This window comes from Salmo trutta, chromosome 28 (assembly GCF_901001165.1).
Source record: "Salmo trutta chromosome 28, fSalTru1.1, whole genome shotgun sequence".
Classification (NCBI taxonomy): domain Eukaryota; kingdom Metazoa; phylum Chordata; class Actinopteri; order Salmoniformes; family Salmonidae; genus Salmo; species Salmo trutta.
In genome coordinates this window covers 32785795-32857883 of record NC_042984.1, presented here as the reverse complement: position 1 = coordinate 32857883, position 72089 = coordinate 32785795, and positions in this window count along the sequence as shown.

Here is a 72089-nt window from a genome sequence, read left to right as displayed (position 1 = left end):
CACTTTACTTTTTCCACATTTTGTTGTGTTACAGACTGAATTTAAAATTGATTAAATGTTGTGATTTGTGTCACTGGCCTACACACATTTACATCATTTACATTTATGTCATTTAGCAGACACTCTTATCCAGAGCGACTTACAAATTGGTGCATTCACCTTATGATATCCACTGGAACAACCACTTTACAATAGTACATCTATATCTTTTTTTGGGGGGGTGGGGTGGGGGGGTTAGAAGGATTACTTTATCCTATCCCAGGTATTCCTTAAAGAGGTGGGGTTTCAGGTGTCTCCGGAAGGTGGTGATTGACTCCGCTGTCCTGGCGTCGTGAGGGAGCTTCTTCCACCATTGGGGTGCCAGAGCAGCGAACAGTTTTGACTGGGCTGAGCGGGAATTGTGCTTCCGCAGAGGTAGGGAGGCGAGCAGGCCAGAGGTGGATGAACGCAGTGCCCTTCTTTGGGTGTAGGGACTGATCAGAGCCTGAAGGTACGGAGGTGCCGTTTCCCTCACAGCTCCATAGGCAAGCACCATGGTCTTGTAGCAGATGCGAGCTTCAACTGGAAGCCAGTGGAGTGTGCTGAGGAGCGGGGTGACGTGAGAGAACTTGGAAAGGTTGAACACCAGACGGGCTGCGGCGTTCTGGATGAGTTGTAGGGGTTTAATGGCACAGGCAGGGAGCCCCGCCAACAGCGAGTTGAAGTAATCCAGACGGGAGATGACAAGTGCCTGGATTAGGACCTACGCCGCTTCCTGTGTAAGGCAGGGTTGTACTCTGCGAATGTTGTAGAGCATGAACCTACAGGATCGGGTCACCGCCTTGATGTTAGCGGAGTACACACAATACCCTATAATGTCAAAGTGTAATTATGTTTTTCTAAGTTACATTTTTTTAAATGAAAAATGAGTCAATAAGTATTCAACCCCTTTGTTATGGCAAGCCTAAATAAGTTCAGGGGTAAAAATGTGCTTAACAAGTCACATAATAAGTTGCATGGGCTCACTCTGTGTGCAATAATAGTGTTTAACATGATTTTTGAATGACTCATCGCTGTACCCCACACATACAATTATCTGTAAGGTCCCTCAGTCGAGTAGTGAATTTCAAACACAGATTCAACCACAAAGATCAGGAAGGTTTTCCAAAGCCTTGCAAAGAAGGGCACCTATTGGAATCTCCCTTTGAGCATGGTGAAGTTATTAATTACAGTTTGGATGGTGTATCAATACACCCAGTCACTACAAAGATACAGGTGTCTTTCCTAACTCTGTTGCTGGAGGGGAAGGAAACTGCTCAGGGATGTCACCATGAGGCCAATGGTGACTTTTAATCAGTTACAGCGTTTAATGGCTGTGATAGGAGAAAACTGCGGATGGATCAATAACATTGTAGTTACTCCACAATACTAACCTAAATGACAGAGTGAAAATAAGGAAACCTGTACAAAATAAAAAACATTCCAAAACATGCATCCTGTTCGCAATAAGGCACTAAAGTATAACTGCAAAAAATATGGCAATGAAATTAACTTGAAGTCATGAATACAAAGCGTAATGTTTGGGGCAAATCCAACACAACACATCATTGAGTACCACTCTTCATATTTTCAAGCATGGTGGTGGCTGCATCATGTTATGCGTATGCTTGTCATCGGCAAGAACTAGGGAGTTTTTTTGGGATAAAACGGAATAGAGCTAAGCACATGCAAAATCCTAGAGGAAACCCTAGTTCAGTCTGCTTTCCAACAGACACCGGGAGACAAATTCACCTTTCAGCAGGACAATAACCTAAAACACAAGGCCAAATATACAGTGGAGTTGCTTACCAAGACGACATTGTATGTTCCTGAGTGGCAGAGTTACAGTTTTGACTTAAATCGGCTCGAAAATCTATGGCAAGACTTGAAAATGACTGAATAGCAATGATTAACAACCAACTTGACAGAGCTTGAAGAATTTTAAAAAGCAAATATTGTAGTACAATGCAGGCATGCAAAGCTCTTAGAGACTAAAAACATGTGTTCACTTTGTCATTATGGGCTTTTGTGTGTAGATGGGTGAAAAAATAATATGTAATCTATTTTGAATTCAGGCTGTAACACAACAAAATGTGGAATAAGTCAAGGGGTATGAATACTTTCTGAAGGCACTGTACATAGTTTTACAGCTGCACCATTGAGAGCATCTTGACTGGCTGCATCACTGCTTGGTATGGCAACTGCACCGCCCTCGAACGCAAGGCACTACAGAGGGTGGTGCAGATGACTCATTACATCACTGGGGCCGAGATCCCTGCCATCCAGGAGCTCTATACCAGGCGGTGTCAGAGGAAGGTCCGGAAAATTGTTAAAGATCCCAACCACCCAAGCCATAGACTATTCACTCTGCTACCACACGTCAAGCGGTACCAGAGCGCCAAGTCTGGGACCAAAAGGCACCTGAACAGCACAACCCCCAAGCCATAAGACTGCTGAACAGTTCATAAAATGGCTGCCCACATATACACACACACAAAACACACATGCTTATTGACACCATACACACACATACACACACTGTCCACGCAGGCTGCTGCTACTCTGTTATCTATCCTAATTGCCTAGTAACTTTTACCACTACTTACATGTGCATATTACATCAACCCTGCACATTGACTCAGTACCGTTACTCCTTGAATATACTGTAGCGTCATTACTGTTATTTATTGTGTTACTATTTTAAAATTTATTTGCACATTTTCTTACTTTTTAACTCTGCATTGTTGGGAAAGGGCTCGTAAGTAAGCATTTCACGGTAAAGTCCACACCTCTTGTATTCGCCGCATGTGACAAATGACATTTGACTTGATTTGCAAGTGATCATTGCTGTTCGAGACTCTGCACAGATTATTATAGCAATTCTGAATATCTCCACAGACCTGCGGCCTTTGCATGCTATTGTCATGACTTCCGCCGAAGTCGGTTCCTCTCCTTGTTCGGGCGGCGTTCGGCGGTTGACGTCACCGGTCTTCTAGCCATCGCCGATCCACCTTTCATTTTTCCATTTGTTTTGTCTTGTTTTCCCACACACCTGGTTTACATTCCCTCATGATTTGACGTGTATTTAACCCTCTGTTCCACCCATGTATGTGTGTGGAATTGTTTGTTGTTTCGTGTATGTGCACGTTAGACTGGTTTGCGCTGGGTCATGTCAACCCGTATTGTGTTTAGTGTTCTTAGTGCCGTGTGTTTTGTTCGCTGAAATAAAAGGCTCCGGTTGCTACCCAAATTCTGCTCTCCTGCGCCTGACTCCCTTACAGCCAGTTACGCATACCTAACAGCTATCGTGAACATGCACCACTTTCTATGACTACATTAGAAGACGTTTATAGTTAGGCTGCTATAGGCTAAGCTCAAAATGTGGCCATGGATGTGTTACTCATCTTAAAGTTGAAGAAATGCTGTTAGGCCTAGTCTGTAGGATAGCTTTAACTTTAGGATATTAACTGTATTACAGAAGTAATATTGAATTGTGTTTGGTTCTCAATGCAACCAAATATAAAAATTTGAAGGAAATGTATATTTTGGGCCACTGGCTTAGTCTGGCTTCAATTCCAGTTTGTCTACAAATTATTAATTCATTGTTGGATTCACGTCTCCATCTTAACCAAGAATCAAAGTTAAAGAATAGGACTAAACCAAATCAAATGTTATTTACCCAGTCAACCCAACAGAGCTAGCATCATTGTATCTTAATCCCCATCAATGCTTCTTTGAGACCCCTCTTAGTGCAGCCTTGAGTGTATATCATACCACACAGGCGGATGGGCATTACAGCTGTACTAAAGATGATGTCTCCCCGTTGGCCGTCTTGCAAATGTGACTTATGAGAACGTTTGTGACTTATGAGGACATAGCTGACGTGGGGACATTAGGGCTTTGAGGATCGGAGGGAAGGTTTATCCAAGTGGAGCAAGGTGTCCTTGTTGCACTAGGCTAGGGAGACCTCTTATTCCTTAGAATGGGAAGATTGTCTGTGTGTCAATGGGAAGATTGTCTGTTTGTTCGACCCAGTCTTTGTATTTATTGCAGAGCTCAAGGTACAATGGCTGACAGCAAGCAACGACAGCAGAGACATCAATACCCACTCGGTGGGACTTGTTCGTTGTTAACACTGGTTGCTCTCCTCACTGGGGCAACATTATAGTACATGACCTCTGAGAAAAAAAAGAGAGAGGCCATGGCATGTGGCTTTTCAGTCAAATTGAAACTAGCCTACTACTCCGGACAGCCAGCTCTAGGAAGAGTCTTGGTGGTTCCAAACTTCTTCCATTTAAGAATTATGGAGGCCATTGTGTTCTTGGGGACCTTCAATGCTGGTACCCTTCCCCAGATCTGTATCTCGACACAATCCTGTCTCAGAGCTCTACGGACAATTCCTTTGACCTCATGGCTTTTTTTGCTCTGACATGCACTGTCAAATGTGGGACCTTATATAGACAGGTGTGTGCCTTTCCAAATCATGTCCAATCAATTGAATTTACTACAGGAGGACTCCAATCATGTTGTAGAAACATCTCAAGGATGATCAATGGAAACAGGATGCACCTGAGCTCAATTTCAAGTCTCATGGCAAAGAGTTTGAATACTTACAGTGGGGCAAAAAAGTATTTAGTCAGCCACCAATTGTGCAAGTTCTCCCACTTAAAAAGATGAGAGAGGCCTGTAATTTTCATCATAGGTACACTTCAACTATGACAGACAAAATGAGAAAAAAAATCCAGAAAATCACATTGTAGGATTTTTAATGAATTTATTTGCAAATTATGGTGGAAAATAAGTATTAACTGCTGAATGTATATTTTTTTCTCTTGCTTTGTTTGCTCTTTTCAGAATTATGTCTATCTCTGATAAGATAGCTATATATGTAGCCTTAGAAATAAGGTTCATGAAATCAATAACTTGCTGACATCAGATAACATTCATATATTAGCCATTTCTGAGACTCACTTAGATAATTCATTTGATGATACAGCAGATCTACTTTCTTGGGGACCTGAATATTGACTGGTTTTCATCAAGCTGTACGCTCAAGAGGAAGCTTCTTACTGTAACCAGTGCCTGTAATCTGGTTTAGGTTATTAATCATCTACCAGGGTGTTTTCAAACACTACAGGAACAAGATCATCTACATGTATCAATCATATTTTTACTAATACTATAGAACTGCATTCTAAAGCTGTATCCCTAACCATTGGATGCAGTGATCCCAATGTAGTGGCTATATCCAGGATAGCAAAAATTCCAACAGCTGGGCCTAAAATAGTATATAAGGGATCATACAAAAGATTTTAGTGTGACTCTCATGTGGATGATGTTAAAAATATTTGTTGGTCTGATGTGATTAATGAGGAGGATCCAGACACTGCACTTGATGCATTCATGAAATTTGCTTCTTCCAATTATTGATAAACATGCACCTGTTAAGAAACTGACTCTTAGAACTGATAAGGCTCCATGGATTGATGAGGAATTGAAACACTTTATGGTTGAATGAGATGGGGCTAAAGGAGTGGCTAATAAGTCTGGCAGCACATCTGACTGGCTGTCTTTCTACAAATTGAGAAATTGTGTGACTAAACTCAACAAAAAGAAGAAGAAACTGTATTTTGAAGTCAAGATCAATGATGTAAAGAATGATGGTAAAACTTTGGAGTGCATTAAGTTCAATTATGGGCAGAAAGACAAATTCAACTCCATCTTTCATCAAATCAGATGGCTTTTTCAACACAAAACCATTTGGGTTGCCAATTATTTTAATGATTACTTCATTGGCAAAGTGGGCAAACTTAGGCAGGAAATGCCAACAACGAACATTGAGCCATTGTGTTCATGCATAAAAAAACAAATAATGAAAGAAAAGCACTGCAAGTTTGAATTTTGTAAAGTTAATGTGAGAGAGGTGGAAAAATGATTGTTATCGATCAATAATGACAAACCTCCTGGCATTGACAACTTAGATGGAAAGCTACTAAGGATGCTAGCTGACTCTATAGCCACTCCTATCTGTCAAATCTTTCCTCTGAGCCTAGAGGAAAGTCTTTGTCCTAAGACGATTGTGGGAGCTGTACTGTTAGATTTCAGTGCAGCATTTGATATCATTGACCATAACCTGTTGTTGAAAAAATGTATGTGTTTTGGCTTTTCAACCTTTGCCAGTGGATTCAGAGCTATCTATCTAATAGAACTCAAAGGGTTTTCTTTAATGGAAGCTTCTCTAATGTCAAACATGTCAAATGTGGTGTACTGCAGGGCAGCTCTCTAGGCCCTACTCTTTTCTATTTTTACCAATGACCTGCCAATGGCATTAAACAAAGCATGTGTGTCCGTGTATGCTGATGATTCAACCATATACGCATCAGCAACCACAGCTAATGACATCACTGAAACCCTAACAAAGTTTTGGAATGGGTGGCCAGTAATAAACTGGTCCTGAACATCTCTAAAACTAAGAGCATTGTATTTGGTACAAATCATTCCCTTTCTAGACCTCAGCTGAATCTGGTAATGAATGGTGTGGCTGTTGAACAAGTTGAGGAGACTAAATTACTTGGCCTTACCTTAGATTGTAAACTGTCGTGGTCAAAACATATAGATTCAGTGGTTGTAAAGATGGGGAGAGGTCTTGACACCACACTCCAAAAAACAAGTTCTGCAGGCTCTAGTTTTGTCTAATCGTGATTATTGTTCAGTCGTGTGGTCCAGTGCTGCAAGGAAAGATCTAGTTAAGCTGCAGCTAGCCCAGAACAGAGCAGCATGTCTTGCTCTTCATTGTAATCAGAGGGCTGGTATAAATACTATGCATGCCAGTCTTTCTTGGCTAAGAGTTGAGGAGAGACTGACTGCATCACTTCTTCTTTTTATAAGAAACATTAATGTGTTGAAAATTCCAAATTGTTTGCATAGTCAACTTACACACAGCTCTGACACACACACTTACCCCACCAGACATGCCACCAGGGGTCTTTTCACAGTCCCCAAATCCGGAACATATTCAAGAAAGCATACAGTATCATATAGAGCCATTATTGCATGGAACTCCGTTCCATCTCATATTGCACAAATAAACAGAAAACCTGTTTTCAGAAAACAGATAAAGCAACACCTAACGGCACAATGCCTCTCCCTATTTGACCTTGATCGTTTGTCTGTATGCATTGATATGTTGGCTATGTGTGCATTTTTTAAAAATTTATGTAGTTCTGTCCTTGAGCTGTTCTTGTCTATTAATGTTCTGTATTACATCATGTTTCATGTTCTGTGTGGACCCCAGGAAGAGTAGCTGCGGCTTTTGCAACAGCTAATGGGGACCATAATAAAATACCAATAAAATACCAATACCAAATACCAAATATCCACACTAACATAACGCCCTGGACCAGAGCTATTGCACCGACTGGTATGTGCGTAGCACACTGACGCCCTGGAACACATCAAGAGTTCAGGTTGCACAAGCACATACCAACTGACACGCAAAAATACCATTTGAGACTCACGTTTTGCGTTTCGCAGACCAGAAGGCATCAGCGCGTATAATCTGCAGCTGGTTGCTTCTCTAATATCCAGGGCTTGTATTCATAAAGCATCTCAGGGTACGATCAGGTCCCCCCCCCCTTATTCATAATGATTTAAAAGGCAAAACTGATCCTAGATCAGCACTCTTACTATGAGATGCTTTCTGAATAAGAGCCCAGGTCCTTAAAACCCTTTCCTACAGTCAAATGACCTAGTGGCCTCATGGGTGGAGAAAAGCAGCTGAAAATCCAAACAGTTTTGTTATATTTCAGTCTTCTGTGATGTATATAAAGTGTAATATTGGGATGCAAACTCAAAATTGAATATATTACAACTCTATATCTGACATGGTAGAGGTGTCTTCTTTTTTTAAGCCCAGAACCACGTGTGAGGAGTATACTTTTGTTTCAGAGTAGATTTGTTTAAGACTACCAAACACTCTGTGTGACCCTGATTTAGCCCACTGCAGTAAAGGGTTAACTAGATTTTGCAATAGGACTGGAAAGCTATGTATTATATTGTGGCTAACTTATAAATCAAGCCCAGATATCCTTCATCAGCGCATGTCAGGGAATGCCATTGTAACAGCTAGAAGAGTCCAATCATAATCAATTGTTACTGGTGTCCCAGTCCCAATACTCCTAACTGACTTCCTATGACCAGAGATAGGGAAGGAGTTGAGGAAAAGGAGCCCCCTAAATACTGGGAATCAGCTATCATATCACTCTTGACTGTATTCCATTGCTTTGTCTCCAAATACGCAGATGGCTGCAAATTAAGCCTTATTTCATTACCTCGACTATCACATTAGCACAAAGAGCATGCAGGCAGCCTGAAAACTGATCATGGGTAACAATTGGATGTGGAACCTAAGGATACAATACCCAAACATTTAGTAACAGGCCATAAACAACACCTGCCCCATGTGGATAAGTGTCATGTATCATTGTAAGGAATAATTAAGAGGTATGGAATGGATTTTTAAAAATGCATTACAGATTTCGCTAAAACGGTTTATGGAAATCAAATAGTCAACTCTTCAGAGAATTATTCTAAACATTACATTTGACAAGTCACTGTCAACTTGTACTTAACAGGCTGTTAATGTAGCTATCTAGCTTTTCTGAGATCCGAGATTCATGTTAGATACAAAAAGGAATTGTTTATCTATGAGCAATACCTTTACCAAAGGTAAGTGTATTTCATTAAGACGTGCTCTTTGCTTAACCCAATAAAAGGTCAGCTCTAGATGAGGGGAAGCTGTCAGGGAGGTATGCTGTCTTCCAAGGCCTTTCAGATGGGTGAGCGATGGTGAAGAAAAGGCTGCATTGATGGAGTGGTGGTACAAAAAAAAGTGGAAGAGGGAGGGCTATTTAAAAAAAAAACAAGGCTGGTAGAGATGGATGTGAGGATGCAGGCAGAGTGAGGCACCAGTGTTTAGGACACCTGCAGCTGTTACCAACATAGGCTACAGTTACTGGGCTAAATTTGTTTGCTGGTTGTGTATTCAAATGTGATTTTCTGACTCAGTGAGTACACTTCGCCCCCGAAGTCGATTCTAATGGGAAAAGTGGAGGGATGAAAAAATGTAATGGGCATCAGCACGGAGAGAAAGGTAAATAACAGCTTGTCACAGTTATCCAGCTTGCGCAATGTCTGTGTGTGTGGGGGGGGGGGGGGTTGGCTATAGAGAGTTGCCCCGGTCAATTTTGACAAATTGACCTGTTGGAAAGGTAGCATCCTATGATGGTGCCACATTGAAAGTCACTCAGTGGTGACTGAGATGTAGTAATGAGAGAGTCAATAATGATAGTCTGTCTTAGAATCAATAAATATGTGGCGTGTGTTGAGAAACATGAAGTTTGAATAGATTACACAATAGGAGGTGGAACACTGCATTGATGGAACACAGCTATGCCCCACCAGTCTTAAAGCCCCCATGCAGTGTTATTAATTCAAATTTGTTTTAATGTCACTGTAGGTCTAATAAATCACTGTGTTTATTTCATGAAAATAACTCCAAATATTTATATATATTTGAACGCGATCAAATATCTCTGGAGAGACTTGAAAATAGCTGTGCTGCGACTCTCCCCATACAACCTGACAGAGCTTGAGAGGATCTGTAGAGAAGAATGCAGCCGACGCGGCCTCGGCAGCAGCTAATTGGGTATCCATGTAAATACTACTAAATAGACAGTGTGAAACGGGAAGAGACCAGTGGTTCAATGTCTGTATAGCCGAGTGAAATGTCTGTGGCTCACGTGGCTAAGGTCCTTAATTATCTTCTTGGCCACTTTTTTGGTTACTACATGATTCCATATGTGTTATTTCATAGTTTTGATGTCTTCACTACTATTCTACAATGTAGAAAATAGTAAAAATAAAGAAAAAACGTAATTGTACCAGTCAAAAGTTTGGACACACCTACTCAAGGGTTTTTCTTTTAAAACAAATATATTTTAGATTTGAGATTCTTCAAAGTAGCCACCCTTTGACTTGGTGAGAGCTTTTCACACTCGTAGCATTCTCTCAACCAGCTTCACCTGGAATGCTTTTCCAACAGTCTTGAAGCAGTTCCCACATATGCTGAGCAATTGTTGGCTGCTTTTCCTTCCCTCTGCGGTCCAACTCATCCCAAACCATTTCAATTGGGTTGAGGTCGGATGATTGTTGAGGCCAGGTCATCTGATGCAGCACTCCATCACTCTCCTTCTTGGCCAAATAGCCCTTACACAGCCTAGAGGGGTGTTGGGTCATTGTCCTGTTGAAAAACAAATGATAGTCCCACTAAGCGCAAACCAGGTGGGATGGCGTATCGCTGCAGAATGCTGTGGTAGCCATGCTGGTTAAGTGTGCCTTGAATTCTAAATAAATCACTGACAGTGTCATCAGCAAAGCACCCGCACACCATTACACATCCTCCTCTATGCTTCACAGTGGGAACCACACATGCGGAGATCATCCGTTCACCAACTCTGTGTCTCACAAAGACACGGCGGTTGGAACCAAAAATCTCAAATTTTGACTCATCAGACCGAAGAACAGATTTCAACCTGTCTAATGTCCATTGCTCGTGTTTCTTGGCCCAAGCAAGTCTCTTCTTCTCCTTGGTATCCTTTGGTAGTGGTTTCTTTGCAGCAATTCGACCATGAAGGCCTGATTTACACAGTCTTCTCTGAACAGTTGACTTTCAGATGTGTCTGTTACTTGAACTCTGTGAAGCATTTATTTGGGATCCAATCTGAGGTGCAGTTAATTGCCAATTTCTGAGTCTGGTAACTCTAATGAACTTATCCTCTGTGGCAGAGGTAACTCTGGGTCTTCCTTTTCTGTAGCGGTCCTCATGAGAGCCATTTTCATTAAAGCGCTTAATGGTTTTTGCGACTGCACTTGAAGAAACTTTCAAAGTCTTGAAATTTTCCACATTGACTGACCTTCATGTCTTAAATGAATGATGGACTGTCATTTCTCTTTGTTTATTTGAGCTGTTATTGGTCTTTTCCCAAATCTTCTTTATACCACCCTTACCTTGTCACAACACAACTGATTGGCTCAAATGCATTAAGAAGGAAAGAAATTCCACAAATTAACTTTTAACAAGGTACACCTGTTAATTGAAATGCATTCCAGGTGACTACCTCATGAAGCTGGTTGAGAGAATGCCAAGAGTGTGCAAAGCTGTCATCAAAGCAAAGGGTGTCTACTTTGAAGAATCTCAAATATAAAATCAATTCTGATTTGTTTAAAAAAAATGTTTACTAGATGATTCCATATCTTTCATAGTTTTGATGTCTTCACTATTATTCAACAATGTAGAAAATAATACAAATAAAGAAAAACCCTGGAATGAGTAGGCGTGTCCAAACTTTTGACTGGTACTGTATATGTCATTTATTAGTCCAAAAATGTATGTAGAAACTACAGATTGCCTCTTGAAGCCTATCAAAAGTGTACAAGTTTGAGCATGTGTCCATTAGGCCTATTAGGCCTTTACAACTCTTGGACAGAGGAATGACTTTGGCTTCCCTCCAGGCCCGAGGACAAACACTTTCCTCTAGGCTCAGATAAAACATATGACAGATCGGAGTGCCTATAGAGTCAGCTACTATCCTCAGTAGCTTTCCATCTAAGTTGTCAATGCCAGGAGATTTGTCATTATTGATTTACATTTTTTTGCACCTCTCTCCCACCAACTTTACAAAATTCAAACTTGCTTTTCCTTCATTATTTCTTTTTTTGTGCATGAATACATTGTCTCACTGTTCGTTGTTGGCATTTCCTGGGCTGGTGGTGGGTTTTCCAGTCCTGTGGGTGCGGCTCCACCTCGATATTCCTGTGGTCCATCTTCAGTTTCTCCGAGATCATTTCCCTCACTTTGTCCTTAGACTCCATCCAGGTCTCATGTGGAGATTCTGCAATTCCATCCACAACAATGTTGTTCTGCCTTGATTATCCTTCAACATAATCAGATTTCTCCATCATTGTTATCATGGATTCACATACAAAACTGATGTCCTCTCTCAGTGACTTACAGATTACTATCATCTTGCCATTCTCCTGTTTAAACTCATCTAGCTGGCCCTGGGAGCACCACAAACTGTTCTTCGGGTCCTCGACCGCTCTTGTCGCAGGGTGGCAGCGTAGCCTAGTGGTTAGAGTGTTGGAGTAGTAACCAAAAGGTTGCAAAATCAAATCCCCGAGCTGACAAGGTACAATCTGTAATCTGTCGTTCTGCCCCTGAACAAGGCAGTTAACCCACTGTTCCTAGGCCGTCATTGAAAATAAGAATTTGTTCTTAACTGACTTGCCTAGTTAAATAAAGGTAAAATAAATGGTCACGTCATTCATTATTTAGTTAGTTGACTCCACCAGTATTTGGGCACAACACTTGAAGCTATTTTTTTATGTTGTAACAACTGCTTGTGGAATTATTTTTGTTCATTTAAAAGATCATTCACATGATAGAGAGACACCACTGTCCTCAACGATATTCCCATTGGCTTTGGTCATTGTCATGTTAGCAACATAGGTTGGCTGTTACTCCTCACAGTTCCAGACAGGGCAGGTCGCAGGGAAGATGGAAACAGCAACAAACAGCAGGGATCTAGACAGCCACAAGCCCGGGACAATCCATGGTCCCAGCCACATGGGCTAACTTTGAGGGTTTGAATGCAGGCTGCGTTCAAGCCCTCAAGGAAACCCAGCTAGCTTGATAGGCAGCTAGGCTAGCTGCTATGCCAAGCAGCTCCTTAGACCCTTGGTTGGCAGGATCCCTAGACAGATAGCAGCAGTCCCAGCAACTGATGCCAATCGCGTCATGGGATCCAAACTCAAAAGGTAGCTAGCTAGTAACCAAACTTTTTCAATAGAATACTTTTTCAGAGACTTTCAAAACTTTCCAAAACAACAAATCGAGCTCTCCCTCGTTCCCATTGACACTTAAGTCGGAGCCGAATCTCATAGTCTTCGTGTGCTTGAAAAGTTAGTAAATTGCATGACATGTTCTTCCTTCAGGCGAGCTGAAGAGTGAAGAATTGAGGGAATTAATGTGAACCCCGGTATTATAGCCAGGAAGGTGGGGCTTCCGAGGGCGGGCTCGGCATCTATTGGCCCACTGGGCGTGATTTCAGTTTTCTTCAGGTGAATATGATTAGTCGTTGACTCGCCATAGGATGTTATACCTAGTGATCGACTTAAAGGGATCTAGCTAGCTATTTAGCTTTCCGCTAGGCTCAGATAAAAGATATGACAGATATCTTGACCACTTTCCAAGAGCTTTAGACGAAAACATGGAGCGTATGACATCGTCTACTTCTCTGCTATTCAAATCAATAATCAGAACATAATTATCTTCGACCAATCAAGAAGTACAGCTCTTTTAGGAACATCACCAACTACTTTCACTAAGCTAACTTCCCACTATTGAATAAACTACCACTTCAGACAAAAATGTAAAGGGTATGACATCGTCTATTTCTCCGCTCTTCAAATTTGAAATTAGAACAGAAGTATCTTCTACCAATCAAACTTTACAGCTGTTTTAGTAACCACATCAACTACATTTCACACTTTCCCAAAAATGTAGTCAAAAACAGAGTGTAAGAAATCTTAGTCTAATTCTCTGCTTTTCAAATCTCAAATCAGAACACTTCTTCCACAACCACAAAAATACTTTTAAAGAGCTAAGGCAAGTCCCACAATTGACTTAACGTAAAATTACCGAGTTAAGTAGTGCACTTGATAGCTATATCACAGGCATAAAGTGACAACATCAATATCCATTAAATACCACTGAGATACACTACATAACCTGTGGGCACCTGCTTGTCGAACATCTCATTCCAAAATCATGGGCATTAATATGGAGTTGGTCCCCCCTTTGCTGCTATAACAGTCTCCACTATTCTGGGAAGGCTTTCCACTAGATGTTGTCACATTGCTGTGGGGACTTGCTTCCATTCAGCCACAAGAGCATTAGTGAGGTTGGGCACTGATGTTGGGCGATTAGGCATATTACAGTAGGCTATGTACTTATGGCAGTAAGCCTTTATGGATTTTTTTGTATTTCTCCATTTGTAGTTATTCATCTGGAAAAAGAGGGCCATAAAATGCACAGAGAAGTGACTAGAAAATTATATTTTTTCACCTAATGTCTCATCTTCGCCAGTCCGACAGCAATGAGGATAGTTAACAACCACATAAAACACCACTGTGAGAGATAAAATAATATTTGTCACAGAAAGATTGATTCTTCCATTAGGGAGTTGTTGGTTGGTGCGCCAGATAGCCTGACCTTCTGCAAAACGGCTCCACAGCATGCCATCCAGGGAGAGGAAATTGCATTTAAAACTGTTAAATCGTATTATAACTTGGCAGAAGCCTGTCCTTAGACTATAATTATGAAATGATGAAATCCCGTTCATCAAAATCAATGCTAAATTTTAGCCAACCAAAATGAATAGTTGGAAAGGAAGCCTGTGATTGGTTCATCAACTGTCTACCAGACAGAACTTAGTGTATCAATGTGGAGAGACAAAAATCTAGTTTCCTGGACATCACAAAATAAGTTCCACAAGTCTCCATTTTAGAACCTGTTTTGTTCACCATTTACAATATATTTAGGCAAAGTTGTGAAAAACGTCAACTTCTACTGATGACACTGTTGTATATTCATGCTCATATATTTATCTTAATTTATTTGATAGAAAAAGTACCAATTAAGGTCTCTTCACAAACCCTTCATTTGAATGTACAGTATATTCATGATTTCCTGAATTACAGGAATTAACCTATTATTCAATAACAACTGGTGTTGTCTAACCAGTCACATTGCAGCTTAACAGTCGAGGACAGAATCATTGCCCTCAGCTAAATCAGTCTGTCCTCGCTAGGTGAGGGCTGGCTGCTTCCAGCACGTGCCAAGAGGACTATATAGATTGTCGCACACGGTGTCCTTTGCAAACCTCGTTCTTAGTGTGAACCTGTCATGCTTACTAAGTAGACAGTCTTACATTCAGCAGCAGGACAAATAAAGAGACCCCTGGGGGAAAATCAACACCCCCTCAAAACAACCCGCCTCTTCCAATCTAAGCCTGCAGTTTCCACACAGACTGGAGTAGCGGTGCGGTCACTGACATTTTATGAGCTCAGAGGTTGGACAGAGCAAGTTAAGAGCACTGACATTATTGCTTGAGCAACTTGTGGAAATGCAATTTTTTTGGTCAATGGATGATAATGTCATGTAGAATGACATGATATACTGTCACTGCATGCACTGTATATTCAAGATCTTAAAAGGACAATTATATAAACAATTACACTGATTAAGCTGCCAATCAATGCTTTATCACAACCAAAACAAACAGCAAATGCATACAACAAGCTTGATGTAATCATTGCGTGCTAAGAATATGGGATCAAATACAAAACTTTTGACTACGTTAATACACACAAGTGATTTTTTCCCAATACTTTTGGTCTCCTAAAATGCAGGGACTTTGTACAAAAATTGCTGTAATTTCAAAACGGTTCACCCGATGAAAATACCCTCAAATTAAAGCTGACAGTCTGCACTTTAATATCATTGTCATTGTATCATTTGAAATCCAAAGTGCTGGAGTACAGAGCCAAAACAACAACAACAAAATGCACTGTCCCAATACTTTTAGAGCTCACTGTATGAGGATAATTTAGTTGCTAATGGCAGCCTGCTGTACCCTGGTCGGCCTTCAACTTGAGATACTCAATGAGAGGGCGCAGCACTGAGCTAGCCTGCAATGTCACTTCCTGGAGAAGCTCAAACTGCACATGTTATGTCTCCATGAGATGCCATCTTAACCGATTTCCTTGGCTTCAAATGCGCTATTGAGTCTTCACATATGAATGAATGGTGTCACATGATCGATGGCTTTGTCCATTCATACATAGTCATTGAGGTAGCCAGACCAGGACACAAACCTGGGTCCCTGTAACTGTCTGTTACACCAAACCTCTGGGTCGGTAGGTGTTAAACTAAGGTCGCTATGATATGATGGTCAACAGTTCATTTCAAAATGGTGATGGAAAATGTGGGGAAATTAGAGGGAAAACAACTAAATCCATACATGGCAATGAAGTAGATTGATAGAAAGTGACTTCTTCCCACTGTTGTGTACACCAAGCCAAGAGCTATCGATGTGGAGCTAGATATAAGCTAACTAGCTAACAAACTAGTTAGCTATCCCATTTCCCAATTCACAGATATTAGCCTACCCCTGAGTCCATTACCTGAATACACACATCATTACAGGGAGAGCTTAAAACAGCAATCAAACCCACGCACTACCTATGCCATCCAAATCATGTTACGCTAATAATGTTACAAGGTGAAACAGGCTTATGAGATTACAACCTACCCCAGAACCTTGGATCTGTCTCCGTGCTAAAAACAAACATGAAAAGGACTTTTTGTCCTTTTCAAAAAAAAGTCGGAGTCAAACATTTTATGAGTCACTCTGCATTGAAAAAATGTTAAGCTTGTATTCCATTCTGCAGGTTATTGGTGGATAATATTGATTTACGCAGATAGGAAAAATGTGGTGCCGTTAGCTGTGAGGCCACTTGCGGAATGAGGAACAAATCTGAATAATGGCCAGTTATCCTAAAAAGACAGCTGGTTGGTTAATATTGATAATGCAAAGGACATTCATTTAAAGAGTTCACAGGAAGCGGGTGGCTTCTTCCAGTCCTAATTACAGATAGTGGCAGTCCTTGTTTAGCTGACACTAAATGCCTCTGGGGGAGAAGATACAATTGCCTGCCGAGAAAGTGAGAGTAATTTATTATAATTTTATATTTATCTATTGGAGGAGGCTGTTATCAGAAGACGCTAAATTGAAAGACAGCCAAGCGAGTCAGCAGAAAAAACAAGCTCTGATGACCCTCGAAGAGAAAGTGAAAAAGAGTGAGGGAGAGATTGAACACATTTAGCATTTTGTAAAAATGCATGTAAGGACAGTCTGAATTTACTGAGTCAGAGAAGATAATGCTTACTCCATTATAGAAAAAGCCAAGACCCCTTAAGTCTAAAATGCTGATGGGCAAAAATGGCTTTGATATGCATGAGTTAAAGGGCTTTTTCTTTAAATGCGTTTAATGATTAGAGCAACTGATGTTCTTCAGCAGGGTTTTCAAATATTTTAACATCCCAAATTACAACTACGGTGACTTGAAAGATGTGTGAGCGAATGCATTAGTGTCTTTAGGGGAGGGCATGGTCATTCTACACTCTGATGCAGTCCTAATGGCCACTACAACCAAACAGGCAGGGGGCTTTTACTGTTAAAGGGATAATTCAACATTTTGGCAATGAGGCCCTTTATCTACTTCCCCAGAGTCCGATGAACTCGTGGATGCCATTTGTATGTCTCTGTGTCCAGTATGAAGGAAGTTAGAGGTAGTTTCGCGAGCCACTGCTAACTAGTGTTAGAGCAATGACTGAAAATCTATGGGTATCTGCTAGCATCGACAAAGTCAGAAAAATGGTATCACCGAGTTCATCTGACTCTGGGGAAGTAAATAAAGAGCCTCATTGCCAAAATCCCAACGTATCCTTTCATGCAACTTATGAAGGTAATAGGGATACGTTAATATGTTTCAAATTAAAGGGGAAAGGCACACATAAACGTCATAATTTTGTGAGTGGTTGGTAAAGTAAGACGCCGTAAATTGAGTGTGAGAGGTTAACCAAGACAGACTGGGGTAATAATGCTGGTGGGGGCAGGGGGGTTGTAGGAAGAGTGGTTGTTGTCAACAGACCTTGACATGGAGTACTGTACACACACTTTCATAAAAATCTTACCTCAAATTACCCATGTTAAAATCAGTGTGTATGTGCACATGCACCTGTGTGTGTTTGCGCGTGTGCACATCCGTGCATGCCTATGCATGCGTTCACATTTTCCATTCTAAATCTACATCCAACTTGTTTCACGTGAGAACTAACTATATTCCAGAAACCAGGGACAAGAAGCTGGGTTAGGTCTGGACATGATTGTGCTGGATAATTATGCACAGGAGGCAAGGAAATGGCCATCATTAAGCTGAGCTGCCGTCAGAGAGAAGGCTCACAGCTGGACCTGGCTAGGAAAAGAGGGTGAATAACCTCTTAACATATTCCTCCTCTCCACCAACCCTCCTAGTAAAGCATGACTCACAGCTGTACATGTCTTATACTGTATAATGCAGAGCCATGGATAGAGATTATATATGGCTCTGGTTTAATGTCCAATGGTGGTGCCGGAAGTGTCTATGATAATGACAGATGGCACGTGTGACAAAGAAAAAAGCCCTGGTCATTGGCTAGCAACTTACATACAGTACAACAACACAAGGGACAAGCGATATAAAACGACAACATTTGTGTTCATTTATTACACAATCACCTGTAAATATTGCAACTTCAGATCTTTCTATCATAGTGTATCAGAACTTTATCATTTTGTTTATCATTCTGAAAAGGCTCAAATATATGATTGCTTTTTATTCAACAGATAGTTATGGCAGAACAAATGAAAATGACTTGAACTCTATCAAGATTTTAAAGCAGTCCTCTTCAATAACATTACACTTCTCCCCAGTAGTGGCACTGCTATCGAGGACCATACACATGAGTAGGCCATCCTCATTGTAGCCACCGCTACACTAAAATCCTGAGTGCCTTAATCAGACTGATGGCTTCCCCTCATAAGTGTCTGCTTCACCTAATAAGTGTGCGCTTGACAGCTTTGCTTTGGCTGTATTCATCAATCTAGCAAGAAGGCTATGGCCCAGAAAGATATGACCTGCTATGGCCCAGAAAGATATGACCTGCTATGGCCCAGAAAGATATGACCTGCTATGGCCCAGAAAGATATGACCTGCTATGGCCCAGAAAGATATGACCTGCTATGGCCCAGAAAGATATGACCTGCTATGGCCCAGAAAGGTATGACCTGCTATGGCCCAGAAAGATATGACCTGCTATGGCCCAGAAAGATATGACCTGCTATGGCCCAGAAAGATATGACCTGCTATGGCCCAGAAAGATATGACCTGCTATGGCCCAGAAAGCTATGACCTGCTATGACCCAGAAAGATATGAAAGCTATGGCCCAGAAAGATATGACCTGCTATGGCCCAGAAAGATATGACCTGCTATGGCCCAGAAAGATATGACCTGCTATGGCCCAGAAAGATATGACCTGCTATGGCCCAGAAAGCTATGACCTGCTATGACCCAGAAAGATATGAAAGCTATGGCCCAGAAAGATATGACCTGCTATGGCCCAGAAAGATATGACCTGCTATGGCCCAGAAAGATATGACCTGCTATGGCCCAGAAAGATATGACCTGCTATGGCCCAGAAAGCTATGACCTGCTATGACCCAGAAAGATATGAAAGCTATGGCCCAGAAAGATATGACCTGCTATGACCCAGAAAGAAATGAAAGCTATGGCCCAGAAAGATATGACCTGCTATGACCCAGAAAGATATGAAAGCTATGGCCCAGAAAGATATGACCTGCCATGACCCAGAAAGATATGAAAGCTATGGCCCAGAAAGATATGAAAGCTATGGCCCAGAAAGATATGAAAGCTATGGCCCAGAAAGATATGAAAGCTATGGCCCAGAAAGATATGAAAGCTATGGCCCAGAAAGATATGAAAGCTATGGCCCAGAAAGATATGAAAGCTATGGCCCAGAAAGATATGAAAGCTATGGCCCAGAAAGATATGAAAGCTATGGCCCAGAAAGATATGAAAGCTATGGCCCAGAAAGATATGAAAGCTATGGCCTATGTCTGAGAAAAAAAAACTTTTCAACCCATTATGATCTAGTACACAATAAAAGTATAATAAAACATATAGAAATATGTAAACAACCCTTTTCATACTTTATAATCAGTTTTAGGAATACCCAAAATAGGTCACCTTCTTTATTACTTTACCCAAAATATCATGACATTAATGATAGTCAAAATTTGTGACATTTGTGAATGTCTTAATCAACATTTTGGTCATTTAAACAGTGTATCTCCACCCTATCGACAAGGGGACGTGCACTTTTTAAAAGGGCGCTTTTTCGTCTCCGATGTAAAAAGAATGTTGGGACTTCCACACAAAATTACTTCTTTACTTATTTTAGGTTTAAGGTAGTGTGTAGGTTGCAATCTTTATCATACAGCTATGAAAGTTCTATATTTAGAACTGCCTGTTAGTTCGGTAGGAACCCAATGATGTATGTGGCATGTCTGTATTGTAAGCGAGTCGACTTAAAGAGCTGCTTTGACGTGACGTGAAAAAGAGCTGACAAAATGGATTGTAATGACGCATCCGACCACTGTCTAGTTTTTTGTGTTCTGGCTTAAAAATGGTGGGAAATGAATAAATTAAGTAATGTAAACATATGATCAGTAATTACCAGTAAATCTAGTGCCAGAAATTGGACACTGTTGTCTTAATAAGAGTCTAAATCCTATGATGTTTTGTTTTTTACTTCTGGCACTATTCACCAGTATAGTATAGTGTCTGACACCAACTTCAAGTGACTCTGACACCAACTCCAAGTAACTTTGACACACCTTCAATGGACGTATGACTGTCCAAACATGGTCACGTACAGAGTCAAATGTTGCAAATGTTAGTATAGGGAGGATGAAAAAGGAGGAATAAGGCAGGACCAGTTACAACAAAATGATGCCATTATAACACTGCTCATACAATTTAACTATTTGAGCCAATACTCATTCTTGCCAACACATTTTGCTCAGCATCTCTTGATCTAGATTTCTGTAATATCTGTTTCTGGTGTAATGCTTCCGGCCTAAGTCTAAAGATAGTCCATGCACTAATTGTTTAACCCGGGGTCTCGGAAATCAATTTGAACTCTTGACAGAACGCCTCTAAGTCAATCAGCTCCTCCACCCAGGTATAAGCCATTTATAAGCCATTTCAAAAAGAATTAGTGGGTGTATGGAATGGAATAAAATCTGATCTGCTCTTGGTTGATGAGGGTTGTGAAGGGAGCTAAAGCAACGTTATCTTTTAGTGTTTCGGCTGCTTCCTCCCCTGTGTGCATTTTCTCACAGCGGGGGCTACGTAGGCCTCACGTACAACCGGCACCCTAATCCCATTTACTTGGATATTTCACCAGAAGGAAATCTAACCCTCGTCTCGTCCAACCATCAGTAATCAATGATGGAGATCAAAGATGAGTCTAATGTCACTCTACGTTAGGCATGACATTGGCATAATGTCTCCCCACAAAAAAACAGGGAGGGAAAAAATAGGACCTAAAAGTGAACAAGTATAAGACCCTATCCAAAAAAGACAGGATAAGGTATTTGTGAGGGTGTTCACTTATCTATTTTGATATTAAGAAATGGGCTTGACTGCCTGTGTAGCCTTGTAGCTGTGAATGCCATTGTGCATTTGAGGCTAAGCAACTCAGTAGAATTAGCTGTCTGCCTCACCAGTCAACCTGGTTAACTTGGTAAACCTGGTAAACCTGAAAAAACTTGCCCCAAATCGACTGAGATGGACAACAGCAAAGGGCTTAAATCAGGTAAATCAAGTCTTAGCAGTCAATGGGTATTTCACAATATGTATACTACCGTGCTCCACACTCTCATGCTCCGAGTGCATTCTGGATGTTCTCTTGAGTACGTTCTTGTGAGGACGAGAGTGTGGAGAACGCATAAAGCATTACATTTGAGAAGCACTCACACTCCCCCTACTGTATTACCTCACACTGCATCTCCCCCTACTGTATTACCTCACACTGCATCTCCCCCTACTGTATTACCTCACACTGCATCTCCCTCTACTGTATTTCCTCACACTGCATCTCCCCCTACTGTATTACCTCACACTGCATCTCCCTCTACTGTTTTACCTCACACTGCATCTCCCCATTCACTGAACCTTCTTCCAGCCAGGACAATGGCAACAATAGAGACGTAACAAGACATACACAATGCAAATGTTTTACTTCATAACAATCAGATAGCTATATGTAAATCGTAATAATGTAGCTAACCAGATAGTTTAACAGGCAAAAATGACTTCAAACTAATGTTATGCAAGGTGATGTCAATTCTTCATGGGTAGCCAGCTAGCTAACAATTCTCTAACAATAGTAGCTAGCCAGTTAGCCCTATTGACTTACTATGGGCTTGTGATCTACACACATTACAGTGGGTATTGTAGGCATATAAACATGCCCAAATTTACACAGCACATATTTATTAACGTATCAGGATAAAATATTGTAGTCAGGCAACAAATGAGATGTGAATAGGCAACATTTCATTGCGAAGTCGGAGTGTATTTTCTCTCGCTTCAGCTCAGATAATGTCCGCCATTGTTTTCAAGAAATTGTGCATAATTTTTTTATGTGGTTGCGTCATATTTCTGTGCATACTTTCCGTTGAAGCCTGCATCGATGCCCGCTTCAAAATATGTACAAACGGAGTACGCATTCAAGAAGTGTCCTCTGTGCTCCGTTGAGCATTTGACTTGGACTCATACTCCGACCCTCCCGTACTCCAATTTGCATGCTCGGAACAAAGTAATATGCATTTTGAGAAACACCCAATGACTGAACAATCTTTAGGATCTAGCAGATTTCTAGTGATAACTGTCTGTACTGGCTGTAACCCCCTGACATAAAACCTTCATAAAAACACCATAGCATGTCCTTAAAGTGTCTTACAACCAACCATACGTGTGTGTGTTTGTGTGTATGTGCCCTAGTGTGTGTGTGCGTGCAAAGATTAAAACTTGCTTATGACACAACAGATTAGGCAGCAAAACAGGGGAGGGTTCCCTAAGCGGAATGGACCTCAGTGTGTAGTAGTAGCTTTTCTAGTCGATGATTCGATGAATCAAGGAAAAGAGCCACACAGGATTCAATTAACTTCATCAATTATCTGTAGTACAAATACTTTGAGTGTGTCAAGTGTGTATTCAGGGCTTTGAGAGGAATGAAACAGTAATTGAGTATATTCCCCAAGATTTAGTCAACTCAAAATGCTCAGAGTGTGCAGAAATGGTGCTAACACAGGGGTTTGAAGACACACGGTGTCGCCCATGTTGGATTATACCACAATAAAGGCAGTTGTGAATGGATTTAGAGAATGCTTTTGAAGCCTGGAAATAAAAGGAACACATTCCATAAATATGTACTGTACTGATCCTTCAAATAGACCATTCTTTATTTATAGTGAACACTAATATGGAAATATCTGGCTTAAGAACATCAAATGTGGCTCAGAGAACAGTATTATTATACTTTTATTGTTCCGCTGTAAGAATGCAAAAACCTCAACAAAGTCATCGAAAATATTAAAACCACTATACATGGGATAATTAAAAGTAACATAATGCATAATAATCTAACAACAAAAGCCAACGACTACTAGATGTTGATTCTCTTATCTCAGGCCTTTTACAGTACCCAATTAGCCTTTTCACAATGGCAGAGGATGGACAAACCCCTGACAACTCTCCAAATCAAGAAGTGGCCTCAATTCTCATTTAGCTGAAATGCTAATGATTCTTAAGATAATTCAAGGTCTAATTATAATTTTTTCATTCAAAGCCCAGGCTTAGTAATTAAAGGACTGTTAACTTCTCGTCGGTCCTATTGATTATTTTTAACCTCATTCAGGAGAGAAATCCAAAGTAAAGATGAGGCCAAGAGAGAAGCCCTGCAGCCAGTCAAAGAATGGATTATACGAGGGGTCGGGTTATTTGCAGTTTCCAGCCATACCGCCTTGCTCTGTTGACAAAGATGGCACGTGTCGAGAGCAAGTGCCCTCACCTCGTTCAATCGCCCAGTTACAAACACAGTCAAATTAAAATTGTATCAACATTTGATGAGTAGAAAGTCTAAAGCAATCCCCTGCATTATTATCCCCCCGCCGTGAAGCAAGCTGCCTATGAAATGAGCAGCTGCCGGCTAAACAGGGTCTATTGTGATTTTTTTGAAAGTGGTTAGTCTCTGCTAGAACATCAGATAAGTGGAAAAAGTCATTTTGCCTCTGCACCATTAATTAAAATCAAAACCAAGTGATGAGTTCAGAAGGCGGAAATAAAAAAAACATGGAAATTCCAAATCATATAACTTCCCTCCTCCAGCCAGAATCTGCAACTGCCAAAAGTCACGCGGTTCACACACTCCCCTGGAGGAAGAGGACTTGTCTTGACCACTTGTGGTGGTGTGACGCCTGCTGTGCAGACACTTAGGGAACACAGCGAGGGGGCAGAGAGGGAGACAGCAGAACCCTGGAGAAATGCATCCTTCCTGGCTCACCTCCATGAAGTTATCACAGATCTAAATGGGTTGGATTGGTGAAAGTAATAGGGTGGTAGCCTTGTTTTCAATGATCTAATCGCTTACAGATCTGTGATAATCTCATTGAAATAAGGAAGGGAGGATGCAGGTATTCCGTATTCGAAGAGGACCCATGGTTCCATCCCAGTAATATTTTCTTTCTTATGAAGTCCTTTCTACATCCCAAAGATCTAAAATAATTGGATTGGTGGAGGCATGGGCTAGTGGCTAGTGGGAGTTTCCACCATATATTTTTTTTATACCAGTCCTTTTCTTTTAAGTCAGTGAAGGGAAGTGCACACTTTGGGATGAATAAGAGATAATTGGGACAATTGGAACATACAGTATATTTGCTGTGCTATACACATAATAATTTACAGTAATTTTCCACAAACCATTTTTCAAATGGACATGTCATCCAATGTATCTAAAATTATGAAAATCAATGAATATATATAAAATAGGTAGGACAGGGAACAAGCAGGCTGCTGGTTTGACAGTGAAAAAATGTCTTGCCTCCGACTTGCAGCTGTAAAAGGTGCTATCTAGAACCTAAAAGGGTTCTTCGGCTGTCCACATAGAAGAACCCTTTGAAGAATCCTTTTTGGTTCCAGATAGAATGCTTTTGGGTTCCATGTAGAACCCTTTCCACAGAAGGATCTACATGGAACCCAAAAGGGTTGTACCTGGAACCAAAAGAAGTTTATCCTAACGGGACAGCCTTTTGGAACCCATTTTTCTGAGTGTAGTGTCGCTGGTCGGGAGAAGGGCGGATGGGCTGTGTTTGGGAAATGGCACGTCAGCGTCAGGAGCACGACTGTACCATGACTCAAGCGGCCTATCACGAGCGCCCCACCGGTGAGGCCGATGGGCAATTAAGATCACTCTGGAGGGCCGCCTGCCTCCCATGTGCTGATTGCTAACTGGGTAACAGCTCTCCTAACTGAATTTGTCTCTCTCTCTCTCTCTCTCTCTCACACACACACACACACACACACACACACACACACACACACACACACACACACACACAGACAAAGACCAAGACACACACATACACCTTATTTTTCCGTTGGGACTAGTAGGCTTAAGCGGTGTGTTTATTCTCTCCACAGAGCCACAGCTTAGGGCCACAGGATTCATCTCCAGTAAACAATGTTGACGTCAAACTGGCAGAGCATACATCTGAGTAGGAGTCACAGACACCCCCCTTCTCACATCTATGAGACCTGTCCCAAAATTGAGAGCAGAATCTTGGATCTGAAGAGAGAACTGGCTCAGCCAGGTAATATGGGGAGAAATCAAAGCCAAATCAAGAGGAGAGAGAAAAGAAACAGAAATGTAGATGAGGGAGGAGAAGAGTAGAGTAAGTAGGAGTCCTGTGGCTATCACCATGCTGTGTGTACATATGTACTGTATCTGCACACAGTGCTATCTGGACCATCTTCTGATGCTCTGTTTCCATAGTAACACACACACGGACTCACACAGACACACACCCCACACATACAACGCCCCAAGGCATCCGTCCCCCTCGACTGATGTTTTTCACTTGGACCTTATCAATTGATAAACATGTGAGATTATGAAGCCATTTTATCGAACTGATCTGTGATCAGGCAATGCTGTGAGTGCCTACATCAGCGGCTACACACCAGGGTTGGGGTTAAATTCCCTCTCCCTGTAAATTCCAATTCATTCAATACAAATTCCAGGTCGGTCTTTGAATTCAGAGATTATTAAATTCTTCTCAATTGCTATGTTAGGTAAATTCCAAGAATGAAATTCCCAATTTAATATTATCCCCAACGATTCCCCAAATTCCAATTCTAATTAAATTCCCTCAGGCTTTCAGGCTGATTATGTTACTGTTCAGATAGCCTAGCTATACTCCGAAATATATAAATATAAGATTAAACAAATACTGCAGTGCATTTTTATTTACTGAGTTAATTCCAGTCATTGAGAAATGTACAAATATTGAATTCCAATTAAATTCCAAATACATGTATTTTTACACTCGCAATTCAATTCAAACAGTCAACACAGTCAAATTCCATAACTTAGAGATTGTTGAAATTTGAATTGAATTCAACGTACGTTTTCCACTTCATGATTGAATTCAAGAGCGGGGCGGCAGGTAGCCTAGTGGTTAGAGTGTTGAGCCAGTAACCAAAAGGTTGCTAAATCGAATCCCCAAGCTGACAAGGTAAAAACCTGTCGTTCTGCCCCTGAACAAGGCAGTTAACCCATCGTTCCTAGGCCGTCATTGTAAATAAGAATTTGTTCTTAACTGCCTTGCCTAGTTAAATTTACTGAATTGGAATTGACCCCAACCCTGCCACACACTATCCCTTCCTGCATCAGGAGATCACTTAGCTGCTGTAACTGTCTCCAGGAGAACAGAGCATTGCCTCTGATCCCAAGCATTGATTAGACTGATCAAGACCAAGAAGACAGGTGAACTAGCAGGAGGGCCTATGAACTGGGATTGGTACACTCTTAAAAATAAAGGTGCAAATTGGAACCAAATAGGGTTCTTGAAAGCGATGGGGGTACCATTTTAGGGTCTCTAAAAAACCATACATGGGATGGTTCTTTGAAGAGCTATTCAAAAATCCAAAACCAGAACTGATTCGGCCCTCCAGGACCTGAATTGAATAGCCCTGCTGTAGAGTTTTAAGCCCTATTTGCATATTTCCCAGGGTGCCTTTTGAGTGAATTTTAGAGTTAAAACTACAACCCATGACTATGTTTGCTAGTGACAGAGACATGATTGTTGCATTCATGATCAGTCCTGTGGCCTTCAATGATTAAAGACAATACAATACAATACATAAGGCCTTTTGACAGCCTGATTTTACACCTGTTCAGTGGCCTGAAATTCATAGTTTACAGGTGATATCAGGCCTGCAACTCGCATTATGCTGGTTTGCAAAGTGATGTATAATTCCTATTGGAATCCAGCCAGAATGGAGATATCCAACATTTGGAATTGGTTATATATCCCCAGTATTTAGTATTCCTATTACAACCTGCATTCAGAATACTATTTTTTATTATATGTAAGTATTCAAATAATATTTTTAGTAGCATAAGATTAATTCATAAATCAATGTGGATGTAAAAACAGAACTCGGATAGTAGGAAAATAGGAAATGTCCGACTTGCTTGTAGTTACACACATGCTGCGTTCAACCAGTTAGCAAAATCGAAAATGTCAGTTTCCTTGTTCCAACTAGCACATGAGCGCGGCACTAGTTTGAAGGTTCTTTATCGGGCAAGAGTTCTCCAAGGAACCTTAAGAGTTGAAGAAGAACCATTTAAGAACCTCCTCCATTCACTTCACACAGTAGTTTGTAGCAAATGTATAATGTAACTGCAGATAGTGTTATTTCTTACTGTTTGAGGCAGATCTAAGGATAGAGATAGTGAAGTGTGTTTTGACAAAATCAACATAGGGGATGAGGGGATGTTGTGACTACAGAATGGACACTAACTTATTTTTAATAGGAGAGCATAGAATCAACTGCAACTGTACAGTCATGGCCAAAAGTTTTGAGAATGACACAAATATTAATTTTCACAAAGTTTGCTGCTTCAGTGTCTTTAGATATTTTTGTCAGATGTTACTATGGAATACTGAAGTATAATTACAAGCATTTCATAAGTGTCAAAAGCTTTTATTGACAATTACATGAAGTTGATGCAAAGAGTCAATATTTACAGTGTTGACCCTTCTTTTTCAAGATCTCTGTGTAACAGTGTAGGTTCCGTCCCTCTCTTCGCACCAAACCGGGCTCGAACCAGGGACCCTTGCACACATCAACAACAGTCACCCACGAAGCATCGTTACCCATCGCGCCACAAAAGCCGCGGCCCTTGCAACGCAAGGGGAACAACCACTTCAGGTCTCAGAGCGAGTGACGTCACTGATTGAAACGCTATTAGCGCTCACCACCGCTAACTAACTAGCCATTTCACATCGGTTACATCTGCAATCCGCCCTGGCATGCTGTCAATTAACTTCTAGGCCACATCCTGACTGATGGCAGCCCATTCTTGCATAATCAATGCTTGGAGTTTGTCAGAATTTGTGGGGTTTTGTTTGTCTACCCACCTCTTGAGGATTGACCACAAGTTCTTAATGGGATTAAGGTCTGGGGAGTTTCCTGGCCATGGACCCAAAATATCAATGTTTTGTTCCCCGAGCCACTTAGTTATCTCTTTTGCCTTATGGCAAGGTACTCCATCATGCTGGAAAAGGCATTGTTCATCACCAAACTGTTCCTGGATGGTTGGGAGAAGTTGCTCTTGGAGGATATGTTGGTACCATTCTTTATTCATGGCTGTGTTCTTAGGCAAAATTGTGAGTGAGCCCACTCCCTTGGCTGAGAAGCAACCCCACACATGAATGGTCTCAGGATGCTTTACTGTTGGCATGACACAGGACTGATGGTAGCACTCACCTTGTCTTCTCCGGACAAGCTTTTTTCCAGATGCCCCAAACAATCGGAAAGGGGATTCATCAGAGAAAATGACTTTACCCCAGTCCTCAGCAGTCCCTGTACCTTTTGCAGAATACCAGTCTGTCCCTGATGTTTTTCCTGGAGAGAAGTGGCTTCTTTGCTGCCCTTCTTGACACCAGGCCATCCTCCAAAAGTCTTCGCCTCACTGTGCGTGCAGATGCACTCACACCTGCTTGCTGCCATTCCTGAGAAAGCTCTGTACTGGTGGTGCCCCGATCCCGCAGCTGAATCAACTTTAGGAGACGGTCCTGGCGCTTGCTGGCGCCCTGAAGCCTTCTTCACAACAATTGAACCGCTCTCCTTGAAGTTCTTGATGATCCAATAAATGGTTGATTTAGGTGCAATCTTACTGGCAGCAATATCCTTGCCTGTGAAGCCCTTTTTGTGCAAAGCAATGATGACGGCATGTGTTTCCTTGCAGGTAACCATGGTTGACAGAGGAAGAACAATGACTCCAAGCACCATCCTCCTTTTGAAGCTTCCAGTCTGTTATTTGAACTCAATCAGCATGACAGAGTGATCTCCAGCCTTGTCCTCGTCAACACTCACACCTGTGTTAACGAGAGAATCACTGACATGATGTCAGCTGGTCCTTTTGTGGCAGGGCTGAAATGCAGTGGAAATATTTTGGGGGGATTCAGTTCATTTGCATGGCAAATAGGGACTTTGCAATTAATTGCAATTCATCTGATCACTCTTCATAACATTCCGGAGTATATGCAAATTGCCATCATACAAACTGAGGCAGCAGACTCAGAAAATTAATATTTGTGTCATTCTCAAAACTTTTGGCCACGACTGTACTGTACTTGCTGAGAAAAGTGCTTTACAGTTCTCTATGTCTACAACTCTGTTGGGAGCTGTGGGAAGATTTCACTCAAAGAGGCAGCATTTACACAGGCAGCCCAAATCTGATCTTTTGTCCAATTATTGGCAAAAAATCTGATCTGATTGGTCAAACGACCAATTAGTGGCAAACGGTCAGAATTGGGCTGCCTGTGTAAACGCAGTCATTGCGTCACGATTCCTCTTATTTAACCAATGAAAGACCACACAATCCAGGTAAACTGAAAAACACTGATTCCATCACACAAACAAACCTTTGGTGTGTGTGACAGGCCTGTCAAATGATGGTTGCCTAGCAACGCTTATCTCCAATGCCCTCAGTAAGGTCAGCCTATTCTTTCCTGAGTGTTTCATCCTGATCGTCATTAGGAGTCTGACAACCCTCACCCTGTGTGTGTTTGTGTGTTTGTGTGTGTATACAGTATGTGTGCAATACTGTATGATACCTTTTTTTTATCAACTAGCACAGGTGAATCACTGATACTGTACCACAATGTACAGTCCTTAAACATTTTACTGCAGTCAAGGACATTCTGAAAGGCTTATCATTGGCATAGTTGTTGTGTGGGTTTGTGGCTCCACAGGATTTAGCCTGCATAGAAGGTCATTAACAAACCATATATCCAATTTCCCCAATGGATGAACAGAATCGGGTAATTAGCTTATTCATTATAATCCCTTTTCATCTAAAACAGCTTAACTAACAACTCACAGCCAAATCATACAGGACTGATTCAGAGATCAAACCTAATCAAACCAAATGCTCCTAAAGGGACCAGACCTGTTTTCAGGTCGGAGAAACCTACTGATCTAGAATCAGGAACTATTTGTCCACTGGTTAAATGACTTTACTCCAGTGATCGCTAGAAATTGACCTCAGTCCAGTGTTTCACCTTGAAGGGCACACATTTATCTTGGCCGCCCCCTGGGGGAACAGAAAGGGGATCAGACGGGGGTGTTATTACTCCTCCGCCACCACTGCTCTGGGATCAGTGTGGGCGCTAGTGGTCACAGGGTCCCTTAGGCACGATCGCTCTCCCACTGTGGATCAATGATGACACTATTAAACGCTAGTGTTGAGGCCACGTTGGCTGGATCCACATCTCACAGCCAGCTGCAGCTTGCGTTAAAAAGGGGTGGGGGAATGGGAGTGGATGTGGATGTGCAAGGGTTGCACAATCACTTTCCCCCACACCTCTCCCCCATCTACCTGCCCCCGCCTCCGCCCCCGCACCCTTTCCAATCAATAGCCCAATCATTTTCAGTTTTCCTAGCAAAGAGCTAGTTGGAGATGCATTGTCAGTTATTCCTCATGGTGATGGCCCTTTGGATAGGGGGAGTGTTCGGCTGTTCTAGGTCCCCTGTATTTCCGCTGTACAGGCTGGGAGTGCTTATTGATCCAGCGCGGCCAGAGATCTTTACTGGTGTTGATGAGCCGCACATTAGCCTCTTATACACACACACATGGACTCGCACACACGCACACAAACATACACACGGACGCAGGCACGTACACATGCCCAATCACACACACACGCACACACACATAGATGCACGCACACACAAACACACACGGACACACACACACACATTGCCCCGCACTGCCCCTATGGATACATACTGTATGTATCCACACATAATGCACAATGTATTCCTTACAAGATACGCCGCCATCTTCAATCTTAATGAACATGCACCTGTGGAGCGGTCGTTAAGACAATAACAGCTTACAGACGGTCATAGTCCACACAAAAAAACTACTCCATTGGCTCCATTCAAGGCATTGAAAAACATAATTCATGCATGTCATAAAACAGATGGCTACAGTAGGACTAATCCCCCCCTGTTGATTAATCAGTGTGCTAAAGACAAATGGGTCAATCAATGCTGCAGCAGAGAGACAACAGAGGAAACATGGGGAGATTGTTTGGGGATCATGCACTCATTTGGATCTGTGATGCAGATCATAAGAAAAGATAGTATTTTATAAATGTTAGAAAAGAGTAGTGGCTTGAGTTAGAGCAATAAACCAATGAAAATAAGCAAAAATGGATGCTAAACTCTTATCCTTTTACATATTTACAATGTGATGAGGATTTAATCAGACCTTTAGTTTTTTTTATTAAATCTCTATACTAAAATTAGCAGTAGGCTTACATAATGACGTAGATTATTATTATTTTTACAATCTAGCAACTCTGGAATCATAATACCCATCCTTATATTTTTATTTTGCGTGCATCTCTAAGGTGGAATAGAACATTATAGTATGTCAACAGTATATTTCCCACCAGAACACAACCATTTCCATAACATTATTGTGTCTCAATTGGTCATGGCAGGGGAACTGAGCTTTTCCAAAAGCTACTCTTTTCTCAGCAGGCAGGATCCAGCCCCACTGTATCCAACTAAGGAAATGTTTTTCCAATGAATTCCTTACAAGATACGCCGCCATCTTCAATCTTCCCAACAGACAAGTCCGACAGCTCCCAGAAATAATATGATGTACAGTATTTCAGGGGACAATTCAATTTGTGTGTGACCCAAAACATTTATGGAAACAGCAGAAAAAGAGAAGGAATACTATACACTCAATGCATAGGTTATCCTGGTGGGGGGGGACGATTTATTATGAACTAGTGACCTCAGCTGAATAACTAAAGACAAGGTATGACCTTCGTACTAAAAGTTAAGGGACTCATGGATGTACTTACTGGGAGCTAAATCTACAATGAGTTAGATAACACTTGATAGACAGAAGTAGATTTTGATTTTTGAAAGACAGAGCCCTTTTTCAGGACTCTGTCTATCAAAGATAATTCGTAAAAATACAAATAACTTCACAGATCTTCATTGTAAAGGGTTTAAACACTGTTTCCCCTGCTTGTTCAATGAACCATAAACAATTAATGAACATGCACCTGTGGAACGGTCGTTAAGACAATAACAGCTTACAGACGGTAGGCAATTAAGGTCACAGTTATGAAAACTTAGGACACTGAAGAGGCCTTTCTAATGACTCTGAAAAACACCAAAAGAAAGATGCCCAAGGTCCCTGCTCATCTGCGTGAACGTGCTTTAGGCATGCTGCAAGGAGGCATGAGGACTGCAGATGTGGCCAGGGCAATGAATTGCAATGTCCGTACTGTGAGATGCCTAAGACAGCGCTACAGGGAGACAGGGCAGACAGCTGATCGTCCTCGCAGCGGCAGACCACGTGTAACAACACCTGCACAGGATCGGTACATCCGAACATCACACCTGCGGGACAGGTACAGGATGGCAACAACAACTGCCCGAGTTACACCAGGAACGCACAATCCCTCCTTCAGTGCTCAGACTGTCCGCAATAGGCTGAGTGAGGCTGGACTGAGGGCTTGTAGGCCTGTTGTAAGGCAGGTCCTCACCAGACATCACCTGCAACAACGTCGCCTATGGGCACAAACACACTGTCACTGGACAAGATAGGACTGGCAAAAAGTGCTCTTCACTGACGAGTCGCAGTTTTGTCTCACCAGGGGTGATGGTCGGATTCGCGTTTATCGTCGAAGGAATCAGCGTTACACCGAGGCCTGTACTCTGGACCGGGATCGATTTGGAGGTGGAGGGTCCGTCATGGTCTGGGGTGGTGTGTCACAGCATCATCGAACTGAGCTTGTCATTGCAGGCAATCTCAACACTGTGCGTTACTGGGAAGACATCCTCCTCTCTCATGTGGTACCCTTCCTGCAGGATCATCCTGACCCTCCAGCATGACAATGCCACCAGCCATACTACTCGTTCTGTGCGTGATTTCCTGCAAGACAGGAATGTCAGTGTTCTGCCATGGCCAGCGAAGAGCCCGGATCTCAATCCCATTGAGCACGTCTGGGACCTGTTGGATCTAAGGGTGAGGGCTAGGTCCATTCCCCCCAGAAATGTCCAGGAACTTGCAGGTGCCTTGGTGGAAGAGTGGGGTAACATCTCACAGCAAGAACTGGCAAATCTGGTACTGTCCATGAGCGGGAGATGCACTGCAGTACTTAATGCAGCTGGTGGCCACACCAGATACCGACTGTTACTTTTGATTTTCACCCCCCCACTTTGTTCAGGGAAACATTATTCAATTTATGTTAGTCACATGTCTGTGGAACTTGTTCAGTTTATGTCTCAGTTGTTGAATCTTGTTATGTTCATACAAATATTTACATAGGTTAAGTTTGCTGAAAATAAACACAGTTGACAGTGAGAGGACGTTTCTTTTTTTGCTGAGTTTATGTGCTGAAGGAGTCAAGGAAATGAGAGGATTACATACACTATACATACAAAAGTATGTGGACACCCCTTCACCCCTGAGTGTATTTGGCTCTTTCAGCCACACTAGTTACTGACAGGTGTATAAAACCGAGCACACAACCGTGCAATCTCAATAGACAAACTCTGGCAGAAGAACAGCCTTACTGAAGAGCTCAATGACTTTCAAAGTGACACCGTTATAGGATGCCACCTTTCCAACAAGTCAGCATCAAATTTCTGCCCTTCTATAGCTGCCCCGGTCAACTGCAAGTGCTGTTATTGTAAAGTGGAAACATCTAGGAGCAACAACATCTCAGGCTGGAAGTGGAAGGCCACACAAGCTCACAGAACGGGCCGAGTACGCGCCGAGTACTGAAGTGCATAGCGTGTAAAAATCGTCTGCCCTCAGGTGCAACACTCACTACCGAGTTCCAAACTGCCTCTGAAAGCAACATCAGCAGAATAAATGTTAATCAGGAGCTAAATGAAATGGGTTTCAATGGCCGAGCAACCTAAGATCACTGTGAGCAATGCCAAGCGTCGGCTGGAGTGGTGTAAAGCTCACCGCCATTGGACTCTGGAGCAGTGGAAACGCGTTCTCTGGAGTGATGAATCACGCTTCACCATCTGGCAGTCCGACAGACGAATCTGTGTATGGTGGATGCCAGGAGAACGCTACCTTTCCGAATGCAAGTGCCAACTGTAAGGTTTGCTGTAGGAGGAATAATGGTCTGGGGCTGTTTTTCATGGGCCTTTAGTTCCAGTGAAGGGAAATCGTAACACTACAGCATAAAATGACATTGAAGACGATTCTGTGCTGCAACTTTGTGGCAACAGTTTGGAGAAGGCCCTTTCTTGTTTCAGCTTGACAATGCCCCTGCGAGGTCCCTACAGAAATAGTTTGTCGAGATCTGTGTGGAATAACTTAACTGGCCTACACAGAGCCCTGACCTCAACCCCATCAAACACCTTTGGGATGAATTGAAATGCTGACTGCGAGCCAGGCCTAATCGCCTAACATCAGTGCCCAAACTCACTAATGCTCTTGTGGCTGAATGGAAGTCCCTGTAGCAATGTTCCAATATCTAGTGGAAAGCCTTCCCAGAAGAGCTGTTATAGCAGCAAAGGGGGGACCAACTCCATATTAATACCCATGATTTTGGAATGAGATGTTTGACGTGCAGGTGTCCACATACTTTTGTTCATGTTATGTATGAGCCCAGCAACTGACAGTGAACATTTTAGGACATCCTCAGGCATAATCACGTTCACCATCACCTGACAGGAGCAAGCGTTTTCAAACAGAAAACTATACTCCAAAACTCCAATAACTCAAAGTAAACCAACTTATATGTTTTGAAAACATTCCAAAATATTTGGTCTAGAGAGCCTGATCCAGCCAACATCCAATTCCCTGAGAAAATTAACACAACTCTCTTCTCGGCGCCAAACTGGCAAATTTTTCCCCATTCAACCCCTATTAGTACTGTGCCAGGTTTGAGATGGGCTGTGATAGGCCATAGGGGGAGGGGGTGACAGCAGGGGCAGATGGGACCAGGTTGATGTATTATGCATGGGTGACAAGAGACCTCAGGAGGGCCAGCTGAGGAGAGGGAAAGGGGGACAGATTGATCCAAGGACACCATGGGGCACCCCGCCACCACACCAGCCCTCCCTCAGGCCTCAGGGGACCTGGACGGGCCTCGCTGGCTCTGTGACCCTGGGCATGGCTCCAAACGACCTAATATATATGGGGGAGTTGGTCTATCTATTGTGATTAAATATTCATTAGAGTACTCAGGATGGACATTTGCAGGTCATTTTTCAGGAGTAAGTCCTCAAAACAGTACCAGCAGACAGAGTGTGGAACTCACAACAAATACTGCATTTCACTCATAATCAAACACACCTTCGAAGTGTTTATTTATGTTATTGTAGCTATATTTTACATACTAATACTATTACACAAAAATGTTGGTAAAAAAAAGAAATAAAAAGCTGTTGTTCCACCGACCATCTGAGATTAGAACATTTGCCCCAAACCCAATGAGCATGGAAGAACTATGGACCTACTGTATAACCTTTAACCTTACGTACCCTTTTCACCCCCTGCACAACATATCGGATCATCGAGGAACCGGAAATCTATTGATCCATTCGGGGTGTATTCAGTGATGTAAAACATTAAAAACATTACAGATAGAAATAGAGTAAATAGAGCTGACACCATTGCCTATTCTATTAAACACACAATCATATCTGTTCTACACAATACTTTTCTATCTCAACGTTCTGTAATGTTACATGCTCTTGAACAGGCCCTTGTTGTCTTTTCAACTCTGTCATTATCAGCTCCACAGTTTATTGCTTCTCCGTGGGGACTGACAATGATTAGATACTGTTTTGTTATAATGCCTTCGATGGTTTTCAATTTAGGATAGGAAGAACTTTAATGTCCCAAAGGGGCAAATTGTCTTAGACTACTGTGTACAATACAGACACTGTACATTATACACTCAACATACACCTTCCTAATATTGAGTTGAACCCTCTTTTTCCTTTTTCCTTCAGAACATTCTGAATTCGTCGGGGCATGGACTCTACAAGGTGTTGTAAGCGTTCCAAGGGGATGCTGGCCCACGTTGACCTCAAAGCTTCCCACAGTTGTGTCAAGTTGGCTGGATGCCGTTTGGGTGGTAGACCATACTTGATACACACGGTAAACTTTTGAGCGTGAAAAACCCAGCAGCGTTGCAGTTCCTGACACACTCAAACCAGTGTGCCTTGCACCTACTACCATACCCTGTTATCTTGCCCTTTCACCCTCTGAAGGGTACACATACACAATTCATGTCTCAATTGTCTCAAGGTTTAAAAATCATTCTTTAACCTGTCTCTTCCCCTTCATCTACACTGATTGAAGTGGATTTAACAAGTGACATCAATAAGGGATCATAGCTTACACCTAGATTCACCTGGTCAGTCTGTCATGGAAAGAGCATGTTTTGTACACTCAGTGTAATACATACATTGCACGTTACGCTTATCATACACATTGTACAGTACACTTTTCATATAGCCACATAGGGCTGTTGCCGTGACCATATTCAAATCAAATCAAATTGTATTAGTCACATGCACCTTACAGTGAAATACTTATTTACGAGCCCCTAACTGACAGTGAAGTTTCCAAAAATATAGATAAGAATAAGAGATAAAAGTAACAAGTAATTAAAGAGGAGCAGTAAAAAACGACAATATATACAGGGGGGTGTCGGTACAGAGTCAGTGTGCGGGGGCACCGGTTAGTTGAGGTAGTATGTACATGTAGGTAGAGTTAATTAAAGTGACTATGCATAGATGACAACCTAGAGTGGCAGTGGTGTGGAGAGGGGAGGGCAATGTGAATAGTCTGGGTAGCCATTTGATTAGATGTTCAGGAGTCTTATGGCTTGGGGGTAGAAGCTGTTTAGAAGCATCTTGGACCTAGACTCGGTGCTCTGGTACCGCTTGCCGTGTGGTAGCAGAGAGAACAGTCTATGACTAGGGTGGCTGGAGTCTTTAACAATTTTCAGGGCCTTCCTCTGACACCACCTGGTATAGAGGTCCTGGAAGGCAGGAAGCTTGGCCCCAGCGTACTGGGCCGTTCACACTCTCTTGCGGTCGGAGGCCGAGCAGTTGCCATACCAGGCAGTGATGCAACCAGTCAGGATGCTCTCGATGGTGTAGAACCTTTTGAGGATCTGAGGACCCATGCCAAATCTTTTCAGTCTCCTGAGGGGGAATAGGTTTTGTCGTGCCCGCTTCACGACTGTCATGGTGTGCTTGGAACATGTTCGTTTGTTGGTGATGTGGACTCCAAGGAACTTGAAGCTCTCAACCTGCTCCACGGCAGCCCCATCGATGAGAATGGGGGCGTGCTCGGTCCTCTTTTTCCTATAGTCCACAATCATCTCCTTTGTCTTGATCACATTGAGGGAGAGGTTGTTGCCCTGGCACCACACGGCCAGGTCTTTGACCTCCTCCCTATAGGCTGTCTCCTTCTTGTCAGTGATCAGGCCTACCACTGTTGTGTCATCTGCAAATTTAACGATGGTGTTGGAGTCGCTTGGCCGTGCAGTCATGAGTGAACAGGGAGTACAGGAGGGGGCTGAGCATGCACCCGTGAGGGGCCCCTGTGTTGAGGATCAGTGTGGCGGATGTGTTGTTACCTACCCTTACCACCTGGGGGCGGCCAGTCAGGAAGTCCAGGATCCAGTTGCAGAGGGAGGTGTTTAGTCCCAGGGTCCTTAGCTTATTGATGAGCTTTGAGGGCACTATGGTGTTGAACGCTGAGCTGTAGTCAATGAATAGCATTCTCACATAGGTGTTCCTTCTGTCCAGGTGGGAAAGGGCAGTGTGGAGTGCAATAGATCTGTGGATCTGTTGGGGCGGTATGCAAATTGGAGTGGGTCTAGGATTTCTGGGATGATGGTGTTGATGTGAGCCATGACCAGCCTTTCAAAGCACTTCATGGCTACAGACGTGAGTGCTACGGGTTGGTAGTTATTTAGGCAGGGTACCTTAGTGTTCTTGGGCACAGGTACTATGGTGGTCTGCTTAAAACATATTGGTATTACAGACTCAGACAAGGAGAGGTTGAAAATGTCAGTGAAGACACTTGCTAGTCAGCGCATGCTCGCAGTATACGTCCTGGTAATCCGTCTGGCCCTGCGGCCTTGTGAATGTTGACCTGTCTAAAGGTCTTACTCACATTAGCTGCGGAGAGCATGATCACACAGTCTTCCGGTACAGCTGGTGCTCTCATGCATGTTTCAGTGTTATTTGCCTCGAAGCGAGCATAGAAGTAGTTTTACTCATCCGGTTCATGTCACTGGGCAGCTCTCGGCTGTGCTTCCCTTTGTAGTCTGTAATGGTTTGCAGGCCCTGCCACATCCGACGAGCATCAGAGCCGGTGTAGTAAGACTCGATCTTCGTCCTGTATTGATGCTTTGCCTGTTTGATGGTTCGTCGGAGGGCATAGCGGGATTTCTTGTAAGCTTCCGGGTTAGACCCGCTCCTTGAAAGCGGCAGCTCTAGCCTTTAGCTCAGTGCGGATGCTGCCTGTAATCCATGGTTTCTGGTTGGGGTATGTACGTACTGTTACTGTGGGGACTACGTCATGGATGCAGTTACTGATGAAGCATATGACAGATGTGGTGTACTCCTCAATGCCATTGGAGGAATCACAGAACATATTCCAGTCTGTGCTAGCAAAAGAGTGCTGTAGCCACACCGGCAGTCAGGCATTATGACTACAGTAAAATTCCACGGTAATCTCATTTTATGCAGTCTGGACATACATTGGTGGTACCCAATTTAATAACGATTTTCAGATCCTAATGGCCTGGTACTCAGGGCTCTATTGTCCCTCCATCAGGTCCTGATGGCCTGGTACTCAGGGCTCTATTGTCCCTCCATCAGGTCCTGATGGCCTGGTACTCAGGGCTGTATTGTCCCTCCATCAGGTCCTAATGGCCTGGTACTCAGGGCTGTATTGTCCCTCCATCAGGTCCTAATGGCCTGGTACTCAGGGCTCTATTGTCCCTCCATCAGGTCCTAATGGCCTGGTACTCAGGGCTCTATTGTCTCTCTAACTACTCTGACATCAATGCAAACAGTTATCATCAAAACAGTGTGTGCTTTTAAAACTCACCTCACTGTGATTGATACATTTGAAGAAATAAGTTCAACAACAGGTTGAAACTGAGTGGAGGTGAGTTTGTTGTGGATGTTGTTTCAAAGCCTAACACAACATTTCTTCAAAGGGTTCTCCTATGGGGACAGCTGAAGAACCCTTTTTGGTTCTAGATAGCACCTTTTTATCTAAGAGTGTAGTCGCAACATGCAGCCCATATATGTTTTGATTTCTAAGACATTCTAAGGTTTGTGTCATTCACAACTAAAGTTGCCAAATAACTCTAAATCTAGCATACAGGACCAGTTTCAAATGATCACTTTTACGCTCAACATACATTTACATTTAAGTCATTTAGCAGACGCTCTTATCCAGAGCGACTTACAAATTGGTGCATTCACCTTATGATATCCAGTGGAACAACCACTTTACAATAGTGCATCTAAATCTTTTAAGGGGGGGGGGGTTAGAAGGATTACTTTATCCTATGCCAGGTATTCCTTAAAGAGGTGGGGAATACCTGGGATAGGATAAAGTAATCCTTCTAACCCCCCCCCTTAAAAGATTTAGATGCACTATTGTAAACATAGCCACTTCATATGCACACTCCATCTGGAATGGAAAAAATATATTATTTTGACTATAAAATCATATAATATAAATATTGGCACTGGACTTATGAGCATATCTTGTCTGCTAAATGAAGTCAACAGGCTATGGCAAGGCGTATAGCCAGATAACATAGGCCAACTCATATTCTCTTCTTCTGAAATATATCATCATTTCTTTCGACCTGCCTAAAAATGGATTGTGATGATGTATATTCCATTTCTTTATTCTACTTTTTTAAATGTAGATGTCCCATCAGCGGCTTGTGTGCGTGGCGACCTGGAGATGTTAATTTACGGTCAATTACCGTGAGACCAGCAGTCTTTTGCATGACAATAACCGTCTGACAAAATTGAATGACTGCTACAGCGCTATAGCTACATATATAATACTTTGCACATTCCCTTATTCTGTCAGTGGCGTACTAACACAGCTCAGCTTTACTTACAGCAGTTTAGGTATTTGATGGACATGGGAATGGAGTGCTTATATCTGTTCAGCTAATACGGACCCTATAGCATCTGTCTGAGGGGAGGAGGGACCCTATAGTGTCTGCATGAGGGGAGGAGGGACCCTATAGTGTCTATCTGAGGGGAGGAGGGACCCTATAGTGTCTGCCTGAGGGGAGGAGGGACCCTATAGTGTCTGCCTGAGGGGAGGAGGGACCCTATAGTGTCTGCCTGAGGGGAGGAGGGACCCTATAGTGTCTGCCTGAGGGGAGGAGGGATCCTATAGTGTCTGCCTGAGGGGAGGAGGGACCCTATAGTGTCTGCCTGAGGGGAGGAGGGACCCTATAGCGTCTGCCTGAGGGGAGGAGGGATCCTATAGTGTCTGCCTGAGGGGAGGAGGGACCCTATAGTGTCTGCCTGAGGGGAGGAGGGACCCTATAGTGTCTGCCTGAGGGGAGGAGGGATCCTATAGTGTCTGCCCGAGGGGAGGATCCTATAGTGTCTGCCTGAGGAGAGGAGGGACCCTATAGCGTCTGCCTGAGGGGAGGAGGGACCCTATAGTGTCTGCCTGAGGGGAGGAGGGACCCTATAGTGTCTGTCTGAGGGGAGGAGGGACCCTATAGTGTCTGTCTGAGGGGAGGATCCTATAGTGTCTGCCCGAGGGGAGGAGGGACCCTATAGTGTCTGCCTGAGGGGAGGAGGGACCCTATAGTGTCTGCCTGAGGGGAGGAGGGACCCTATAGTGTCTGTCTGAGGGGAGGAGGGACCCTATAGTGTCTGTCTGAGGGGAGGAGGGATCCTATAGTGTCTGCCTGAGGGGAGGAGGGATCCTATAGTGTCTGTCTGAGGGGAGGAGGGACCCTATAGTGTCTGTCTGAGGGGAGGATCCTATAGTGTCTGCCTGAGGGGAGGAGGGACCCTATAGTGTCTATCTGAGGGGAGGAGGGACCCTATAGTGTCTGCCTGAGGGGAGGAGGGATCCTATAGTGTCTGCCTGAGGGGAGGAGGGACCCTATAGTGTCTGCCTGAGGGGAGGAGGGACCCTATAGTGTCTGCCTGAGGGGAGGAGGGACCCTATAGTGTCTGCCTGAGGGGAGGAGGGACCCTATAGTGTCTGCCTGAGGGGAGGAGGGATCCTATAGTGTCTGCCTGAGGGGAGGAGGGACCCTATAGTGTCTGCCTGAGGGGAGGAGGGACCCTATAGTGTCTGCCTGAGGGGAGGAGGGACCCTATAGTGTCTGCCTGAGGGGAGGAGGGATCCTATAGTGTCTGCCTGAGGGGAGGAGGGACCCTATAGTGTCTGCCTGAGGGGAGGATCCTATAGTGTCTGCCTGAGGGGAGGAGGGATCCTATAGTGTCTGCCTGTGGGGAGGATCCTATAGTGTCTGCCCGAGGGGAGGATCCTATAGTGTCTGCCTGAGGGGAGGAGGGACCCTATAGTGTCTGCCTGAGGGGAGGAGGGACCCTATAGTGTCTGCCTGAGGGGAGGAGGGACCCTATAGTGTCTGCCTGAGGGGAGGAGGGACCCTATAGTGTCTGCCTGAGGGGAGGAGGGATCCTATAGTGTCTGCCTGAGGGAAGGAGGGACCCTATAGTGTCTGCCTGAGGGCAGGAGGGATCCTATAGTGTCTGCCTGAGGGGAGGAGGGATCCTATAGTGTCTGCCTGAGGGGAGGAGGGACCCTATAGTGTCTGCCTGAGGGGAGGAGGGACCCTATAGTGTCTGCCTGAGGGGAGGAGGGATCCTATAGTGTCTGCCTGAGGGGAGGAGGGACCCTATAGTGTCTGCCTGAGGGCAGGAGGGATCCTATAGTGTCTGCCTGAGGGGAGGAGGGATCCTATAGTGTCTGCCTGAGGGGAGGAGGGACCCTATAGTGTCTGCCTGAGGGCAGGAGGGATCCTATAGTGTCTGCCCGAGGGGAGGATCCTATAGTGTCTGCCTGAGGAGAGGAGGGACCCTATAGCGTCTGCCTGAGGGGAGGAGGGACCCTATAGTGTCTGCCTGAGGGGAGGAGGGACCCTATAGTGTCTGCCTGAGGGGAGGAGGGATCCTATAGTGTCTGCCCGAGGGGAGGATCCTATAGTGTCTGCCTGAGGAGAGGAGGGACCCTATAGTGTCTGCCTGAGGGGAGGAGGGACCCTATAGTGTCTGCCTGAGGGGAGGAGGGACCCTATAGTGTCTGTCTGAGGGGAGGAGGGACCCTATAGTGTCTGTCTGAGGGGAGGAGGGACCCTATAGTGTCTGCCTGAGGGGAGGAGGGACCCTATAGTGTCTGCCTGAGGGGAGGAGGGACCCTATAGTGTCTGCCTGAGGGGAGGAGGGACCCTATAGTGTCTGCCTGAGGGGAGGAGGGACCCTATAGTGTCTGTCTGAGGGGAGGAGGGACCCTATAGTGTCTGTCTGAGGGGAGGAGGGATCCTATAGTGTCTGCCTGAGGGGAGGAGGGACCCTATAGTGTCTGCCTGAGGGGAGGAGGGACCCTATAGTGTCTGCCTGAGGGGAGGAGGGACCCTATAGTGTCTGCCTGAGGGGAGGAGGGACCCTATAGTGTCTGCCTGAGGGGAGGAGGGATCCTATAGTGTCTGCCTGAGGGAAGGAGGGACCCTATAGTGTCTGCCTGAGGGCAGGAGGGATCCTATAGTGTCTGCCTGAGGGGAGGAGGGATCCTATAGTGTCTGCCTGAGGGGAGGAGGGACCCTATAGTGTCTGCCTGAGGGGAGGAGGGACCCTATAGTGTCTGCCTGAGGGGAGGAGGGATCCTATAGTGTCTGCCTGAGGGGAGGAGGGACCCTATAGTGTCTGCCTGAGGGCAGGAGGGATCCTATAGTGTCTGCCTGAGGGGAGGAGGGATCCTATAGTGTCTGCCTGAGGGGAGGAGGGACCCTATAGTGTCTGCCTGAGGGCAGGAGGGATCCTATAGTGTCTGCCCGAGGGGAGGATCCTATAGTGTCTGCCTGAGGAGAGGAGGGACCCTATAGCGTCTGCCTGAGGGGAGGAGGGACCCTATAGTGTCTGCCTGAGGGGAGGAGGGACCCTATAGTGTCTGCCTGAGGGGAGGAGGGATCCTATAGTGTCTGCCCGAGGGGAGGATCCTATAGTGTCTGCCTGAGGAGAGGAGGGACCCTATAGTGTCTGCCTGAGGGGAGGAGGGACCCTCTAGTGTCTGCCTGAGGGGAGGAGGGACCCTATAGTGTCTGTCTGAGGGGAGGAGGGACCCTATAGTGTCTGTCTGAGGGGAGGAGGGACCCTATAGTGTCTGCCTGAGGGGAGGAGGGACCCTATAGTGTCTGCCTGAGGGGAGGAGGGACCCTATAGTGTCTGCCTGAGGGGAGGAGGGACCCTATAGTGTCTGTCTGAGGGGAGGAGGGACCCTATAGTGTCTGCCTGAGGGGAGGAGGGACCCTATAGTGTCTGTCTGAGGGGAGGATCCTATAGTGTCTGCCTGAGGGGAGGAGGGATCCTATAGTGTCTGCCTGAGGGGAGGAGGGACCCTATAGTGTCTGTCTGAGGGGAGGAGGGACCCTATAGTGTCTGTCTGAGGGGAGGATCCTATAGTGTCTGCCTGAGGGGAGGAGGGATCCTATAGTGTCTGTCTGAGGGGAGGAGGGACCCTATAGTGTCTGCCTGAGGGGAGGAGGGATCCTATAGTGTCTGCCTGAGGGTAGGGGGGACCCTATAGTGTCTGCCTGAGGGGAGGAGGGACCCTATGGTGTCTGCCTGCGGGGAGGAGGTACCCTATAGTGTCTGTCTGAGGGGAGGAGGGACCCTATAGTGTCTGCCTGAAGGGAGGAGGGACCCTATAGTGTCTGTCTGAGGGGAGGAGGGACCCTATAGTGTCTGTCTGAGGGGAGGATCCTATAGTGTCTGCCTGAGGGGAGGAGGACCCTATAGTGTCTGCCTGAGGGGAGGAGGGACCCTATAGTGTCTGCCTGAGGGGAGGAGGGATCCTATAGTGTCTGCCTGAGGGGAGGAGGGACCCTATAGTGTCTGCCTGAGGGGAGGAGGGACCCTATAGTGTCTGCCTGAGGGGAGGAGGGATCCTATAGTGTCTGTCTGAGGGGAGGAGGGACCCTATAGTGTCTGTCTGAGGGGAGGAGGGACCCTATAGTGTCTGCCTGAGGGGAGGAGGGACCCTATAGTGTCTGCCTGAGGGGAGGAGGGACCCTATAGTGTCTGCCTGAGGGGAGGGGGGACCCTATAGTGTCTGCCTGAGGGGAGGAGGGACCCTATAGTGTCTGCCTGAGGGGAGGGGGGACCCTATAGTGTCTGCCTGAGGGGAGGAGGGATCCTATAGTGTCTGCCTGAGGGGAGGAGGGACCCTATAGTGTCTGTCTGAGGGGAGGAGGGACCCTATAGTGTCTGTCTGAGGGGAGGATCCTATAGTGTCTGCCTGAGGGGAGGAGGGACCCTATAGTGTCTGCCTGAGGGGAGGAGGGACCCTATAGTGTCTGCCTGAGGGGAGGAGGGATCCTATAGTGTCTGCCTGAGGGCAGGAGGGACCCTATAGAGTCTGTCTGAGGGGAGGGGGGACCCTATAGTGTCTGCCTGAGGGGAGGATCCTATAGTGTCTGCCTGAGGGGAGGAGGGACCCTATAGTGTCTGCCTGAGGGGAGGAGGGACCCTATAGCGTCTGTCTTAAGGGAGGAGGGACCCTATAGCGTCTGTCTGAGGGGAGGAGGGACCCTATAGCGTCTGTCTTAAGGGAGGAGGGACCCTATAGCGTCTGTCTTAAGGGAGGAGGGACCCTATAGTGTCTGTCTGAGGGGAGGAGGGACCCTATTGTGTCTGTCTGAGGGGAGGAGGGACCCTATAGCGTCTGTCTTAAGGGAGGAGGGACCCTATAGCGTCTGTCTTAAGGGAGGAGGGACCCTATAGTGTCTGTCTGAGGGGAGGAGGGACCCTATAGTGTCTGTCTGAGGGGAGGAGGGACCCTATATAGTCTGTCTGAGGGGAGGGGGGACCCTATAGTGTCTGCCTGAGGGGAGGATCCTATAGTGTCTGCCTGAGGGGAGGAGGGACCCTATAGTGTCTGCCTGAGGGGAGGAGGGATCCTATAGCGTCTGTCTGTGGGTAGGAGGGACCCTATAGCGTCTGTCTTAAGGGAGGAGGGACCCTATAGCGTCTGTCTGAGGGGAGGAGGGACCCTATAGTGTCTGTCTGAGGGGAGGAGGGATCCTATAGTGTCTGCCTGAGGGGAGGATCCTATAGTGTCTGCCTGAGGGGAGGAGGGACCCTATAGTATCTGCCTGAGGGGAGGAGGGACCCTATAGTATCTGCCTGAGGGGAGGAGGGACCCTATAGTGTCTGCCTGAGGGGAGGGCTCTGCAGGGAGCGATGCTGCCTCACACTGATACAAACTGCCATTACCTTCATGGCAGTTTGTATCAGGCGTGCAATTTGAGATTTCAGTGGGATTGATTAATTGCCAAACCAGACTGTGATGCCATATCTCCGGATACTCTATAAACGCATGGTTAGTCTACGTAGGAAATAGAGGCGTTGGTGGACTCTGGAGCAGACACTCTCTCCTTTGGTGTGATATTTCACATTGGTTGGAAACACAAAAAAATGATAGCTGTTCACTCTCAAGATTTGGAAACTTATAAAGTATGAAGATTTAAAATGTATAGCCCTTTATAGTTTAACACAATTTATTGTGTGATAGAGAGAGAGAGAGAGAGAGAGAGTGTGTGTGTGTGTGTGTGTGTGTGTGTGTGTGTGTGTGTGTGTGTGTGTGTGTGTGTGTGTGTGTGTGTGTGTGTGTGTCTAGTCCTCTGTGGTGGTGTGTCTGCCGTTGCTCTGATGATTAAAGCAGAGTGGAGGTCAGAGCGATGGACAGTCTCCTTCATCAGTGTCTCTCTGCTGTGAGTATCAAAGTCACCCTCACTCCCTTCTCTCCCCCTCTCCTCTCTCCCACCTATCCCCCCTTCCCCGTCCCTCCCTCTCTCCATCTCTCCCCACCTCCCCCGTCGTTCCCCCTCTCGCTGAGTGACAGCTCATCCAATGCAGTCACAGTCAGTCATGGAAAAGGAATAGGCTAAGGGACGTAGGGGAGGTGGCAAAGACTCAACTTCCCATGTCTTTCCAGCTTGACGGGAGGATGCTCGCCAGATGGACCTTTGGAAGAACAGGATCAGATCAGGGGGAAGCAGGCTCTACTTTGTCTGACTACCCAGATTTCTTGCTCCGGCCAAACGCTAAGCCACGCCCACGAACGTTAGTTTCTTCTCCGCAGTGAGTCTGGATCTGAGCACCTCCCTGACCCTTCACCGCGAACACATTCAGGGCCGTCTGACTGATGGGTTGGGCAAAAGCCGGAACACACGTGGGTAAAGCGGCGGATTGAAAATTCGTCATTGGCTTTGATACTTTGATTGGTTAGAGACGATCCAATCGCTGATTACTTTGTTTTGTACCACGCCTTTCGTGCCCCTCGTCAACACAAACGTTTCTATGATGGCAGTCTCAGACTAACGTATGTAGCAAACGACCGAGCAGCGGAATCATTTAGTGTGAGTCCTCAGGCTTGGCTCTAGTCACAGATGTGATGTTTTTGCATGCTAGTGCCATTACAAGTTGGTGCAGGTATTTTTTTGTTTTACCGTTATTTTACCAGGTAAGTTGACTGAGAACATATTCTCCTTTACAGCAACGACCTGGGGAATAGTTTCAGGGGAGAGGAGGGGGATGAATGAGCCAATTGTAAGCTGGGGATGATTAGATGGCCGTGATGGTATGAGGGCCAGATTGGGAATTTAGCCAGGACACCGGGGTTAACACCCCTACTCTTACGATAAGTGCAATGGGATCTTTTAATGACCTCAGAGAGTCAGGACACCCGTTTAACATCCCATCCGAAAGAAGGCACCCTACACAGGGCAGTGTCCTGGGGCATTGGGATATTGTTTAGACCAGAGTAAAGAGTGCTTAGCTTCAGAAGCAAGCCAGCAGTGGGATGCAGGGTGGTATGTTAGCAAGAACAGAAGAACGGTATACAAGACCAAATAATACGACTACATACTAGTGAATTAAGATACATTAGAAGTATCAAAGTGAAATGAAATTGTTTACTATAAGCTCAATGGAAATACAGTATCTAGATGAAGGTAATAATACTTAATGATACCCACAAATGATACCCACAGTGGGTATCTTAAGTATTCACTCCCCCTGGATTTTTTTTCACATTTTGTTGCATTACCATTTTGTCATTGATCTACACAAAATAGTCTATAATTTCGAAGAGGAAGAAAAAATCTATACATGTTATTATTAATGAGAAATAATATAGCTTTATTGGATAAGTATTCAACCCCTGAGTCAATACATGTTAGAAACACCTTTGGCAGCGATTACAATGAGTCTTCTTGGGTAAGTCTCTAAGTGCTTGAATACCTGGAATGTGCAATATTTGCCCATTATTCTTTGCAAAATTCTTCAATCTCTGTCAATGTGTTGGGGATTAAGGCACACAACAATTTTCAACAAGTCTTGCCATAGATTTAAGCAGATTTATGTCAATACTGTCACTTGGCCACTGAGGAACATTCATTGTCTTCTTGGTAAGTAACTCCAGTGTAGATTTGGCAAGGTGTTGGAGGTTATTGTCCTGCTGAAAGGTGAATTCCTCTCGCAGTGTCTGGTGTAAAGCAGACTGAATGTCACGGTTGTCGTAGGATGAAGGAGCGGACCAAAGCGCAGCGTGTGTATCGTTCCACATTTTTCTTATTAAACTGTGAAAGTATGCAATACATACAACAACAACAACAACAACAACAACAACAACAACAACAACAACAACAACAACAACAAACCGTGACGAAGCGTTACAACATACACTTACTCACAATCAATCTCCCACAAACCCAGGTGGGAAAAACACCTACTTAAGTATGATCTCCAATTAGAGACAATGATGACCAGCTGCCTCTAATTGGAGATCATCACAAACAAAACCCAACATAGAAATACAAAACTAGAACATAACATAGAAAATCGAAACTAGAAAAAAAAACTGTCACGCCCTGACCTACTCTACCATAGAAAATAACCGCTTTCTATGGTCAGGACGTGACACTGAAGCAGGTTTTCCTCTAGGATTTTGCCTGTGCTTAGCTCCATCCCATTTATTTTTATCCAGAAAAACTCCCCAGTCTTTGACGATGTCAAGAATACCCATACCATGATGCAGCCACCACCATGCTTGAAAATAAGGAGGCAGTTACTCAATGATGTGTTGTGTTGGATTTTCCCCAAACATAAGGCTTTGCATTTAGGCCAAAAAGTTCATTATATTTTGCTGTGGGTTTTTTTCTTCAGTATTACTGTAGGGACTTGTTGCATAAAGGATGCATGTTTTGGAATATTTTGATTACGTATATTTTGATTCTACCTTTCACTCTGTCATTTAGGTCATTGTTGTGGAGTAACTACAATGTTGTTGCTCCAGCCTTAGTTTTCTCCCATCACAGCCTCTGAACTCTGTAGCTGTTTTCAAATCCCCAATGGCTTCATGGTGACATCCCTGAGCAATTTCATTTCCGTCCTGCAGCTCAGTTCAGAAGGATAACTGTATCTTTGTTGTGTCTGGGGGGTTTAATACATCAGCCACAGATGAATTATTAACTTGACCATGCCTAAAGAGATGATCAATGTCGGATTTGTTATTGTGACCGATGGTCACTGAACTTCTTTATGAGGCTTTCAAAAGATCTCTGGTCTTTGTAGCTGAATCTGTGCTTGAAATACAGTACTTGACTGAGGGACCTTTGTCACAACTTGGTTGGTGCCTCTCCTTGTTCGGGCGGCGTTCGGCGGTCGACGTCACAGGCTTTCTAGCTGCCACCGATCTACGCTTCTTTTTCTATGTTGTTCTGTCTTGATTGTACACACCTGGTTCCCATTACGTTATAATTTATTCCCTATTTAACCCTCGGGTTCCCACATGGTTTTGCGCGTGTTTGTTCTTTGTTTAGTGTTCAAGACTTCTGTGAACTGGTGTGTTTTCCCTGCGTGGAAATCATTGTTGTTTCTTTTCGAGTAAAGTATGTATTTTACTCACTTATGTGTCCTGCGCCTGACTCCGTCCTAACCACTGCACACTGAAACTTGACAACCTTACAGATGTTGTATATATGGGGAACAGAGGAAGGGGTAGTCAAAAATCATGTCAACCCTTGTTTCACACAGAGTGAGTCCAAGTGAATTCTTATGTGATTTGTTAAGCCACATTTTACACCTGAACTAATGTAGGCTTGTCTAAACAAAATGGGTGAATACTTTTGCAACAACTACAGTATATTTCAGTTATTTCATTTTTATTAATTTGTTAACATTTGTAGAACTTTCTTTTCACTTTGACATCATGAAGTATTTTGTGTAGATCAATGACAAATAAATCACAATTAAATTAATTTAAATCCCACTTTGTCATGAAACAAAATGTGAAAAAATACAAGGGGGTGATGATACCCACTGTATACCTGAGGCATCTACTGTATTGAAACCAAACACTACTCTAGCTACAGTATCAACAGTACAGTAACTACTTAGTTTTACTTTTTTAGAGTTATTTGACAGGGATAATGCACATTACTCAACATTTCTGTAACTATTTTGCCAAAGGCATAATTCCATCTGTCCCTGGGCAGGTAATTTTAAACATTTATGGAATTGTATCCACACAAAAATCACTATAGAAGTTTAGTTGTAAAAGCAATTCCTGACCAATTCAGTTGAACCTCAGCCATGACCAAATACCAGGAGACGGTGGGATGAAAAGAAGGAGAAAAAATGGGAAGTGAAGGGCCCTTATGGCTGACACGGAATGAAAGAAGCCGGAGCCAGGGTGGGGTCCCTGGGAGAGAAATGGCCACCTGTCTCAGTCTTGCGAAACAGATGAGAGAAAGGGACAGAGACAGAAAGAGCTTCCAGCATCAGCCAGCAGCCACTCAATAGTCACCCCACGTCTCCGCTGGCGTGTAAGTGGATTTTCTCCTGGCTTTGAACATTAAATACGCTTTTTAGCCTCAGAGAGAGAGAGAGAGAGAGAGGAAGAGACAGAAGGAGAGAGAGAGAGATGGGGGAGCAAGGAAGAGGTGAAAGCAGATGCTCTCACTTAGAGTTTTGGTGATCTATTGCAAACAACATGCTTTCATACCGTTGGGGTTGGCTTGTCTTGACATGCCCATACTCCCAGGGGGGTGAGGAGAAGAAGGAAAGAGGCCCATGGGCTGGGGCAAGTGTGGTGTGGTACACTATGGCACAGTGTGGTCTGCTATACGCTGCAATGCTATGCTATGTAGGAGCTCATACTATCAAATAAGGTTCTCAATGGCAAACAACAACTAAAACAGCTTGTATACAGACCTAAACTGGGTTATCCAAAACCACACATACAGTACACACACGTAGTTACCTATGTAACAGTGTAGGTTCCGTCCCTCTCTTCGCCCCAACCCGGGCTCGAACCAGGGACCCTTACACACATCAACAACTGACACCCACGAAGCATCGTTACCCATCGCGCCACGAAAGCCGCGGCCCTTGCAACGCAAGGGGAAACCCTACTTCAAGTCTCAGAGCGAGTGACGTCACCGATTGAAATGCTATTAGCGCGCACCACCGCTAACTAACTAGCCATTTCACATCGGTTACACTCACCCCCCCTTTGACCTCCTCCTTTTCCGCAGCAACCAAATATCCGGGTCACGGCACCAATGTAACAGTGTAGGTTCCGTCCCTCTCTTCGCCCCAACCCGGGCTCGAACCAGGGACCCTTGCACACATCAACAACTGACACCCACGAAGCATCGTTACCCATCGCGCCACAAAAGCCGCGGCCCTTGCAACGCAAGGGGAAACCCTACTTCAAGTCTCAGAGCGAGTGACGTCACCGATTGAAATGCTATTAGCGCGCACCACCGCTAACTAACTAGCCATTTCACATCGGTTACACCTACGACATTACCCCTATATAGCATGGTGAAATGCTGATAATATCAGTCACTCCACCTATCCCTCAGTCTTCGTCAAATCACTCTCGCAGGTAGAGACGGTTTCATTAATGGTGAGAGTTCAACTGCACATATAGCTCCATCAGCCTCCTGACATCACCGCTTCACTTCAGTTCATCTAACCCCTGTTTTTCATCTTGACCTCCTCCTCCTGTTCCTCCATCTCCTCATCTCACCCGTCTGTCATTTGCTCCTCCTCCTTCTCATCTCACCAGTCACTCATCAGTAAGATCTCCTCCTCCTACGCCTCCTCCTCCTCTTCCTCCTCCTCACCCCTCTTTTATCTAATCCTCCTCTCACTCCTCCTCTCATCTGAATGACAGTGTCCTCAAGGTCACAGAAAATTATGTGCATGAATGACAGAGAGAGACATAGAGAGAGAGAGAGATACAGTGCAGGACAGGAGAGGGGCGATAATGGCGCTCGCCTCTCATGTCTCCATCGCCTTTATCTGACATGCCCGTTAAGGCGGGGTAAATGTGTTTGGGCAAATTCATTCGATATTAACAAAACCGCCATGCTGGCAATCAACAAACCTCAATTGCCGCCCCCAAAACACTCTCACAGTCATATTTCTCCCTTCCTTCCCTGGAATGATTGATGCCCGGCAAAATCACTTGGCCATGACACCGCAGCCAATCTCGGATAATAATGATTCACGTCGTCAGAGAAGACCAGGGAGGAGAGAGAAAGAAATGAGCGTATGTGTTAATGCTTCGAGCCAACCAGTCTTATAATGACCTTTGAACCCCCAAATGATCTTGTAAATAACAAGACAGATCCATCTTAGCCTCGCAAGCTGTGAGCTAGGATGATGGCCAATACACATTGACGACACGCTGACGGATGAAATGTAACCTCATCCTCATACCTGTACAGTTTACCATCCCATCAATATTTACAATTCCCCTGAAGTGCATATTAAGGCCACTCTGTAACAGCAATCTATGTTCTCTTAACAATTTGCACAGGTACAGGACGAAATGTGATTGAAAACAGTGATTGCTTTGATTTCCGTTAAGAGGTCTGGTTGGTAAATGTGTAGCTTAAGGCCCTCTTGAAGTATGAGGGTGCATTTGTCACTGCAAAAAGATGACAAGGCAGGTTGTTTGTTTACAAAGAAGGAGTGTGTCTGAATTCCTCCTAAATCTTAGTGAATCTATGGTGAACCTGAAGTCTCTACCCACTGGACACAAACTTTAGCTAACGTTCCTCTCCTTGCCACTCCTTGTCATTGCCAAAGAGACTGTCCTTTTAGCAATCTTTAATTATGAACATTCTATCATTAATGAGCTCAAGGAGATCAGAGGATTTGATCCTGATTCGATAACCCTCACAGCTTTCATCGTATCACAATGTTTATGCAAATTAAACTGATAGGATAACGTTCTAACTTAATTCATGAATTTGATTAGAAACATAACATTAGGCATTCTGACATAATACATTTCATTGTAAACATAAACATTGGGAACAGGGAGAACAGAGGACTCACGTTTATTGCATTTTTACCACCAGCCATTGTGATCACATCACACCAGAGAAGCTCTCACCATTCAAACTTCTCCGCCAATTCATTGTGAATGCTGGAGCCTATTTTATATCCAGCAAGCAAGAGCAAGGTACTTGGGTCATGACTTCCGCCGAAGTCGGTCCCTCTCCTTGTTCGGGCGGCGTTCGGTGGTCGACGGCACCGGTCTTCTAGCCATTGCCGATCCACCTTTCATTTTCCATTTGTTTTGTCTTTGTTTTCTACACACCTAGTTTCATTCCCCAATTACATGTTCATGTATTTAACCCTCTGTTTCCCCCATGTTTTTGTGCGTGATTGTTTCTGTGTTCATTCGGTACGTTATGGTTAGTTTTCGACGGGTGCTGTTTTCACCCGTGTGTAATTGATTACCGTTTATTGTTGGTCAAGTGTATTGTTACCTTGTGCCTTTATTTTGAATAAAGTACGATGCTCACTCATTCTGCTCTCCTGCGCCTGACTTCATGCACCAGCTACACCTACCTTCTGACAGAATCACGCACCACAACCAAATGGAGTCAGCAGGAGCAGACACCCCCGTTTTAGGGGTCGAGGAGTGCATCCAGCAGCATGCGGCCATGCTACAACATCTCGGCACCGCCATGGATCGCGTCCTGCAGACTATGGATTGCTGGGAGAGAAGAGGAGTTCTTCCAGCGCCTCCACCAGCACCACCAAGGGCACCACTACTCACCCCTCCTTCACCCGGTCCCAGTGGGATTCGGCTCGCTCTTCTGAGGGAGTATGATGGGACAGCTGCGGGATATCAGGGGTTCCTACTCCAGCTGGAACTCTACCTGGCAACCGTCCACCTGGCTCCTTCGAGCCGTGAGAGCGTGTCCGCTCTCGTCTCCTGTCTCTCAGGGAAAGCCCTGGAGTGGGCCAATGCCGTATGGGGGGAAGGAGAAGCGGTGTTGGACCAATTTGAGGATTTCACCCGCTGCTTCCGGGCAGTTTTCGACCACCCGTCTGAGGGTAGAGCGGCAGGTGAATGTCTCATCGAGGAGTGCACAGGAGTTCGCTTTGGACTTTTGGACCCTGGCCGCGACAGGGCCCTGATCGATCACTACCGTTGTAGTTTGCGCGAGGATGTCCGTCGGGAGTTGGCCTGCAGGGACACCACTCTCACCTTTGACCAGCTGGTGGACCTGTCCATCTAGTTGGATAACCTGCTGGCTACCCGCGGACGTCCAGATCAGGGTCTGTCGATTCCATCCCCCAGCACCACTGCTCCTATGCCCATGGAGCTGGGAGGTGCTGCACTTAGGGCGACCGGAGGAGGGACCGGTTTATGGACCATCGGTGGCCGCAGAGGGCACACTGCCGGTCGGTGCTGGGGAGGTTATTCTGGGAGTCGAGGCAGCAGGCAGGGCATTCTCGTGTCACCCCAGGTGAGTCGGCACCAGGCTCACCCAGAGCCCTCTGTTGCACACATGTTTTTGTATATACATGTTCCTGAGTTATCCCTGCATTCCCAGCATAAGGCGCTCATAGATTCAGGCACAGCTGGGAACTTTATTGACAGATCATTTGCCCATAGTTTAGGGATCCCTATTGTTCCAGTGGATATGCCCTTCCCAGTTCACACCCTAGATAGTCGACCATTAGGGTCAGGTTAATTAGGGAGTCCACCGCTCCACTGGGCATGGTGACGCAGGAGGGTCACAAGGAGAGAATCAGTCTCTTCCTTATTGATTCTCCTGCGTTTCCCATGGTGCTGGGCCTACCCTGGTTGGCCTGTCATGACCCTACTATTTCGTGGCAACAGAGGGCTCTCACGGGGTGGTCACGAAAGTGCTCGGGGATGTGTTTAGGGGTTTTCGTTGGTGCGACTATGGTGGAAAATCCAGACCAGGTCTCCACCGTGCGCATCCCCTCTGAATATGCCGATTTGTCTCTCGCCTTCTGGAAGAAGAAGGCGACTCAATTACCACCCCATCGACGGGGGGATTGTGCGATAAATCTCCTGGTAGATGCAGCACTTCCCAGGAGTCATGTGTATCCCCTGTCACAGGAGGAGACGGCGGCTATGGAAACATATGTCTCCGAAGCCCTGGGGCAGGGGTACATTCTGCCCTCCACTTCACCTGCCTCCTCAAGTTTATTTTTTGTGAAGAAGAAGGATGGAGGTCTGCGCCCATGTATTGACTATCGAGGTATCAACCAGATCACTGTTAGGAACAGTTACCCGCTACCTCTCATAGCCAGTGTGATTGAGTCAATGCACGGGGCACGCTTCTTCACCAAATTGGATCTCAGGAGCGCTTACAACCTGGTGCGTAGCCAGGAGGGGGATGAGTGGAAGACGGCTTTCAGTACCACCTCAGGGCACTATGAGTACCTCGTCATGCTGTACAGGTTGATGAATGCTCCATCAGTCTTCCAGGCCTTGGTAGACGAGATTTTCAGGGACCTGCACGGGCAGGGTGTAGTGGTGTATATTGATGACATCCCGATATACTCTGTTACACGCGCCGAGCATGTGTCCCTGTTGCGCAGGGTGCTTGGTCGACTGTTGGAGCATGACCTGTACATCAAGGCTGAGAAATGTCTGTTCTTCCAACAGTCCATCTCCTTCCTAGGGTACCGCATTTCCACATCAGGGGTGGAGATGGAGAGTGACCGCATGTCAGCCGTGCGTAATTGACCGACTCCCACCACGGTAAAGGAAGTGCAGCGGTTTCTAGGGTTTGCCAACTACTACTGGAGGTTTATGCAGGGCATTGGTCAGGTAGCGGCTCCCATTACCTCACTGCTGAAGGGGGAACCGGTGCGTTTGCAGTGGTCGGCTGAGGCAGACAGGGCTTTTGGTCAGCTGAGGGCTCTGTTTACCTCGGCTCCCGTGCTGGCTCATCCGGATCCCTCTTTGGCATTCATAGTGGAGGTGGACGCGTCCGAGGCTGGGATAGGAGCCGTGCTCTCTCAGCGCTCGGGTACGGCACCAAAGCTCCGCCCCTGTGCCTTCTTTTCGAAGAATCTCAGCCCGGCAGTGCGAAACTATGACGTGGGGGACCGAGAGGTGTTGGCTGTCGTCAAGGCCTTGAAGGTGTGGAGACATTGGCTTGAGGGGGCTAAGCACCCTTTTCTCATCTGGACTGACCACTGCAATCTGGAGTACATCCGCGCGGCGAGGAGACTGAACCCTCGCCAGGCAAGGTGGGCCATGTTTTTTACCCGTTTTGTTTTCACCCTATCCTACAGACCAGGTTCCCAGAACGTGAAGGCAGACGCACTGTCCCGGATGTATGACACAGAGGAACGGCCCATGGATCACACCCCCATATTCCCGGCCTCTTGCCTGGTGGCACCTGTTAGTGTGGGAGCTGGACGCGGACATCGAGCGGGCATTACGTATAGAGCCCGCTCCCCTCCAATGTCCAGCTGGGCGTCTGTACGTTCCGTCTGCTGTCCGCGAACGTTTGATCTATTGGGCCCACACGTCACCCTCCTCTGGTCATCCGGGCATCGCTCGGACAGTGCGCTGTCTTAGTGGGAAGTACTGGTGGTCTACTTTGGCTAAGGCCATGAGGGTTTATGTTTCCTCTTGCTCGGTGTGCACCCAGTGCAAGGCCCCTAGGCACTTGCCCAGAGGGAAGTTACAACCCTTACCCGTTCCACAACGGCCTTGGTCGCACCTGTCGGTGGATTTCCTAACAGATCTTCCTCCCTCACAGGGTAACACCACGATCCTGGTCGTTGTGGATCGGTTTTCTAAGTCCTGCCGTCTCCTCCCTTTGCCCGGTCTCTCTATGGCCCTACAGACTGCGGAGGCCCTGTTTACACACATCTTCCGGCACTACGGGGTGCCTAAGGACATAGTATCTGATTGAGGTCCCCAGTTCACGTCAAGGGTCTGAAGGGCGTTCATGGAACGTCTGTGGGTCTCGGTCAGCCTTACAGTCAGTTTTCACCCCGAGAGTAACAGGCAGGTGGAGAGAGTGAACCAGGATGTGGGTAGGTTTCTGCGGTCTTATTGCCAGGACTGGCCGGGGGAGTGGGCGGCGTTCGTGCCCTGGGCAGAGATAGCCCAGAACTTGCACCGCCACTCCTTCACTAACCTCTCCCCCTTCCAGTGCGTACTGGGGTACCAGCCGGTTCTGGCGCCTTGGCATCAGAGCCAGATCGAGGCTCCTGCGGTGGACGACTGGTTTAGGCGTGCTGAGGAGACATGGGACGCCGGTCATGTGCACCTTCAGCGGGCCGTGAGGTGCCAGAAAACCAGCGCAGATCACCACCGCAGTGAGGCCCCGGTGTTCGCACTGGGGAACCGGGTCTGGCTCTCGACCCGAAACCTGCCCCTCCGCCTGCCCTGCCGGAAGCTGGGCTCGCGGTTTGTGTGACCATTCAAAGTCCTGAGGAGACTGAACGAGGTTTGTTACAGGTTACAGCTTCCCCCCGATTACCATATTAACCCCTCGTTCCATGTGTCTCTCCTCAGGCCGGTGGTGGCTGGTCCACTCCAGGAGTCTGAGGTGCGGGAGGTTCCTCCGCTCCCTCTGGACATCGAGGGGGCCCCGGCGTATGCAGTTCGATCCATACTGGATTCAAGGCATCGGGCGAGGGGCCTTCAGTACCTCGTGGAGTGGGATGGGTACGGTCCGGAGGAGAGATGCTGGGTGCCGGTGGAGGACGTGTTAGACCCGTCGATGCTGCGGCAGTTCCACTGTCTCCATCCGGATCGCCCTGCGCCTCGCCCTCCGGATCGTCCCCGAGGCCGGTGTCGGCGCACTGCTGGAGCTGCGCGTAAAGGGGGGGTACTGTCACAACTTCAGCCGAAGTCGGTCCCTCTCCTTGTTTGGGCGGCGTTCGGCGGTCGACATCACCGGTCTTCTAGCCATCGCCGATCCACCTTTCATTCATTCATTCCCCAATTACATGTTCATGTATTTAACCCTCTGTTTCCCCCATGTTTTTGTGCGTGATTGTTTCTATGTTCATTCGGTACTTTATGGCTAGTTTTCGACGGGTGCTGTTTTCACCCGTGCGTAATTGATTACCGTTTATTGTTTGTCAAGTGTATTGTTACCTTGTGCCTTTATTTTGAGTAAAGTACGTTGCTCACTCATTCTGCTCTTCTGCGCCTGACTTCATGCACCAGCTACACTGGATTTCACATGACTGAGAATACAGATATGCATCTGTTGGTCACAAATACCTTTAAAAAAAAGGTAGGGGTGTTGATCAGAAAAAACTGTCAGAATCTGATGTGACCACAATTTGCCTCATGCAGCACGATACAGTTCCTTCGGATAGAGTTGATCAGGCTGTTGATTGTGGCCTGTGGAATGTTGTCCCACTCCTATGGGCGGGAATTGGAACACGCTGTTGTACATGTCGGTCCAGAGCATACCAAGTACGTCTGGTGAGTATGCAGGCCATGAAAGAACTGTGTCATTTTTGGCTTCCAGGAATTGTGTACAGATCCTTACGACATGGGGCTGAGCATTTTCATCTTGAAACATGGGGTGATGGAGGCGAATGAATGGCAAGACAATGAGCCTCAGGATCTCTGTGCATTCAAATTGACATCGATAAAATGCAATTGTGTTCGGTATCCGTAACTTATGCCTGCCCATACCATAACCCCACCGCCACCATGATGCACTGTGTTCATAACGTTGACATTAGAAAACCACTCGCCCACACAACGCCATACACGTGGTCTGCGATTGTGAGGCCGGTTGGACGTACTGCCAAACACTCTAAAACAATTTTGTGTGGCGGCTTATGGCAACAGCTCTGGTGGACATTCCTGCAATCAGCATGCCAATTACACGCTCCTTCAATTCTTGAGACATCAGTGGTTTTGTGTTGTGGATTCCACCAAGTCAATTAGTCAGATTTCTAACCCTTCTAGAGCTGCCCGGGTCAACTGTAAGTGCTGTTATTGTGAATTGGAAACATCTAGGAGCAACAACTTCTCAGAGGCGAAGTGGCCAGCACAAGCTCATAGAACGGGACCGCCAAGTGCTGAAATGCGTAGCGTGTAAAAATCATCTGTCCTCGTTCCAACACTCACTACAGAGTTCCAAACTGCCTCTGGAAGCAACGTCAGCACAATAAATGTTTGTCGGGAGCTTCATGAAATGGGTTTCCCTGGCCGAGCAGCCGCACACAAGCCTAAGATCACCATACGCAATGCCAAGCGTCATCTGAAGTGGAGTTAAGCTCACCTCCAATGGACTCTGGAGCAGTGGAAACGCGTTCACTGGAGTGGTGAATCGTGCTTCACCATCTATCTGGCAGTCAAACAGACATATCTGGGTTTGGCAGATGTTTTTCATGGGCTAAGCCCCTTAGTTCCAGTAAAGGGAAATCTTAATGCTACAGCATACAATGACATTCTAGACAATTTTTTGCTTCCGACTTTGTGGATGGAAGAGCGGATGGAAGAGAGAGATGCAGCGGAGATGTTCCATTCTTGCGAAAGAATGGAACAGTGAAGACAAAGATGTGTAAATTTGAAGTAAATTCATAGGCTGGGATGTTAATCTACCATTCATATGCTAGCCTATATATTAGGCCTAACCTACTACAGTGAATTTAAGCAACGTTTTGTGCCAATGAATTGAAGTTGAACGTCGCCAAAGGCGTCAGTTTAATTAAATGTGCTATAAAAACGTGTAGTGCCTAGGCCTATTTAAGAAACCCTGGATGTAGGCAACACATCAGATCGCAAAGCAGTGAATCCCCATTCCCCACTGAGATCATTTTTGGAAATGGCAAGGTCACTTTCTCATCCATAAATCCATATCAAGTGCAAGTGTGCTGTCCAGCAGCTCACATCAGCAGGATGGGGGGCCTTTTCATTAGGAAGGACATCTAACATGGATCGCTAAAATAATGATTATGATCATTCCCTCATATAAATATTAGACCTATTGGGACACCTATACATTTGTCAGCTAAGCACAAGTGATCATTGTAGCCTTTTATTGTCTAGACATGGATTTGAAATACCTTCGCTTCTTGGAATAAAACCACCAGCATTCCGTCATTGACTCAATTGAATGACATTTTTTGTTAAATAATTACAGGGGTCAGCTTTGGAAAACGAATCCCGTGAAAATCTTCCTCTGGAATAAGGCACATGCTGGGATAATAATTACATAACCAACGTTTCTAGTAGCCTAATACAATAGCTGTCTCTCTCTCCCCCTTCAAAATGTCCTTGTCAATTAACTTGATAAGCAATATTATTTTAGCATTAGGCTACACTATAATGTAGCCTAGGCCTACTTTCTGATGGACTACAGACAATTTTTGAAGATGAGCCTAGGTTTTTAATTAGGATGAGGGTAAGGGGTTAGTGGTTAGGGTTAGAAGTTAGGTGTAGGTTAAGGGGTTTGGGTTAGCGTTACAAGTTAAAGTTAGGGTTAGGGTTAGGGAAAATAGGATTTTGAATGGAAATCAATTGTAGGTCCCCATGAAGATAAAAGAACAATGTGTGTGTGTGTGTGTGTGTGTGTGTGTGTGTGTGTGTGTGTGTGTGTGTGTGTGTGTGTGTGTGTGTGTGTGTGTGTGTGTGTGTGTGTGTGTGTGTGTGTGTGTGTGTACATGAGTTCCTATTGTACCTGGGAGTCCATGATCAGTCGTCTCATCAGGGCCATGGAGGTTTGCAGGGTCGCCATCTCGCTGGGCAGAAAGGCACGGTCCTCCTCCGCCAACGCCTTGGGCCCGTTCACCATGAAAAGGGCAATCTGATCATTCAGAATGTTGAGAGATTGCACCGCTGCAGGAGGACACACACAAATCTTGTCATGAACAGTCTGACTTGATCAAAAACTGGATGAAGTGTTGGCATGTTGTAGGCATACATAGTACATAGTTGCTGGGAATCCATTTATTGCTATGACTAAGCATCATGTTTTTTGTCTGTAGAGTGGCAATGAAGTACAAAAGCTTGTTATGTTACACATCCAAATGATAAGTGCAAGTTTGCTCCCAGCTTTTTCAGGAACTTGGATGAAAAATGTGTTCTATTCTAAACACCCAACAGGGGGTTATTTCTTGGAGAGTAGGTCTAGCCTACGTGAGAGAGGCATTGCGTGCATATTAGTTGACAGGCAAAGAGGAATTTTGTCTATGAAAATAATATGTATTGAATGCAGCCCAAAATGATGTGACTTAAATCAAAGTTAATGAAGGAAACTAAACACAGCCACTGGCCAACATGAGGATAATTCACCATGTGTCATAATCATATGTTCACAATATATTAGAAGGGATATGTAACTTTTGGGTATAATGAAAATGCCTGTCATTGTGTTGATTCCAGTTTTTGGTTAAACTTATCCATGATTAATATTAAGGTACCTGTTTTTGAGGTGTGCTTCAGTTATGTTCTAGCTCATTTAGGTGAGCTGTGGGGAGACTGTCACCAGCCTATACCTCAAATTTATTTTGCCTTTATTTAACTATATTAACTATTTATTTCCCTGCCACTGCCACTTTATTTCACTGCCAAACATACCCTCGTAAAACTGACCATCTTACCGATCCTCGACTTTGGTGATGTCATTTATAAAATAGCCTCCAACACCCTACTCAACAAATTAGATGCAGTCTATCACAGTGCCATCCGTTTTGTCACCAAAGCCCTATATACTACCCACCACTGTGACCTGTACGCTCTCGTTGGCTTGCCCTCGCTTCATACTCGTCGCCAAACCCACTGGCTCCAGGTCATCTACAAGACCCTGCTAGGTAAAGTCCCGCCTTAACTCTGCTTGCTGGTTACCATAGCTGCACCCACCCGTAGCACGTGTTCCAGCATGTATATCTCACTTGTCACCACCAAAGCCAATTCCTCCTTTGGCCGCCTCTCCTTCCAGTTCTCTGCTGCCAATGACTGGAACGAACTACAAAAATCTCTGAAACTGAAAACACTTATCTCCCTCACTAGCTTTAAGCACCAGCTGTCAGAGCAGCTCACAGATCACTGCACCTGTACATAGCCCATCTATTAATAGCCCAAACAACTACCTCTTCCCCTACTGTATTTATTTATTTATTTAGCTCCTTTGCACCCCAGTATTTCTACTTTGCACACTCATTTACTGTCAAATCTACCATTCCATTGTTTTAATTGCTATATTGTATTTACTTCGCCACCATGGCCTATTTATTGCCTTTACCTCCCTTATCTCACCTCATTTGCTCACATTGTATATAGACTTATTTTTCTACTGTATTATTGACTGTATGTTTGTTTTACTCCATGTGTAACTCTGTGTTGTTATATGTGTCGAACTGCTTTGCTTTATCTTGTCCAGGTCGCAGTTGTAAATGAGAACTTGTTCTCAACTTGCCTACCTGGTTAAATAAAGGTGAAATAAATAAAATAAACTAGGCAAGTCAGTTAAGAACAAATTCTTATTTTCAATGACGGCCTAGGAACAGTGGGTTAAATACCTTGTTCAGGGGCAGAACGACACATTTTTACCTTGTCAGCTCAGGGATTTCATCTTGCAACCTTTCGGTTACTAGTCCAACGCTCTAACCACTTGGCTACCTGCCGCCCCGAGAGTCTATTGGTTTGGCAGGGTAGACCTGATTGAGGCTTCGTATTTTGTAAATATTTTTTGTAGATCTATGTAAATATCCATTGGATTTCATCTTTCACCTGTACCACCTTTTCACTGTGATTAAACTGGCCAGTATTTTGCACCTGCTGTTTATTATGTAAGTACAATGGGAAAAAAACGAGTTACATTATTGTAACATAAATACTGATATCTAAAACACTGATGGTCAGATGATTCAAAGTGTTTGTAAATGAAACCCCAGTTACATAACTACACCCTTAGAGATTGCCCAAATATTGTTCTTCCTCGTTCAGGGTGGAGGGAGGTCTTTCTGTTTATGTACAACACAGTGGAAGAACACCGTTTCCAAACTGTCATATTCAACGACTTCTCAATTTCTGGCCCAGAATGTTCTGTGTGTCCGTCTGAGACCCATCCTGTTTTTGTTTCCCTGCTCTTGCCCTGTGGGACCCTGGCAGCCTCTCCCTTAGCTTTCCTCTGGCTAATATTTTACATCAGCAGTCAGAAAGACTGGAGTCTGTGTGAGAAAGAGAGAGAGAGAGAGTGAGTAACCAAGTGTTTATGTCGTTTCTATGAGAGTGTGTGTGGGGGGGAAGAGAGAGAGAGCGTGTGTGTGTGTCCGCTCAACAACAGGGCTTCCTCAGCCCACTTCCATTTACCATTAATCCTTCCTTAGTCTGCGAAAGGTCGCCACAACTTTTCCGGAGGCCGCCCACATGGTGGAATTCTTTGATAACAGCTATTTGCTTGTTCTTGTGCCTTCGCGTTTAAGCTGCTACACTGGCTGACACGCACAACTTTCATTATCTTTTTGTTTGTTGGAACTTTGTTCAGCTGGGTAGGTCAACATACAGGTAACTGCCAAAATAAAGGGAACACCAACAGAAAGTGTCTTAATAGGGTGTCACCACAAGCCGGCAGAACAGCTTCAATGCACCTTGGCATAGATGGACGCGACACCATTCTTCCACAAGAAATTCCATTGTTTGGTGTTTTGTTGATGGTGGTGGAAAATGCTGTCTCAGGCGCCGCTCCAGAATCTCCCATAGGTGTTCAACTGGGTTGAGACCTGGTGACTGAGACACACACAGACACACACCCTATAAAGCCCTATGCTAGTTTGAGACACCTCTTTTTCTAGCCATGGTAGCCAAAATAATGGGCACCAGGGCATTTTTATACATGGCCCTAATCATGATGAGATGTTAATTGCTTAATTAAGTCAGGAACCGCACCTGTGTGGAAGCGCCTGCTTTCAATATACGCAGTATCCCACCTTAACTCAACTGTTTCCTTTATATTGACAGTTACCTATATGTCAATAGGACCAGCTCTCTATTTTCAATAACGAGTCATGGACTCTCATAATTCATAGTTGAGCAGTGATCATAGGGCTGTCACCGAGATCACCTGACGACGTGACATAGTCAGTACTGATGTGACTTCCTTGAGACACATGCGCCATGTCTCTGTGACCGTTGGGTTTAAAAACATAAACTGCTAAGTCTGTGAAAACCAGGGTGACTGTGTGGCTGAAAATGCGGAGAGGGCATTTTTTCAGGATGCAAATCGAAAGCCTCATGCACATCGAGCCCACGCATAACAGGAGCATAGATTAATGTGTTACGTAATCAGGATTATTTCACAGCGCCTGACATTTTCAAGCAAACAGGCAGTCTGGAAATTTGACAAGTCTGCACCAGAGGCACCACCGATAAGAAGTGAGGGGGCTGGAGAAATCATCTTGACAGACAACTGAGACAACTGAAGGCGAGAGAATTTTACAGGCATGACCATGGGGTCTTTGAAGGTGAGTAGTACAGTAGCTGTCTGGATCTATATTAGCCTGGTTCCAGATCTGTTTTGTGCTGTATAGCCAACACTTATGGTTGTTTGTATGGCAATGACCATAGGTGTTTGTAAGACAGCACCTATAGCCTAGATCTGGGACCAGGCTATATCTAAATCGGTTCCTGCTGAAATGGTAAGGATGAGAAAAGTTGTAGACACTATAGCTCTAAATGGCTCAAACTCAAGTTGTGTACAGTGAGCTTTCCTCACTGCTTGAGTGCCCTCCACTGGGCAATCCTTGAACCTGCTAACCCAGAGAATAGCACAGGACCTTAAAGATAGGACCAAATTTGCCCACATTTTCTACTCTTATACTTTCTATATGGTCGGGGGGGGGGGGGGGGGGGGGGGGGCGGCAACCACTGAAGCATCGTAGGAGGGAGCAGCATTTCATGCAAGTCCCTGAAAATGTATGGTTGGTGTCGGTCAAATGTATTGGGACTCCAAGCTTGAAATGATAGTTCGCAGGGAGAATGATGGGGTAGCCTAGATGTGCATTCCAAAACAGATGCACATCACAACCCTGTGAGACAGCCGCAAAACCACTGAGCAGAGTGAACAAGAGCAAGGTAGAGAGAGAGAGAGAGAGAGAGAGAGAGAGAGTTATGGAGGAAGAGAGTAAATTACTTATGTTACAGCAGTGGTCTGTGCGGTATTATAAAAGTGAGAAGCTAATGGAATGCAATATTTTTCTTTAACTTTTTCCTTCCCTTTTTCTCTTGTAAGCAAATCTCACACTGCCTTGCTCGTTCTCGTAGGGCCTATGGAGAAGAGATGACGAATTAGTAAAAAAAAAGGAGGAAGTAACACAGCATCAGCCCTTTATCTGTTCTGCTCAGAGCAAAATTATCAGGGGAAATACACTCCTACAAAAAAGGGTTCCAAAAAGGTTTTTCGGCTGTCCTCATAGGATAACCTTTTTTTTGTTCCACATAGAACCAGTTTTGGTTCCACGTAGAACCATTTTGGGTTCCACGTAGAACCCTCTGTGAAAAGGGTCCTAAATGGAACCCTAAAGGGTTCTACCTGGAACCAAATTGGTTCTTCCTAGAACCAAAAATAATTATTCAAAGGGTTCTCCTATTGGGGCTGACGAAGAACCCTTTTAGCTTCCAATGTTAGAAAGCAATTTTTTTCTGAGAGTATAGGAAGCAACACACATGAGAAATGGCTGAGAAAATATATGCACTGACTCTAATGGGAGAGATGGTATATAGGCCTAGTAGATGCTTTCAACATGAAAAGTGTCTCAATGTAAAAAGAGCCTCAAGATGAAAAGTTTTCTGCACGAGAGGATGCTTAAATATTTAGTATGCAGTTGTTTATTATTATTATTTTTAGACAGAATACATTGCTTAATTATTACACAAATAGTGTTTATTCTCACAGCCAAAAAAATCATTATTCCATCCACAGTGATACTTTCTTCCATTTCCCCCAGATAGGGACAGGGCCAAATTAGCATAATGATTCTATTCCAACTCCACCAGCAGCTGCCAGTGATAACACTTCAAAGAAACACCAGTGCCACATTTCCACACACCATTTGAGAATACCAATGACTTTCTCAGGTTGAATCGGAACTGTGCATGTGAAAAATGTCATGACTTTAACAGCAAACCTGAGGATGAAAACAAAGAAAGGTGTTAAGGCTTGAGATGCGTTCAAGGCCTACTTTCGTGTGCTTTTGGGACAGGTTGCCAATTGACATGGCATCAGCCCATTCAGTTCAGTAGCCATAGCGAATAGTTTACCTATCTCCATCCCTCGGGAATATAAGCAAGGTAGAACGTAAATGAAAAATACAAATATTTGAATGTATCTTTTTACTTTCATCCCTATCCCCAGAGACAGAAACCCTTGATCATTTTGTGGGTTAAGTACCTTTCTCAAGGGCACAATGGCATGATATGGCCTCTAACTAGGATACTGATGACAGCAACTCTCCGATGGCCGGCTTACTCCCCACCACATTTTCCCATCTGACCTTAGATTTGAACTTCCAGTTCCTGGGTTGCCTCGCTAGGTTACCTGCCACAGCCCTGTTCTGTTGGTAGTCATTTCTTTTTCCTCAGGCCATTCCATTGAAAATCTGTCATCTGGTTCAGTGAATGCACCATTAACCACAATATGAAAATTAGGCACAATAGACATCTGGCAAATTGAGCTCATTTGGTGTGAATGTCTGTATAGTCGACGGGCAGGAAACACAAACAAATGAAATATCTGCAGTCTGTTAGGATATTCAACACCACAGTGTTTTACAAAAATAGGCTGATTCCAATAAATGGGAATGTATCATAGGGCTTTTTGTTATGAGATCGCCTAAATAATTTCAGTTGCATTTCTCATACAATTAAGTAAATTAACAATGATGAAGACAAATGATTGATTTTGCATGATCCAAATGGTAATTGTTGAAGTGTTATTATCAGGGCAGGCCAAAAAAAACATAGAGAAGGACCAATGTTGAAGAGATGAAGAAGGCAGAGAATAGTGATGGCAGACAGGACCAAATCATGTTTACATGCCAAGTCCTTCAATATTAGCATTGTTGGAGTAGAGGTGACCAGAATATGAAGTTATTCAAAACTATTATGAAACCGTTAGAACATCTCTGTGGCAACACCTTATCACTTAGACAGCTCCGTAATGTTCTATGAAGCAAATAACGGCATAATTAACGCCTATTCTAATAGCACTAAATAAGATAGTAGGGTAGGTATTTGTATTTGATTAGTTCATGATGCTGTACTGTCACCAGGTCCATGTAGATTGAAGAGACAGAAGTACTGCACCTGTCATTGCAAATATTTCCTTTTTTATTTAAATAGAAAATTAATCATGCTTCAAAGATTTGGACAGGAAGTCCAACACTACCAAAGGGCTCGTTTAAGTCTGTGTTTTGACAGGTGTTTTGTTAGATATGAATGTTTGAGTTTTTTGAAGGATTATTACATTTCAGTTTATTTATATGATCGAAGTAGATGGCCGCTGCTCTGCGGCTGATACTGTGCTGCTCCCAGCATAATGACAGCCAAAATGATCAAAAATTATAAATTTCCATTGAAAAGTATCCATCTATCTAATTAGATATTGAAAATCCATCTTTGGATTGGAAAACCATTGCGCTCTCCAAGCCTTATAAATCTCTTAATCCAGTTTTAGAAAAGGGCGAGGACACTTGCAGACTAGATAAAGCACCGATTTATACTTGACACATTTGACTGCATTTTGAGTATCAGGCCAGTGTCATCCCAGTCCATTACCACATTCATGAACTGATTTCAACCTCAGACCATACAGGAGGATGCAAGGCCTTGAAAAGGATTTGGGCCCAATCCTGAACCAGCCCCTTGTCCTTATCAACTCGCTCAGAGGTCCTTGTCACACTTGCATGACTTCCAGAGCAGTGACTAAACCCATCAACTTCGGGACACACTCATGACTTGAATGTGTTTTATTAACAAATCCCCACTGTTGTTTTCAAGATGTAAACTTTAATAATAACTAGACATTTAATTTGGTAGGTATCATTTGTTACATGAGTCACGTCCCGAAATCAGACACAAACAAATGCACGTGGCACGCCTCTGCATAATTATTTTTACGAAATTGAGCAAATTCCAAATATGTTGCAGTGTGTGTTGGGATACCACTTTGCTCTGAAGCCTGCAACCTAAGCCTGCCTGGGCCAAAGTGGCTGTCGGAGGGTCTAATTGGCACCTACACCCTCAATCATTTTCATTTCCTCAGCTTTGAAACACGTACTTGTGCATATGGTGGAGGCGCGCGTGAACACGCAAATGGAGGGACGAGGGAACGGGACTGGTTTGGCATTCAGCCAATGACCACTTGACTTGACTTCCTGTCACATTTTACCAAGACAGGAAGCCATGAGGACAGCCAGTTCAGGAAATGGAGAAAAGATAGGTCAGGAGTTTGGAAGGAAACGAGGGATACACTGACCAACATTGGTGTCTATCCAGATTTAGTGAGGCACATCGCCTTCATACAGTATACTTCTGGGATACCATACCATGCTGACAGCACAGACAGAAGTATTTACAGAATGGGCCTAATAGCCGGATGGCATGAAGCACCTATCATTGGTGTAACAGGGCTCCAGACTGCGACCATTTACTCACATTTTGCGACCCTTTGATTTGGCTGTGCGAGAAAAAAGTGTAAATGGTCGCATTGATGCGAGCTGCACATTCTACATGCTACATCACTCCCAACGTCCTATTTTTTCATGATTTGGTCAAACAGTAATGTGCGCTATCCTCATGATTCCTGTAATAAAAGTATCAGGCCTCCCCCTGTGCCTGTTTTGCTGGGACCTGCTGTTGTGATGAGCTAGCCACTCACTCCCTCTCTCCCTGCACTCCAGGATAACAACAACAAAAAATCTGATTGTAGGCTGTAACATTTCAACAACAAAAGAAACACAGCTTTGGAAGCAACTACTGTTGTCACTTTTGAGGAGATTCTGAGCTTAATTTAGGTATAATTGGTATTTCTTAATTCTGAGATCTATAGCAACTGTTTTACAACCAAAATATTTGATATGGCTTTGAGATACGGTGTGAGCAAAATTCACATCAGCCATAGCGAGTGCAGGCCTCATTGGGTAGTAGCCTAGGCAACACCTGCAATTTTCTTGTAGGACATTGTACATACTGTTAGATTAATACATGGCCGCCAGAAGTGGCTGGGTCTATTATGTTTAGAGTTAGCAATCTAGCTAATGTGTTTTGCAGTTCCTCTTACTGTCTTGTGCTTGTCTCCACCCCCCACCAGGTGTCTCCCATTTTTCCCCCATTATCCCCTGTGAACTTATACCTGCGTTTTCTGTTGGTCTGTTGCCAGTTTGTCTTGTCAAGTCTTACCAGCTTGTTTTACCGTTTTCCAGTTTCTCTAGTTTCTGTTTTGGAGTCCTCCCGGTTTTTTACCATTCTGCCTGCCCTGACCCTGGGCCTGCCTGCCATTCTGTCCCTGATTTACGCTGCCTTGGATTACTGATATCTGTCTGCCCTGGACCTGCTGTTTGCCTGCCCCCTGTTTTGTAATAAACATCTAAGATTCGAACTGTCTGCATCTGGGTCTTATCATGAGTCTCCTGGAGAACCAGCTTTTTGTTAAAGTTGATTAATGCAAATTTCATTGCTCCACCTTCCTTCCTAGGATACATCATCGCAGCAGGATATATGCAGATGATCCTGGGAAGGTGAGAGCGGTGGGGGATTGGCCTCAACCCATATCCAGAGTGCAGCTGGAACGCTTCCTGGGGTTTGCTAATTTCCACCTCTGTTTCATCCGGGGTTACAACATCCTGGCTTCCACCCCTTTCAGCACTCACCTCTCCCAAGGTCCCGTTCACATGGTCTCCAGCTGCCTGACCAGGCATTCTCGGACCTTAAGCATCGGTTCACTATAGCTCCTCCATTCGGATCTGTCCCGTCAGTTTGTGGTAGAGGTCAACGCCTCAAACATCAGAGTGGAGTCTGTCCTGTCCCAGCATTCTGCCTAGGACAAAAAGCTGCATCCCTGCACTTTCCTTTCCCATCGTCTTAACCTGTTGAGGTGTAGGGGGGAGTATTTTCACAGCCGGAAGAAAAAAGAAGTTACTACTCTTTCCCAGAAACTAGAATATGTATATTATTAGTAGATTTGGATAGAAAACACTCTGAAGTTTCTAAAACTGTTTGAATGGTGTCTGTGAGTATAACAGAACTCATATGGCAGGCAAAAACCTGAGAAAAATTCAACCAGGAAGTGGAGGATCTGAGAATTGTAGTTCTTCTTTCTAGTCCCTATCGAAACTACAGTATTTGTGGGGTCACGTTACACTTCCTAAGGCTTCCATTGGCTGTCAAAAGCCTTCAGAAAGTGGTTTGAGCATTCTCCTGTCACTGGGCAGAGTATAGGAGCTTGGTTACTGAGTGGACTGCCTGGGGACAAAGAGATTGGATATGCGCGGTCCCTTTAGCACGCTGTTCCTTCTTTTTCTCCTTGAATGAATACGCTATTGTCCGGTTGGAATATTATCGCAATTTTACGTTAAAAATACCATAAAGATTGATTTTAAACAGCGTTTGACATGCTTCTAAGTACAGTAATGGAACATTTTGACTTTTAGTGTCTCGAATTGCGCTCGCGCATTAGCCTTTGGATAGTGACCTGAATGCACGAACAAAACGGAGGTATTTGGACATAAATATGGATTATTTAGAACAAAAACAACATTTCTTGTGGAAGTAGCAGTCCTGGGAGTGCATTCTAACGAAGATCAGCAAAGGTAAGAGCATATTTCTAATACTAATTCTGAGTTTAGGTTGCCCCGAACTTGGCGGGTGTCTGTATAGCTTTCTGTGATGGCGAGCTATGTACTCAGAATATTGAAAAATGTGTTTTTTTTTAATCTGACACAGCGGTTGCATAAAAGAGTATTGTATCTGTAATTCTTAAAATAATTGTTATGTATTTTGTCAACGTTTATGATGAGTATTTTTGTAAATTCACCGGAAGTTTTTGGTGGGAATACATTTTCTGAACATCACGCGCCAATGTAAAATGCTGTTTTTGGATGTAAATATGAACTTGATCGAACAAAACATACATGTATTGTGTAACATGATGTCCTAGGAGTGTCATCTGATGAAGATCGTCAAAGGTTAGTGCTTAATTTAGCTGTGTTTTGGGTTTTATTAACACATGTCCTTGCTTGGAAAATGGCTGTGTGGTTATTTTGGTCTATGTACTCTGCTAACATAATCTAATGTTTTGCTTTCGCTGTAAAGCCTTTTTGAAATTGGACAATGTGGTTGGATTAAGGAGAAGTGTGTCGTATGTTTAAGAAATTGAAATTATTGGATTTTTTAGGTTTTTTATTTCGCGCCACGCTGTTCCATTAGATATTGGCTAGCGGAACGTCTGTCCTCAATTAACACCACAGAGGAATTATGACATGGGAAATCGAGAACTACTCGTGGGAAGATAGCGTTGGAGGAGTGGAGTCACTGGTTAGAGGGGGCGGAACATCCATTCATAGTGTGGACTGATCACAAGAACCTGGAATATCCCCGCACCGCCAAGTGCCTCAACTCTAGGCAAGCTCTGTAGGCCCTGCTATTCACTCAATTCAACTTAACCATCTCCTACTGCCCGGGGTCCAAGAATGTGAAGCCTGATGTGTTCTCACGCCTCTATAGCCCCGGAGCTAACCGGTTGTTTGTCCCAGACTCTGCCCATTCCTCCAGACTTGCCTGCCATCCTGGCTCACGTCGGACTCTGGCCGTTGTACGACAATGTTTTTGTTGGCCCACCAGGGTCCCAGACGTCTC